At 43.5% G+C, this 68,432-nt stretch overlaps 4 protein-coding genes across 5 annotated transcripts; 3 read left to right on the top strand and 1 right to left on the bottom strand.

Moving 5' to 3' along the window:
* The first annotated feature begins 994 nt into the window (after window positions 1–994).
* On the top strand, window positions 995–4,737 carry zgc:153383 (uncharacterized protein LOC751751 homolog). The gene is given in 6 exon segments (XM_034527804.1): window positions 995–1,035; window positions 1,037–1,148; window positions 1,408–1,608; window positions 1,770–1,836; window positions 3,264–3,361; window positions 3,454–4,737. Coding segments are annotated over 6 exon segments (732 nt in total). The 3' UTR covers window positions 3,667–4,737.
* A 21,304-nt stretch (window positions 4,738–26,041) lies between these two features.
* psma6b (proteasome 20S subunit alpha 6b) lies at window positions 26,042–30,140 on the top strand. The gene is made up of 7 exons (XM_034528053.1): window positions 26,042–26,260; window positions 27,002–27,096; window positions 27,834–27,915; window positions 29,026–29,181; window positions 29,298–29,476; window positions 29,620–29,714; window positions 29,930–30,140. Exons 1-7 carry the CDS (start codon window positions 26,185–26,187, stop codon window positions 29,985–29,987), a joined length of 741 nt encoding a protein of 246 aa, XP_034383944.1. The 5' UTR covers window positions 26,042–26,184; the 3' UTR covers window positions 29,988–30,140.
* Window positions 30,141–31,236: 1,096 nt separating this feature from the next.
* Window positions 31,237–33,565, bottom strand: nfkbiaa (nuclear factor of kappa light polypeptide gene enhancer in B-cells inhibitor, alpha a). Its single transcript, XM_034527882.1, has 6 exons — window positions 33,243–33,565; window positions 32,608–32,713; window positions 32,300–32,507; window positions 32,101–32,189; window positions 31,733–31,993; window positions 31,237–31,627 (listed from the first exon to the last, which is right to left on the bottom strand). The coding sequence occupies exons 1-6, from the start codon at window positions 33,473–33,475 to the stop codon at window positions 31,598–31,600; spliced, it is 927 nt and encodes a 308-aa protein (XP_034383773.1). The 5' UTR covers window positions 33,476–33,565; the 3' UTR covers window positions 31,237–31,597.
* Window positions 33,566–43,112: 9,547 nt separating this feature from the next.
* Window positions 43,113–48,539, top strand: brms1lb (BRMS1 like transcriptional repressor b). Of its 2 annotated transcripts, XM_034528390.1 has the most exons (11): window positions 43,113–43,394; window positions 43,548–43,638; window positions 44,014–44,141; window positions 44,361–44,440; window positions 44,678–44,774; window positions 45,179–45,268; window positions 45,405–45,469; window positions 45,559–45,598; window positions 45,781–45,910; window positions 46,946–47,037; window positions 47,288–48,539. In XM_034528390.1, exons 1-11 carry the CDS (start codon window positions 43,259–43,261, stop codon window positions 47,380–47,382), a joined length of 1,044 nt encoding a protein of 347 aa, XP_034384281.1. In that variant the 5' UTR covers window positions 43,113–43,258; the 3' UTR covers window positions 47,383–48,539. The 2 variants fall into 2 exon arrangements, with proteins under 2 accessions (XP_034384281.1, XP_034384282.1); XM_034528391.1 differs by lacking the exon at window positions 47,288–48,539 and having other exon boundaries at window positions 46,946–47,162.
* Window positions 48,540–68,432: the final 19,893 nt, after the last annotated feature.

A 68,432-nucleotide genomic window follows, 5' to 3' on the forward strand; every position in this document is an offset into this window, starting at 1 on the left:
CGAGTGTTCGCTGAGTTCACCGCAGTCTGAGCTGTGGCCTTCTTTATACAATATTTAGAGAGCTTTTAAAATGGGTTCACAAACGAAAGCATTTAATAAATTAAAACGTATTGTGTCAAATGCTTTATATCAAATCATTGTCATACCTCTGTTAAACAAATGTTCTGATTGCAAACTAATGTTATACTGTGATAAATGTATTTAATGTTCTTTTATATTTAATGTTCTTTAACGCATCAATATTGCCTTTGTTTTCAGAATCGCTGATAGTCTCTCGTTTCTTAATGAAAAGAAGTATATTTAGTGTCCTTTTCCCCTTATTCTAATCACTTCCTCCTAGACGTCACTAAGGCACCTCTGGCCAGATGTTGCCCCATTCAAGTGGTCAAGATGATCTCAGTTCTTCTCCAAATAAGATGACTTAGTTTGATTGTTTTTCTAAGGATTTGAGATTCTCTTTCTTTGTTTCCTTTAATAATCCGTTTCGCAAATGATAAAGCTCTGTACCTAATTTCATATATTATTTATTCCAAACAATTTGCTAAATTCTTTATATATTTTCCGGTAATCCTGTGTTGTTTTTTTGACTAATCGATCCCATGTTGACTTTGATTATAACAGCCTACAGTGTTCCATGGCAGAGGAGACCAGAAGTCAGTGTGGGATTGCTGCGATGTATTCGTATTACTTACTCCAAGTATATATTATCTCTCTCCAGATATCAATAAGGTCCATCCTACCATATTCATTTCTTCAGTTACTATATCCATATTTTCATCTATCACAGTTTTAAAGTCTCTTCCCCATAACACTTTGGATGAGGGGAATTTCAATGATACATTTTTTGGACTATTTTCAAAAAAAATGTATTAGAGGCTTTTTTTTGTACTGAGATTGTTCAATATCTACAAGGATAATTATGCGTTCGGTGATATAATTCGGTAATATTACCATTCAGCTATAACATAATTATATGGACGTTACGTACGGAGGGATGCGCGGCACTTCCGGGTCTGTCCGCGCGGAGGAGAGGCGTCGTCGTGGGCGCAGCATCCAGAGATACAAAGAAGACGGCGACAATGGCCGATATGTCTCTGTACCTCACCAACGTCGCTGTGTCCATCGGACAGGGCGTGGACGTGCAGCAGGTCGGTACACAGCTCTCTCTTCTGCTTGTTTCCTCTCGTGATGTCGCCCAGTCGGTGGCTGTGTGTCAGCTGTGTGTCATGTCGGTCTGGATCTCATGATGATGATAATACAGCAGAAATATATATTTGTATATTCGTCAAACTTAGTTGTTATCCCATTAAAGCTCCATTGGCCACTGACTCCCTTGTGAAATAATGTTGTTATAATAATAATCCCATAATAACACACCCTGTCCTCATGTCTGCTGCTGATGGCCAGACTCTGAGCCCCAACCCGGCTCTGGGCTTTGAGAGTGTGGAGCTGGGGGAGCTGGGCAGGAGAGAGGAGCAGCAGCAGAGGGAGAAGGTCCCCCGCAGGATCATCCATTTCTCCAGTGGGGAGACCATGGAGGAGTACAGCACCGACGAGGAGGAGGGGGGGAGCGGAGAGCCAGAGAGGAAAGACCTGCTGTCCTCGAGGGTAATGTGTGTGTGTGTGTGTGTGTGTGTGTGTGTGTGTGTGCGTGTGTGTGCGTGTGTGTGTGTTTACAGGAGCTCAGTGAGGACTGTGTTTGTGAGGGTGTAAGCATGAGTCTATCCTCCACTGATTAAAACTCTTGACTCTACGTTGTTGTGTTGCAGTCTAAGTTGACCTGGGGTCCATATTTCTGGTTTCACATGTGGAGAGCGGCCACGTCCACCATCTCAGGTGTGTTCACCTCACTCTTCACAACCTGATGCATCATGAAGCATACCTGTCTGTCTTTGAGTCTCATAAATCCACACACACATGTGAAGAATCCACAAACAAATGCAGTGCGATTGACAAATAAATAAACACAGACACGTCGTTCTGCGTACATTTGTGAGTCTAATTTATTTGTAAATCCTTCTGTGTGCATTTGTAAATCAAACATATTTGTAAATTGTTCTGTGCGCATTTGTAAGTCTTGTGTTTGCATTTGTAAGTCTGTCTGTGTGCATTTGCAATTATTGAGACTGATCTGACCCCATATACCTTGAGAGGATCAGATCAAAACTTGTGAAATGCAGGTGGAATTCTGACCAATCAGCTCACTGTTAGATTGAGTCATCATTGTTTTACAGTCAAAAATCACTACAGAACATTTCTTGTAGTTTACCTCATTAACTTAACTCTAATGAATGTTGATTATAGCTGCATGGTAAATGTGCACACTGCTTAGTGTATTATTATTATTATTATTATTATTATTATTATTATTATTATTATTATTATTATTATTAGTTTATTTGACATGCTCATTGTAGATTTGTATTTAAAGGGAAGATGTCCAATCAGTGCTGATGGTAAATGTAGTCCACTGATGAAACACATTTCCAAGTACGTGTTGTATTGACTGAGAAAGCTGATGCCGGCAGTGACTGCATGTACCAGCATGCATTGCGTGCGTGCAGCAAGTTCTCTACGGCTGATCAATAAACCAAACAAAGACATGAAAACCTCACTGAGGGAAATATTCTAAAACCTCGACAGAAATATAAAAGCGGACGCCTTCTGGATTCAAGCTTCTCTCCTGCGCCTCACTGTGGCTTCTGTCACCTCACTTCAGTCAAACTGGACAGGACCAAAACACGACTCACCAAACCGTCACTCCGTTAGTCTTTACACTGTTCAACAATCAGCAAGTCTGGTTTAATGAAATAAATCCTGAATTCTCTGAGTAAGACGTGAAAATATGCTGACTCCACACCCTCACGCGGCTCGCGCTCCTTCTCCAGACACAGACCATTAGATTAGCAAAACCCAGTGACACAAATCGCCCCAAAATCCCTGCAAAGTGTACACTGTAAAAACAAATCCTCATCCATAACATCCTCTGCACTCACATCATTTACACTTACTGGGATGAGGAACAACAGAACACCAGTAACAACTGCATTTCATACTACATACCTCGCTCAGATAGGTGGAGAAAATCAGCCAAATTAGCTCAATGCCAAAAGATATGAATACTAAAAGATGCCCCATAAGAATTTCTACTGTGTTTTTTCTTTTTAATTTCATAGAAAGATTCTTAGATTTGTTAAAGGCACTTCATCATTAGTGAGAATTAATTATTAGATTTGATCCTATTATTGATTCTTATTTTCTAGCCTGTGACTACCTGGGGGAGAGGATGGCCTCCCTCTTTGGGATAACGTCAGCCAAATATCAGTACGCTATTGATGAATACTACAGGATGAAGAAGGAGGTATGTCGCCCAGAGGTTCTGTAGTTATGAATCCACGTTATTGTGATCTTGTGTCCCAGCTGATGCAATGCCTTCTGGGGTCTGTGTGTCAGAGGGAGGAAGAGAAAGAGGAAGACCGCCTGTCAGAGGAAGCGGAGCGGTCCTTTGACCAGCTGCCGTCTCAGGAAGATGAAGACGAGCCAATCACTACGACCGACCGGCCGGAGGCGGCCACCGCTCACCCTGACGTGACCTATCAGATTGAGAATGAAAATCGGGCATCTTCGAGCACCATCCGGGTCCCTGCTATCGTCACGGCAACCTAACTGACCCTAGACATGGACATTTGCTCTGTTATGTGTGTCTGTCCGTTAAAGAAGGAACACTGTCTTGTTTCACCAAGCACCGTTTGGTTTGTGTACAACACAGCTTTAGATGGGCAGTGCTGCTGTATTGTGGTTGTTTGGCCAGGACAGTAGTGGTGGAGTTAGTGTCCCTATGCAACAGTGTAGCAACTGGTAAAAAACACCTGCTGGGTAATGGAGCAACATATGATCTTTGAGTATATTGAGTTATGAGTGTTATTGAAAACATACAGTATGAGTCAGAAAATGCTTAGTTTTGTTCACATTGTGAACTCGACTAGAACGACAGTTGTGCATTTTGGTTCGTTGTCACATTATCCAGCTATTGTGTTGTCACATCTGCTGTGGAGTGAGGGTACCGTGTTGCTCCCCCGTGCCTCCGATCGACCGGACACTGTGCCTAAATCAACAATACAGCCGAGTCAGTGACAGATCTGGACAACGCCTATATTTGGAAATGTTTGAAGACGTCAAACAGCCTTTGCTTCAGTGAGGATTCGTTTTTTCAAATAGCTGGTGCTCGTAGAACATCTGTTTTGTCCAGATCTGATCCAACTGGTGCATTCCTGATACATCCGGCTGCACCAGAGAGCTCGCCCTTCTAACACTCCCTCACACGTTGATTTTGCTCTTTGTGTTTTTGTATTAATGCATATTAAGCTTGTATTGCACTCAATGTCTGTGTGGAAGCACTGAGCAGATTTAGCCTTGGTTATCAAATCATCTGTGGACCACCAGACGAAGAAAAGAATGAAACGGGTCTAGGTGTTCTATGTTGCTCTCATCATGCCTGATCAACGATGGACATAAGAACAGTGGATGTAGTGTGTAAGCCTTTGGTAATGGCAGGGAGCATTGTTACACTAATTCTGTATTAAGACATGCCAACGTACATTTTAAACTTTTTTTGGTACAATTTTTTATATTTATGTATTATTTTACCACTTAATTAAGCATATTTTCGATTAATTTGGTAAGTAACACTGTCATGAACTGTTAATAAAAATCATAGTTATTGTGTTACCTTTTTAATTCTTTGTCTGTTTGTCATAATATTACTTTAAAAGCAGCGTGTCAAATATACAACCCCAAAACCTAAGAAGAAGTTGTAATTCCACCGTTTGGCCACTCTATCAAAACTCCTTCTGAGCCTGGCATTCTTCCTGGGGGTTTGGCCAACTTCTTCACAAAAGCTTAGCTACTCTTCAGTTCAATTTGATCAACATTTAAACATAGGTATCAACAGGCTGATCAGGTCCAAAGGGGAAATCTTTATTATTTCCCAAAGTCAATGTTGTCAGTCCTGTGTCTCGTCTGCCTGTTGAATGACTCAGTGGAGCCACAGAGTGAGTGATGTGAGGCGTTGTCCTGTGTTGTTTTGTCCACTCGCTGCACAATGTGTCCCTTCTCAGGTTTCTGTGGCCCTGAACGACCTCCTCAGCAGCCATGCCCCTCACTGATACTCACAAACAATACATGCTCACAATGTGGACAGCAGAGCAGTAATAGCTGGTAGGCTTCATAGTGGAATCTATATTACAGACATTGGTATTGTACATTGTGTACAATACATTGTTACACCACAGTCATGAGTAGGTTTCACACAGTACAACAGCACGTTTCCCTATTGCGACTTCTACTATGACATCATAGGTTATGTAAACGAGCGAGGCTGATGATTTTTTTTTTTAAAGTACATTACAGATTGTTTCTGTTGGTTTAAAATAATAGTTGTATATTTTGGGAGATTTGCTTATTCTTTTTTTTTTCTTAAGGTCAGTCAACTCTTTGTTTTCTCACTACGAGCCACAAAGTCATTTTCAAAAAGTAATAATAATAAAATAAACTGTAAATGGACCTGTAATCTACTTGTACTTCTCTTTTCTAGTCTTCCGACCACTCAAAGCTCACTACATGTCATCGTTCACCCATTCACACCCATACACTGCCAGCTCCTTTTAAAGCTTACGAATTAATATTATATATATATATATTTTGAATTTCTACCAACAAAGTTTCCAGTTTTTATGCTAAGATGGCTCTTGTATAATATTTAGCGTAGCCTACAGACGTGAGATTGATCATTTAATCTAACTAAAGGAAATTGGACAAAAATGTTTGACAAAATAATCTTAACTCAAGAAAGGCTGCCCTTAGGCCTCATAGCGCATTCTGGAGTTTTCAACCACAACTCAGATGGAGTTTGCAGGTGAAAGCTCTGGAATAAAATAGCAGGTAGACCTTGATTAAAAAGATTTAGGCAAGCTGTTTCTTAGGTCTAGAATGAATATTCATGCTCACGTCAAAAATTACTTCACAATTACTTGATAAAGTGTATCACCTTGTGCATGTGTTTGTTTCTCATCCCTGTACCATAATTTGATCAATAATTTAGTTTGTTGTCAAGTCCCAAAATCATTGCTCATTTTCAAGACAAAAACAGTAAGAAAGAAAAGTAGTTATTGTCAGACTAATTGAGTCATGTTTGCCAGTGATTCATCAGACAAGAATGACAAGAATGCTAAGTTCCCCTTTTTAGTATGATAAAGACTATTACAAGATTGTTTTGTACACAGTTCATACCCAGCATCCCTCAAACTATGCAAACTCCCAGACGAGAAATGAAAGCAGTGCCTGTCGGTGGATGATGCTCCATTTGGTGGCTGCTTTCACGTTGCACCACGTCATTATGGTGCTGCCATGATGGGACAGCTCATCTCTATAGTCACACAATGAAGTCAGTCCATGCCAGGCAGCACAAGGCAGGCACACAGACTCACAGACAATACCACTCACTGACAGCCTGCATTAAACATGATAATTCATCATGCTGCGACACCTAATTCAAAAACCATAATCTGAGATACGTATGCATATTTATGTCTGAGGGCAATTATGTACATACTTTAAGTATCATATGGATGTTTAGTTTCTCATTGCATACATTGCAGAGTTCTGTGGAGTTTGATTTGGTTTGGTTGACCTGAATACTGTCCTGGACAAGCAAGTTGTCAAACCCAGATACACAAACGGACCAGTTCTTGCACTGCGGCTGTTCACTAGTCACTAGTCTAATGGCTACAAATAATTGCAGTAGGGCTCCATGATTAACGACAATGTGGTGATCATATGCATACAAGATAACAAAGAAATAAATAAAGGACAAAAAAGCTGAAAGCTGTAATAATCCTGTTGACATGACGGAAGGACAGCAAACAGGCGTGACTTTGTTGAGTGTTTAGCTCGAAGTGAAGGAGCTACAAGCCGATTGGCAGAAGCCGAGCGAAGTGAACGGGCTGGGGTGTGAGGTTAGACCATGTCCTGGATGTAGACCGGTTCGATCTGTTCACAGCACGGTACGCAAGTACCAATGTTTTGAAGCGGATGCGGGCGGCCACCGGTAACCAGTGAAGGTTGCGGAGGATTGTGGGTAAATTTAGGAGGTTAAAGACCAGTCGAGCAGCTGCATTCTGGATGAGCTGTAGAGGTCGAATGGCATTAGCAGGTAGACCTGCCAAGAGGGAGTTACAATAGTCTAGACGCGAGATGATCAGAGCCTGGACCAGAACCTGTGCCGCCTTCTGAGTGAGAAGGGGTCGTATTCTCCTGATGTTGTACAGCATGTACCTACAGGAGCGTGTTGTTGTGGTAATGTTGGCAGTCAGGGAGAGTTGACTGTCAAGTGTCACACTGAGGTTCCTGGCAGTCGGAGTAAACATTGAGTTGTTGAAGTTAATAGTCAGGTCGTGGGTGGGAGAGCCTTTTCCTGGAAGGAAAAGTAGTTCAGTCTTGTCCGGGTTAATTTTCAGGTGCGCGGACATCCACTGAGAGATGTCAGTCAGACATCCACTGAGAGATGTCGGTCAGACATCCACTGAGAGATGTCGGTCAGACATCCACTGAGAGATGTCAGTCAGACAGGCAGAGATTTGTGCTGCTACCTGTGTTTCAGATTGGGGAAACGAGAGGATCAGTTGGGTGTCATCAGGGTAGCTGTGGTACGAATTACAGAGCCGAGAGAGTTGGTGTACAGAGAGAAGAGGAGGGGTACTGTTGGGTTGTAGTGGATTTTATATATATTTGCACATGTAGATAAGAGAAGTTTATGTTTTAAATTAATACATAAAGAAAGATATGATAATTAATTTGGCATATTATGAGGAATATTCTGGAGGAATGTATTATGAAACATAAGAGAGGATCACTGTTTTATTATTCTGTTTTAATGACAAATGTAATGATTAACTGTATATTGCATGAGAATGAATGAATGTTTTATTGTTTAGACAATAGTTAAAATGGATGCCGATTGAAACCTAATGTGTTGCTTTTATTCTGAAGGCAGGATAGTATGTTTTATTCTCAAGGGGAACTTCCTGTCCTTGACCGGAAGTGTGAGCTTTGACCTCGCCAGCTTATCAATTGGCTTAGCGAACAGAACTGCGGCATCCTTTGAACTGACTAATAGAACTAACCTTTAGGTGTGAATTCATTTGCATGACCATACTAATGACCAAGCATTTGTTCTGGGGAGACATGGTTCTACTGGTCTGGAGACTCGAGACAGCCCCGGTCTGGCACTCCTTTCTGGCCCCACGATCGTGAACGCTACATGAGTATTATCTTTGCCATTAAATATTGTTAAACTTTAACTCAATGAATCCTGAATTTCCTGCGGCCACGGGACCCGGAGCTTTGAACACAAATCTTACAGTACCCAGGATGGAGACCTTGAGGCACCCCAGTAGTGAGAGGACAAGGCTCAGACACAGATCCTCTCCAGATTACCCGGTAAGTCCGGTCGTTGAGGTAGGATGAGAAGAGGGAGAGCGTAGTGCCTGAGATATTCAGGTCCTGGAGGGAGGAAATAAGGATCTGGTGGTTCACTGTGTCAAAGGCAGCAGAAAAGGTCTAGAAGGATAAGGACAGGTGAGAGAGAGGCTGCTCTAGCAGTGTGAAGCTGCTCAAAGACAGCAAGGAGGGCAGTCTCTGTTGAGTGGCCTGCCTTGAATCCAGACTGGTGGGGGTCTAGAAGGTTGTTACAGTGAAGAAAGGAGGAGACTTGGTTAAAGATAGCTCGCTCTAGAGTTTTGGAAAGGAAGGGAAGGAGAGAGACAGGTCTGTAGTTGTTGACTTCAGACAGGTTGATAGTGGGTTTCTTCAGGAGAGGGTTGACTCTTGCCTCCTTCAGAGAGTTAGGGAAACAGCCGGTTGAGAGGGAGGTGTTAATAAGATGGGTGAGAAAGGTAAGAAGGCCAGGAGTAATAGCCTGGAGAATGTGAGATGGGGTGGGGTCAAGGGGGCAGGTGGTTGGGCGTGCTGAGGTTACCAAGGTAAGAACTTGATTGGGAGACAGGGGGATAAAAGAGGAAAACAAAGGGGAAGAAGATGAAGTTAATGGAGGTGTAGTTATAGAAGATGGATTAGTAAATGAGGAGCGTATGTCGTCTATCTTTTTTGTAAAGTAGTCAACAAAGTGGCTTGGTAGAAGGGTGGAGGGAGGAGGCGGACATGGGGGGTCAAGGAGGTTGGAAAAAGTGGAGAAGAGTTTTTTGGGGTTAGAAAAAGAGGGTTAGATTCTGGATTGGTAGAACAAGCTTTTGGCTGCAGAGATAGAGGCAGAGAAGGAGTTTGGATTTTCGCTATTTCCTTTCCGATGCTCGCATAGTTGCTCTCTCGGCACGCACCGGTTCGGACAACCACGGAGCCGGAGAGGACTTGTGGACCTTTCGAGTAGGCCTGTGAAAGTAGGCCTGCGAAAATATTTTGATTTAAATGAATTGGTGGCTGCTGGTATTGAACTTAACGATATAACGCACATTACCAACAGTCATGAGTGACATTGGTGAGAATCATAGGCCATTTGTAATTGTTTCCTTTTGCAACATGGAAAGGTCCAAGTGTGTCTCAGCAAACAAGCCAAGAAAATGCTTGCTATGTATAACATTTTACATCCAACGCCATGGCCATGATTACGCCACTGTGTTAGCTGGGTCAAAACAAAGTAAAGACTGGAGGCCAACACGGATCACCACAGAGTAGTGGACTAAAGTTACACATCGAAAAACCTTGTCTTGCTTGTTGTTGGATGTCAGAATCAATATACATACATTTGAGATGATAAACGGAGATTCTAGCGAGCTACAATATTAGAGATGTGTTTAAGAGATAGAGAGGGAAAGATTGAGAGAAATGTTGCTAATAGCCTAAATTATTAGAGAGAGGAAGACATTCCCCGCTGTTGTGCATTTTTTCAGTAACCGCATGGGGGAATTAGCAAGTTAACTTGCCGCTATGAGACTAAAGAGATAGAGAGAGAGAGAGAGAGAGAGAGAGAGAGAGAGAGAGAGAGAGAGAGAGAGACGGAGGAAGCAAGGACTAGCTAGTGGACAAGCTAGCTAGATAGCTTGCCAGCCGTGGTCTCCGGAGCTCCTGTCTGCTCCCCCCAGGCAAAGTAGTCTGCCAGCGTTGCTAAGATGAGCCCATTGGTTAATATTAACTATCTCAAGTAACGGAGAGTGATGGCTGTACACATACAGTATTTTCTTGAGCCATAATACTGTTTTCAAACAGTAGTATACTGCTTTTAAACAGTATAATGGCTAGACTCGCTAGCCCCCTGAAGAAAAAGACAGTGGAGGAGGTTTGCTCCCTGGTATAACCCTCAGACCCGCAAACTAAAGCAAACATCACGAAAGCTCGAAAGCATATGGCGTTCCACCAATCTGGAAGAATAACGTTTAGTTTAGCAAGATAGTCTTGAATCATATAAGAAGGCCCTCCGTAATGCCAGAGCAGCCTATTACTCAACTCATCAGTAAAAGAGAAAAATAAGAACTACCCCAGGTTTCTCTTTAGCACTGTAGCCAGGCTGACAGAGAGTCACAGCTCTGTGGAGCCGTGTATTCCTATAGACCTCAGTAATAATGACTTCATGAACTTCTTCAATGAAAAGTTCAGGATGTAATTTGTGATATTGGGCTATACAAATTGAAAACAACTCAACGTTAGCGTGTTCGGAGTAATCCGCTTACGCTCCACCTACAAACATATGTCATCATGTTTGGGAACATAAAAGGTTGTCAGCAGACAGAAAAGTATGTCAATATACTCCATTGGGCTTTTACTTTAACTATTTGCACATACTTCTTCACTACTGTATGTGGGTTTTTCCCCCTCAGTCTTCGACTAGCTGTGTACACAAAGTAAACCCGAACATTTGGCTTCACTGCCTCAATCGTGGACCAAATTGAAAAACAATCTTAGCAGCTGCTTTTTGTGGATTTCAGCTTCCTCACCAAAAAAATATGAGACTGTTTGCTCATTTAAACAGAGTGTAAAATATGTATGCACCCATATAGTTCCTACGCATTTGGATCCACATAAAGATACCACTGGTCAGTTGAGCAAAGATGTTGTAACAGGCAAAATGATCTGTCTATAGTTTGTCCACTAGAGGGTAGCACTGGATTTAACAGAGACTCTATGGAGTTGCTAAGGGTCAGTAACACCATTCAAGTTCAAACAATGTATGATGTATCAAATCTTAAAATATGATGTTTCCTCAAATTGTAAATTTTAAATCTGTACATATTATCGATATAGTTGGAAGTGTGAAAATAAACCACATAATGTCAGATAATTCTGATAAAATAGTAAAAAAATAAAAATGATCGATGAAAAATTATATAATGAATTATAATGTAATATAGTACTCTTTGTTGCTTTTTTTCTGTTTGAATTCTAAATCTGATTATTAAAAACTGTCCATGTGTCTTTCTTTGGCCTATATAACCTGCAGTGCTGCAGCAGAGAGGATACTGACTTGGACATGAGCAGTCACCAGGCAATCAGTGATTAAGAGGGAAAATCCAGAATGCACAATGCCATTCCTTGGGACTTAATGTTCACTGGGGCAGCCTTGAATATGTGTCTGCTGGCCCAAATGCTCGTCCGCACTCAAGCTCATGTGTCTGCGTGAGTGCAAAAGGGGTCCGTCCCAAACGTTCATGTGCCAGTCCCCCGCCTGCGTGTCCACGCGCCAGCCTCGAGCTGTCGGCTTCTTCATACATACCTGCCATTTTTGTGGCTCTGAGTGGAGGGGGTGGGGACAGTAGGTGCTTAGTGCTCTGAGGATACCAGTTTAGCAAGCGTTTTCACTACTGATTCACTCCACGTCTAACCAGATGCCCTAAAATATACGACACCACACCTGACTGCCAAGTGTGCTGTCTCTGTGATTATTCAAGTCGCACATGCTGGTTAGTCACTGGCAAATTATAGTTTGTATTATCGATGGAAGACACCCTGCAGAACAGAATCCAGTCACTGGTTTCCTTGTGCAACAAAAATACCCAGGTAGGTTACTGGTGACACCTCTACAATCTCCTTTCCTCCAGATGCAGCTGCTCTTCAGTGGTAAAAGAGACATACATACACATGGAAACAGAGGTGAGGGGACAAAGAGGGACAGTGAGACATATAGAAAGACAGAAGGAGGGAGGATGATGAGAATAGCAGCAGCCCCTTTGATGTGGGCCTCAGCGGGGCCCTGTGTGTCTAAGACGAGTCAGGCCTGTTGAGGGAAGGGGATTTCCAGCACTCCTTGGTCTCCTGTCTCACCCCCTTAGCCTTTGCTTCCTCCATGGGCCGCAGCTTAAAAACACAGGACGAAGACTCTATAGGCCAACTGCCACTCCGCAGTGACAGGCATTGTCATTTTAGCGATAAGACACTGTTTTATTAACACATCCTTTTGGGGCAAAAGTGAAGTAGAATATGTCAGATGTTTGTTTGTGGTTTGATTTGCTGCGGAGCATCAAGATCCTTTTCATTAAGTTTGTATGCTACGTGATGTAGGGTGATATTTTCAGAGTTGTGATTATGCTCATAAATCAGTTTGCAAGCCACACAGTATCAACATATGCAAACCCTCCCTCACACCCTTGTAAATGTCCCCCCTGTGGGACTATTAAAGGATTATCTTATCTTAAACACACACACATTAATTTTTATGTGCATAGAAAACCTCCTTTGTGCATGGTTATGTTCTCTCTTACATTACTGCAAAAGCTTCTCTGCATGCATGTCGTCTCTGTCTGCATGCACACACCCAAACGCAGAAACATGCACTTTACTGTTAAAGTACTTTACAGACACACACCCACACACACACACACACACACACACACACACACACACACACACACATGCTGGGTTGTGGAAAGTCCCTGGCACTAGCTGCCTCCTATCTCAGCTACAAGCCTTCTGTTACAGGTGGCTAGGGCAATGTAAAGACAGTATGATCTGCAGCATCAATGCATGTATTAACCTGCTGTTTGTTTGAAAAAATAAATGATGAATAAAGTGAAATAAAAAGCTGAATGAAATGAAGATGAAAAAGAAGGGTTCCAGGGCTTGACATTAACACCAGTCAGCAGCTGACAGTCCTTGAGTTCATAAATATTCTTTAGAAGGTTTTCCAGAGTGTATAAAAAATACTTGATGGATTATGGTGCCATTTGTAGTGCATTTTTTAATGCAGTACAAAACTGTTTATGTCTCACCAACTTGTTTTAAACTGTGGCAGGCCCACAGCTTGGGTGTGATTGAAGTTAAGCGTATTCTTTTTTTTCATGTAGAAGACATTTTAAAATAAAAAAAGTTAATTGATCAATAGAAGCACCTATCTCATCCTTATCAGGGTTGACTATCAGGGTTACCTATTCGGAATGGCCCATGCCATAGTTGGCTTTTTAATGGCATAGATGGATGAGGAAAATGAAACGAGAAACAACAGACAAAATGAGACTATAAGAGACACACACCACCAAAGAGGGTCTCATAACCACTGAACCAGGACTTTAAATTAGTCTTAACACATGTCATTTTACAAATTTAAATAAAGAGTGGAAGGAAAACATGGTGGTTTTGTTGTATGATGTGTGTATGTGTATCGCTTTATGTATACGTATAGTGGTTCATCGAACCTGAATGTCATTCCACCCCCGACAAAAGGCAGTGAGTCAGATTATTTTGGTCTTTTGACTTTGTTTGAGAAACCTTGACGGGTGTGTCAAGGTTTCTGCACACATAGCACGCATACCTCAGGATTAAACCTGGATTATTCGGAGATGGATATCTCAGACTTGTTTTTTACAAGTAAATAAACTGAAGTAAAATATATAATTTTTTAACCATGTTAAAAAATACTATATATTTGAACATCCACGTTTTGTTTTTTTTCAAAACAAAAATAATTCTTCAAAATGTTTCGATGCTCTTATGAGGAAAGAGCACATTATTCATTTTGTTACAGCCAGCAGCCGGAAAGCCTCTGCGATTGAAAGATTGTATCACCCATTGAAAACACAAATGTGGAGGTAAATACACACACATTACCTCAACATAAAGTGATTGAGAGCTACAATAACAGTTATTTTAAAACCTGCAGGGTACGTTTTCCTTTTGCTGCTAAATTTACAATCACAATGTACAGTAGTCAAGGCACATTGCGTCTAACTCGTGTGTGCAACAGTACAACGGTGAACTTATTCACAGGACGTTTACAAAGTAGCCGACTTTGAATGTAAAAAGGTAATAACCCTGGCACAGCCATTTGACAAAGAATCCGTAGAGGATATTATACAGAGCCTTATCAATTCAGTTCGAAAATGTGTTCACGCTCCTCCTCTCCTGCACACGTGGAAGTAGAGGGCACACTCTGCAACATAGTCACACATTGTTTTAACCAAGCCCACCATCCAACCTAAAGCATTCAAATGGAGATTAAAAATGTTCCTGCAGATTTTACATATGGGAAGTTGCATTTTAGACCCGTTAAATCTTTGCCTCCCCTGTGAAGACATGCTCTGAATGATCAATTACATTCAATTCGATTTATTGTGTTTAGTCCAAAATCACAAATTACAAATTTGCCTCAGAGGGCTTTACAATCTGTAGGGCCATGGCAGGAGGCAGGAGGCCGGAACAATGAGGTCAGGCCTTTGAGGCAGGGGGCACAAAGAAGGAGGCAGGGCCATTGGGAAGGAGGCCAGGTCCAGGCCAGAGGCTGGACGCAGGAAACTTTTTAGGACAGTTCACATCGTTTTATGAACGGGCCTAAAAAGCAGGCTGGAGGAACTCTTTGGGGGATTTCAGAAGCTCCTATGGTATACAGCTGTGGGATTGGTTCCATCTTTTCTGAATTATTTCGCTTCACCTCGTGCCTGATAAAAAAAAGGCAGCAGCCAAAAATGTTAGCTAGCTAGCTAACCCATTTGATTCTAACTAATGATCTCTTGTTTGACACAGTGATATTCAAACACAACTGGTCATTGAAAGTAGGCTCTTTTTTAATCTTTTTTAATTTATGTGAATTCTTGAACATATTTTGATGGCAGTTCCTCCGCGATCCACCAGCTCACTGAGGCTCAGTGGTTTAGAATAGCTGGCTTATGTAACTGTCGGTCAGAGCAAAACAGCAGTGCAACATCTTCTGCAGAGCAATGAGTGGACCCTGCTGCTGCAAAGGACACTGAGGTCCTGATGAATACTTACTTCACAGGTATACACGATATTCACTTTCCTTTCAGCTTGGGAAATATCTGTGTCTTTAGCTGCTAAATGCTCCACCATGCTTTTTAGTCTTGAACCGACTGTCTGCTGTTTGGTGCTGGGCAGGTTCTGTCAGAGCTTTATCACTGAAAACAAGTGCCTGATGTATCTGGAAATAATGAGAGCGGTGACACGGTCACGTTGTTGGCCGAAAGACCATCACTAACACCCCATAGAGCTGAGGGGAACCTTCAGGGGGCTTACATTCAATTCAATTCAATTCATTTTATTTTGTATAGCCCAATATCACAAATTACAAATTTGCCTCAGAGGGCTTTACAATCTGTACACATACGACATCCCTGTCCCAGGACCTCACATCGAATCAGGAAAAACAGGAGGATCCCTCTCCCCGGATGGACAGATGAATAGATGTCATGTGTACAGAATGAACAGCATTTACAAAGTTACATAAACACATTACATGAATATGACAATGTATGAATGGAACTCCAATCCAAGAAACAGAAGGAGGTAGAGAGGAGGGAGGGCGGGGCATCAGCAGGGCCAACGCGGGAGGCCGGCTCACCAGGCATCAGACACCTCCAGATCCAATGGACCCTATGAGACGTGAAGTCACAACGACTCCGGGGAGGAAGCAGAGTTAATAAGGTGCAATGGAGAGATGTAAATTCATCCATAAGGAGAGAGAGAAGATGAGATAGGTGCTCAGTGTATCCTAAAACATCCCCCAGCAGCCTATAAGCCTATAGCAGCATATCAAGGGGCTCGACCAGGTCAAACCTGATTCAGCCCTAACTATAAGCACTATTAAACAGGAAAGTCTTAAGTCTATTCTTGAATGAGGTGACTGTGTCTGCCTCCCGGACTGAAAGTGGAAGCTGGTTCCATAAAAGAGGAGCTTGATAACTGAAGGCTCTTGCTCCCATCCTACATCACTGGCTCATTGATAGAGCGGGTCGTCCTTCCAACAGTAGATCGACGATTAAGACGCTTTGAGTGGTCGGAAGTTTAGAAAAGAGATGTACAAGTAGAGTCCATTCACCATTTATAAGCAGCCCATTTGTTTTATATAAAACCATAATAATTTGAGTTTTAAACACAGTGCAAACACCAGGAGCAAAACATGGGCCAATAAGCCAGACAGATCCTGGATAATATGTCCCTATATATATATATTTGTATACGGCTCATGGATTGAGCTTCGACTAATGCAGATGGCACAGCTCAAAAAGCCATCTGAAACTCAAAGACTTTTCATTTCTATAGTTAGACAGTTAGACTAATCCTGAAAGGAGAACATAAACCCTGGTATCTATAGTGTAGCCCTCTGTCTGTTTGTACATGCCAAAGAAAGCAGTTGTCTTGGCTGTCCCCCTGTTTCAAGTATGTCTTTCAAATAGCATGTGTGTATTTTTTGTATTCAACATGACCTTTCTTCATTCCACCCTATTTACTGAGAATGACAACCCTTGGTGTACCCAGTCACCTCCGACCTGCAAACAGGAGTATCAGCGGCAAAGATAAAGTAAATGGTGAGTGTGTGAGTCGTCAGGGATTGGTAAAGTCATATCACAGCATGCCAAAGGCACAATGGGAAGATATCACCTGCATAACCACACACATACACATATAACAAAACATGATTTCATAGAAAGAATGATGCAGGTCCAACCAATACTTCATCACGTTTTTGATGCTTCACATCCCAAACTGCTTCCGTCCCTGGAGGAAATATAAACTGTTCTCAGGGTAGATCACTGTCATCTTGAACATCTTGTCCCCAAATCTTGAAGCGCTAATACAAGGACATCTCCCCACTTCCTGGAGGAGAGGAAACTCCCTGTTCTTGTTGTGCTCTGGCCAACCCACGCAGCAAAACAATAGATATTTTTAGCCCTTTCGTTAGATTCAACCCGCTTACCCACTCTGTTTCAATGAAATTGCTGTTTTAGAGGCTTTTTAGGCAAGCAGGGCCTGTCTCCTGCTCGCTGCTTTGATAGAAGCACTTGGGGCTGACATCTTTGCATCTTTTTCTTTTGTCATAGAGAGGACATCTGTGGTGAGGTGTATTCAAAGCCCATGATACCAAATGCAACTTCATGTTAAGTGCTTGTTATGTCTGTCTCATACACGGTACTGTATATTTACAGAATGACTTTTATCTTCCCTTTAAATGTCCTCAACACAAAGTGTCCCACGCCTTCTGGAGTCGCTACCAGACCGGCTGTTTGTCTGTCTGTGGGGGAAATGGTTCATGACACACAGAGGGAAACATGAGAGGAAGAAGAGAGGAAGGCAGTCAAGCGACTCATTGTCCCGAATTGAGGATTCAGCGGGACAAAATATATGGAAAGGCGCAGTGAGGAATTCCCCCAGTAAGTTCAAATGATTGCAGATGTGCGTCTGGCCGACTGCTACTGCACACATCTGGGCCAGCTTCCCAGCACGCCTCCCCTTCCATCCTCTGAGCCCTCCGTGTCTTGTCCGCATAACACTTCCCTCTGCTAGGTCCTGGAAAAGCAATTAGGTAGAGCACATGGTCGGCGTTAACTACTGCTCACCAGCTGTGGCGGGTCCATAGCAGAGCATATCATGGGAGGCCTAAAAAGAGCAGTATCTTGGGGGCTGGGAGGAAGGATTTGGCTGAGGGAAAGTTTGGGGGATTTCAGAAGGAGAGAAGCGGCCTCTCAGCAACAGTGCTACCGGAGGTCAGCAGTAGTCAAAATGCACTTTCAACATGAAGTACTGCAGGCTTTGCACGTTGTTAAAGCTTCATGTTCCTGAAAATCCGAATAAAGCAACGCTCCCCCATACATGTGCAATTGAGCTCCCTCCAAAATAAGTTAAAAGAGGTTTTAAGAAGAGGTGTGAATGAGTCAGCATGCATGTCTGAGTGGCTTGTTGCTAAATCTGCAGTACAGCATGTCCTCCCGAAAATGGAACCTATACAGCTAATGATTCATAATTGATACAAAATAGCTAACGAACAAAGAAGAGACATCCTTGACACCTTTCACCTGGCAAGAGCTTGTTGTTTACCTCCTTGAAAGGAGACGTGCACCAGTCAGACTTGTTTATACTCATTCAGAGACAGCAGCCGCTCCAGCTAGGCTGCCTACCCGCAGTACGCATGTGCAAAACACACGCTAGTGGGAAATTCCCAGCAAAGATTCCACTCTAGCAGTCCTCTACATTCCTGCGTTTTTCATAACATTGCGCTGCTGAACTGAAAGTTGAATTTACAGTTGTGGAGTAGGTTTGAAGACCCACCGTTCCCTCAAGCCAGCAATAAATCTGCCAAGGCCCGAGGACATTGCATGTAAGTTTATATCCCTGCTAGATTTCCTGGATGCAGTTCACTCTGCGAATGTGGTGGCCCATGAAAGAACAGGCCGAGAAGACTGGAGGAGGAGGAGGACAACATAGGATTTGAGAGAAAATGTCATATACATTGCATTTGGATTTTCTAAATGAAGTCTTTGTCTTGCAAGAACACAAAATAGCATAACGTCCATCTATCCAATACATAGCGATATCCGTTTTTGGGGGAAATGTTCTCATTCCAAATTCCCCTAGCATTCCCTTAAGTGACTTCACTGCTCCATGTAGAAATAAATAACTATTCCTAATCCTGTTTGACTATCTAACATAACCAAATGAGATTGATGAGAGCATGTTTTCCATTTGTGGACAATGTGGACACTCAATTAATGAATGCATAAGTGTGTGAAGGGGGGATTTTTATAGGCGTACAGTAGTGTGCAGAAAATGAGTCATGCTTTTAAGTTATTTGGATCCCAAACAGTCTCGCTCCTATAGCTTGCCACCACCATGTCTATTAAGGGCTAAAGCTCTAGGATTGCCCAACATTTATTAATACAAGAGCATTGTTTTTGTTAGTCTTTTGCATATTAGTTTGATGTAATACATTCATCTTCATGTATGTAATGGTCCAATGCACAGTTGGTGTGGCCACTGCTGCGAGTTGCTGTTGGCATTGCTGCAATGCAGCAGGGCGTTTTCTCTTCTCTACTTAAGCCATCAGGAGGTTACTGACACTGTTATTACTGAGGCCACCAGGAACTAGTAGCCTCCAAAGTGACTCTGTCGATGGGTTTTCCAGGTTTTGGCTCCAGACATACCTGGAAAATCTCTTTAGCTTCCAGTTGAAGGGTATTACTTTAATTTGGTGTTACGTTGATGCAGATACATTGTATCTTATTAATTTTGTTGATTATTTTTTCAAAAGGAGAACCTGTGCTAATTTCGCTAAGGAAAGACTGGAAAGGAGGAGACTAGGTAACTAAATCTGCATATGGTACAGGAACAGGCTGGATGCTATGCTAGCTAACATGCAACAGTAAACCACAGTAGAGGAGGTTAACGTGCATCCAATGTAATAATGCTAGCAATAAACAGGATATTTCACTTATTAAATCAGACTTTACTTTCCTTTGTAGTTGTTTTAAAGAGTAACACTGGTGTGCTGATGCAACGTTGCTCTGTCTGTTAGCTATTGTATTAGTGATTTCTATCACATGTCTTCCAGTTACAGTGTTAGCAGAGCTACCGAACTGGCATTCAGATGGAAAGTCATGAAAACTTCAGTGAGCATGTTGCTGTTATTTGTGAGAGCAACCTCGTAACAGCTCCATTGCATCATGTTAGGAACTAACGTTAGCTGGTGCAGCACAGTGGATTATTTAGCCGCTAAAGCATCAGGAGAGACCAGATTAGAAACACAACTGTAACTGCTGCATGTGTAAAAAGGTAACATGTCAGCAATATCAACTCAGGGTCAATGTTCAGCCAAACAACAGTTAAAGGCAGGTCTGGTAATCTTCTTGAAATTTATTTTGGATATTTGATATTTGTGTTGAAATATCAAAAATGTATTTTTCAATTATTCATCTAGTTGTGTATGTTGCAAATAAATGAGCTGCCTTTTGAATGTTAAGGCGAACACATGTTGATCCTATGTGAGGTCCTGGGACAGGGATGTCGTATGTGTACAGATTGCAAAGCCCTCTGAGGCAAATTTGTAATTTGTGATATTTGGCTATACAAAATAAACTGAATTGAATGTTCTTAACACATAAGAGTAGCTTTTTGTTTTCTGGTTTGAGCTCATTTAAGTGAAATATATGGATTCAAAGCCCGAGGGCAAAGAGGTGTAGAGTTGCACTTGCTGTCAGTGCTTGACTACAAAGAAAAAAAAGGAGCTGGGAGAGGGGTAATATTCCAAGAGAAAACCTCAGAGTTAAGTCATATTTTTCTTAGAAGTAAACTTGTATATTCTCTGTCCGCATCCATTCTCATCCCCTGCTGGGTCGCAGGGTATATCAGACGTCCCCCAGCAAACTCACCATAATCTGTTGCTGAAAAACAAAGCAGTTATGCAATGCCTCTTCTCTGTGTAGTTTCCCCTTCCCACTGATACAGTGACAGACAGTGTTTGATCAGATTGCCAGTTTCCAGCCCAATCGCAATTAAAAAAACATTTCATAACATTGCCAAAAACACATGTAAAACCGTAGAAGTATTACATGTGCAAATAGAAAAACATCATCAGCATACAAGCTTCATATATGCATCAAATAACCATTTTAATATTGTTTTGTTGTATAATGCCGTCCTGACTGACAACAAAAACAAGTTGCGGGCATGAAAGATACTTCCAATTAAAATATATTTGTTTGAAAGTGGTGCTGAAACAAAACAAAAAACGAAAATTCGTATCCGTGAAGACAAATGAATATATGAAAATGTCATACATAAACTGCCATGAGACTGTGTTATTAAATTGTTATTAAATTCACAACTTTAATCTCGTAAATTCTTAGTTTTTTCCCAGAATATTACCCCCTCTCTCCGGGCTCCGTAATCATCTTTTGATGGCCCTACTAATAAGCCTTTGGAGAGGAGGAGATAGCTCGGCATGAAGCATAATTGACTGCGATGATAGAGTGAGCATGATATGAGGCATGGCTGACAACGCTCACCAGTAGAACCTGATAGTTAGGCTTGTCTGAATATGCCTGCTGGGGAGCACTGAGCGACACTCTGTAAGGTACTCAGCCTCAAAACAACTCGGAGAAAAAGAAGAAGAGGTTTTGGGTTTCCTGCCCTGTGAGACAGCACAGTGCGACATGTATACTTCCTCAAGTTGCTGACTTACTCTGGAGAATGGTTGTTTTTGTAGTTTGAAGGCCCCATTTAGATATTTCTCAAGTTCAAATTTGATCCATGTGTGTTTAAAATGCTCTCCATTTTCTTTCTATGCGCTCAGGCACATTGTTTTAAGTGCATCGAGCCAGGTGAGTTTCTTTGCATAATTGTATGTCTCATTACAGAATGTGCAAACAGCGAGCTCATCATATTTGAAATAAAAGTGGTCAGCATCTGTTAATATAATGTATGCTTTGTCTATTTCGGGGATATTGTGCAGGTTATTTTAGACTTTTCGACATTTCGAGGAGGATACTAGGTTAAAACCACAGATATAAGCCCCTTCCATGCTGGCTCTATTTGTCACCACAGACACCTGTTCACATGTTTGACTCTGAGAGACCAGCTGATCTTACTCACTGTTCTACAGTAAATTCATAGGCTCAGTCTTTACTGGAAACAGCACAGATAACAGCAAAGGGGGGGAAACTGCTTCAAATGGGGCACTTGAACTTCACCGTAATGTTTTAATTACCATTATGATCCTTACTCCTGGGATTTTGCTGAATAATAATTTGCTGAATAATAATTTGCTAAATAATAATTTGCTAAATAAACTTTTGGTTGGGATTCATAATCATAACTTTACATCTCTGGACAACCTGAGATTTAAATCAAGAGTGACCATAAAAAATAAATGCTCACTTGTCCAGCTGAAACTCTAAATGAACGATGCGGTGTGTGTATTTTAGCCAACTGTGTAAGCATTGTAATGCATCCACCACATTACATAAACACAAAGTACATTGTGATGTGGAAGAATCACAAGCTCAAGTGGCCCACGGCACCAGCGTTGCAATCGGCTCTTTGTACTGTTACATACAGTATGTCAAATATTAAGTACTATGCGCTCGCTATTGGTTTAATTAGAAGACACTTTCTTTCATTTAAAATACACTGTGAGGTTTTGATTATGTTGTCAAAGCTCAATAAAGACAATATCACCCACAAGCAAGGGTGATTTATTTACAGTCTGAACATATTTTCCTCCTCTTGAGAATTGAATCTGGATTTATCAATTATAATAATCAACACCCAGCATGCCAGATTAAGTAGAGAACATGCCATATTAAGTAGAAAACATGCCATATTAAATAGAAAAGCATGCCATATTAAGTAGAGAACATGTCATATTAAGTAGAAAATATGCCAGATTAAGTAGAAAACATGCCATATTAAATAGAAAAACATGCCTATTAGGTAGAGAACATGCCAGATTAAATAGAAAAACATGCCTATTAGGTAGAGAACATGCCAGATTAAATAGAAAACATGCAACATTAAATAGAATGCCAGATGAAACAAATGTCAAACCTAGCTACGGAGTTGTAGACCTTGCATCCTCATCCATAAACAGATTGCATCTTAATGCAGGTAAGTAAGCAGGGCCATAATACTCACTGTAGACTGACATGGGGTATGAAGTAGTAAGTAAATCATAATCATTTAATATTAGTTTTATTATAAATTCTTTATACTGTGAGAGATTAAAACTGATGCTATTATGTAAGAGCTAAGTGGTGTTTTGCTGTCTTTTAAAATAAAGATACAGTTAGTTGTGTGTTCCCTATTCTCCGGTCTCAGCATGTGTTAATACATCCAAGATTTAGCTGGAAGATAATTGCAGCAGCCCTGAAAGGAATTTGGTCATAAAACCAAAGATATTGGTAAATGAGTGGAGAAATGCAGGCCCTACACAAAAATGCCTTCAGTAAATAAAAAGGTGTGTTAAAGTAGGCCTGGCCTAGCTGGCGTTCAACCAACTCATCAGTGGCCTCAACACAGAGGACTAGCACACATGTAGTTGTAGACAATTAAAGAAAGTGTTTTCCACTTTGTGTGTCAATGATGTTTTAAAAGGAAATGAAGCTTGGAGAGTTTGCTCTAGTCAAAGACCAATAATTGAGGACATCAGATCAGGACAGCAGGCTTTTTGTATTTAATAAACCAATATATAACTATAACTTTCTAAAAACCCATATTGCATACATGAGTACACCGACCTGAAGATGCGTGCTGTCTCACTGTCAACCAATCCTTCTTAAGAATTGCAACACACGTTGAGGCGACTGTGCAACCATCGGAGTGGTTGCAACACCAGAAATCCCGAGATCATTTTCAAAGAATGGTCTACACAAGAGAGGTTTGTCAAAAAAAGGAAGCGAGCACACAACAATACTGTTATCACCAACAAACACGCTCAGCAGGCTTCACTTTGGCCTCACGCTTTAGTCCACTTCTGATAAGCCGTTCTGAGAAGCTGCTCACTGATTCGGGTTCTTAGAAGCTTCATGTAAAACGTGATGGATCGTTAGATTCAGATAGAGAAGGATAAATTAGATAATCGGCTTTTTATCTTCAGGCTTTTTTCGGGCAGCAACATTTTCAGCATGGTTCTGGGCTGTACAGCGAACAACATGCTGTTTCACAGAAATGTATTTGGGAAATATGAAATACTCATGTAAAAGAACAATGGTTCGGAAAAAAAGAAAGCTGGTAAAAATCGTACATATATACAAAATGAGTCAAAACTATACTAATGGTTCATTTTAACGTATGAGGGTTTTCAGAGAAAGCCCTCATCATAATGTTTCCTGTAACATTTAAACTCTTGTGCTTGGAAAACATTAGCCAGACTGTGGCTTCGCACTGTGAAAAAGCATTTTCATAGATGGTGGAGATCCCCCCCAGATAACCCCAGAAGTCAGTCCCACGCCACTTCTCTTAGACCCGGGGGTGGAGGTCTCTCTGGTTTTAAATGTGAATACAGTGTGTAAATGCAGAGTGAGAACAGAGGACACGAAAGGGGGTGAAAGTTTGTCTCAAAGCATAGGAGGTGCAGATGTTTTTATAGAAGCAATTGTATGCTTTCCATTTTAGCCAGTTATTTAATTCAGACACCATTCACATTAGACCTTATGAGAATATATTTTAAATGTATTGTTTTGTCAAATGAATGTAATCTAAACTCCCCAACTCGTGAAATGAATAGGAAGTATTAAAGGTGATCCTAAAGCTGCGTATTTCAGAATAGAATACTTTATGTTGGTTGTGCAGGAGTAGACTAATATGTTGCAAGACTGGATTTTGTACAATTGTTTAGATGATTCACTATTTGTCAAAATACTTTGCATACATGGTGCATGATTGTGTCAAACCAAACGGGGACTTTTTGCTATAAAACCAGATCAGAACCCTCAGATATATGATAGAAGATAACCATTGTTGGCATCACAGACCCTTCTGGCAAGTTCAACTGCTCCTCACTGATCAGGATTCTGCTCTCAGTGGCTTTATGAGTCATTTTTTAAATGTTTGTGAGTAACCTATAAAGAGGAAGCAGCCATCCTCTCTTCAGCTGCAGCAGTTACCTGGGGACCGAGGGAAAATCCCACACCACACATGTACATTTGCATTTTGATTTTTCTTAGCAGGAACAAGGAAATGGGAATTGTATTGTTATCAGGTGATGTGTCTGTGATTTTATTCCACGAATTGAAAAAATAAATAAAAAATCAAGCTCATGTTCCATTTTGAAGATGGCATTATTTTCACTTGGCTTGTCATGTGATAGGGGAAAGTAAACCTGTGGTATCATCAAATAATCTGTGTTTTTACTCTTTCTCAGTACTATTTTGTTACTATTTTAGTTTCTCTGTGCGGCTTATGCAGAAATTATGTTGGTGTTATGTTGGCAAAAGGAAGCTGCTTACACCATGTTAGGAATATAATAGCTATTGTAGCAATAATGTTAAAAAGACGACACAGTTGATGAATTGCAAATAAACTAAATTCACATTGATCAATGAAGCAGAATTAACTCCCCAGCTTCATTATTTAGTTAAGAAATCTTTATTATAATAAAATGCACATGGGGGGGCAGCACAATGGACCAGCATGTTTCCAGAGGGGGCATTTGAACATTTCACAGGAGGAAAAGCACATAAAAGTGCAAATAATCAAATGGAGAACTTGTTCCAGGTATTGTTGATCAGAACCTTCATTGGTGTCAACAGTATGAAAAGTTCAAATGTCAGCTAATTTCATCTATTTACATACTGCCTGGTTTCTTACTCCATAACGGTACTTCATAGCTTATTAGTTGATTTCAAAGTTTATATTAATAATCTGAATCTGCAAAGAAGGTTCATTAAAGATATAAAATAGATGTACCTGAGTAAATGTTAATGTATTACATCCCTCTGCTGATTGATTGTATTCAACCTCTACTATGTATGGTATGCAAAGAGACTGTTTGGCAGTTTGTACAATACATAACTTTTTCATAGGAACAGAATAGTACATGAAAGTACTTTTTTCTTTGGACATGTACATTTGATGATGATGAGCTTATTTATGCTTGGGGTCTCATACATGGAGGGGAGGGGCAGGGAGTAACCTAGCTATAATAAATAATTATCAAATGTAGTGGACATGAAAGCAACACAACATGGAAATACTCAAGCCAGCTCAAGTAACTTTATTTAAAAGATTTACTTTTACCAAAAAAGACCTGCAGTATTATATCACCATGGAAACGAAAAAGGCCTCTGACACCGGATAAAGTTTGGATCCCATCATTCAACTTCCGGGTCAAATATTGCGCATGAAGTAAAAGAGCTGCTCGCAAATTCATTTGGGCGAACTTGTCGGCCCACTTAACCGTGTGAAATGTCCCGAGGCTCCAGCGCAGGGTTCGACCGACACATCACCATCTTCTCTCCCGAAGGAAGGCTCTATCAAGTCGGTCAGTACGCGGACCGGTCCCCGCTGAAGCCGGCTCGCTAGGCGTACTTGTTTGCTAGCTAGCTAAATGCTCTGTCATGGTTCGTGTAGCTCGGCTTCTTGCTGACCAACGCCAGCCCGCCGAAGGTTCCTGAAGCCTCTGGCCCGGTCATGGGCTCGTGTCAGCTGCTATTTAACGCTGTTTAACTCTAACTGAATAAAATGAAAGCTCCACTCACAATAGCTAGCTAGCTGGCTAGTTAGCATGTTTAACGTTGCAGTCAAGCGAGCTGATTCATAGCTGAGAGTGAAGACTTGACTCAAATGCGTTGGAGTTAGTTTAGTTTATTATTATTTTAGATTAAAATACTATTGAGCCCGTTGACTGGGCTGAACTGGACATGGATAGGACTTTTGTTGACGTCATCTGATCAACAACAATCAGGGGACCGGTCATGAAGCTGCTCCACAAACATTTTAATAACAAAACAGATCTCTGTATTCCCTGATGTGCAGCCATGAACACCCCCCAAGTAACGTCCCCACTCCTTTGGGTGCCCGTCTCAAGCTAAACCCTCTCCTTGATCAGCTCACTCCTGTATGGTGCATGCAGTGTGTCCTGTGCTCTCCTCCCTCCCGTGTGTGTGTGTGTGTGTGTGTGTGTGTGTGTGTGTGCGCGCGCGCGTGTGCGCTCGTTCGTTCGTTCGTGTTCTCAGATGAGCATGTCCACCCAAAGACACCCTCTCGTCTTGCTTCTTTTCAGAATATGCTTTCAAGGCCATCAACCAAGGTGGGCTCACTTCAGTAGCAGTCAGAGGGAAGGACTGTGCCATTGTTGTAACACAAAAAAAAGTACCGGTGAGTCTTTGTTTTCACCCCGCTGTGAGCATTGTAACCTCACAGCACCCATACTGACAGATACTTTAAAGATGACATGTGGTATTTTCATGGGAACTTGATGTCGTCACCTTCCTAAAAGAATAGCCTGTGTCATTTTTTGACAAATGATTTTGTGGCCTAATTCATCTACTCGGGATGCTGGCAATCTCTGGTTAAATCTCAGTTGAACAGATCATTTAATATAACGGCCTATTTCATGAGTGTGACGTAGGCCATTTTACTTTGCCTAAGTAAAAAAAAAAAAAAACTGAAAGACTTGCGTGGGCCATTATTTTAGGAAGGTGAAGATGTGTCCTTCATTTGTGAGTGGTAAATGTACATCTTGTGTTCATATTCAGATTGGAATTGTCTATTTTAGCAGAATGCATTACAATGCACCTCAATTTCTCTCCACTTGCAGCTACTCTAATCTTAAAATAGTTGACATTTAAGAGGTATATATCATGTTAAAATAAGATGCATTCTTAATATTCTGTTAGTATGAATAATGTTAAAATATTGACAAATTAGCATCATATTTTCAGAGCTCAGAGGGGGCTTCAATTGTTTACTTTGTCTAACCAGCATTTTTTTTAAATGTTTAAACATATGTGTGACAATGCTTATATTGATGTAGTTTAGTTTTCATAGCTTTTTATTTGCAGGAGACTTTATTTTCATAAATTATCTGTGAAACCCTTTCCTCCTCGTTGCAGGACAAGCTTCTGGATTCTGCCACAGTGACCCACCTCTTCAGGATAACGGATAGTATTGGATGTGTAATGTCTGGGATGACAGGTGAGCTTCAGCACCTACATTAGGCTGCATCCACACTAATATGATTTAGTTTAAAACCAAAACTATCTCTGTCCACACGTCTGAAAACGAATATCACATTCACTAAAGACTGGGCATGCGGGTGCCGGTGTGAACAAGAAGAAGAACAACAAGAGCTTGGACGACGGACGTGTGACGTTTGTGTCGAGCTCCGCCCTGCAACGTAATTTGTGGAATCGTGTGTCCTTCAATATTTTGTGTGAAACTAACCAATGAACACTTAGGAAATCACTAAGGACCTCCCACCTTACTCTTCAGAAAAACACGGCCGTTTTCAGTCAGTAAATGGTATGTTTTTATATGTAGGACATATTCTGTTCTTGTTTGGAAAACTGTTCTTGAAAAATGAATTTAAAAAAAAGAATGGTCTACAAATTCATGCAATAAAAAAATAATTAATGTAATGTTAATTTTTTTTATTGCATACATACCATGATGCTTGATTCAATTCAGTTTAATTTATACAGATCAAATATTGATCTGTAGTATGAAGTAATTTCTCAGTCCCATTTGATCTCCGTCTCTCACATTTGGTCAAAGTAGAGTGACGGACAACACCTTTACTCAAAAAACGATATTACAAAATTTGGTTTTAGACATTTATTACATGTATCTACTATTTGATTCGTTCACACCAAAAGCGTTGCACATTTTTCACGCAAGTACATTCCATGCAAAGTTAATGCACAGACTCGAATGGATGTGAATGAGAATTTCCGCCGGGTGGTACGAATTGCGAAAAATGTGGCTCCATTTAAAAAGATTTGCGTGCCGCTGTGTTGCGAAAGCCAATCGGCATTGAGATGCTCCGCCCGCCATCACTGACGTCCTGCCGTTGTTGAATTAAGCGAGAATTCACAACGCTTTGGGTGTTAACGCATCATAACAAATCAAAGTTTACAAGTTTTAGCCCCTCTGCAGTCACTCTGTTTTCGTTTGTTTACTTTTCTCACAATGCACTGTAGCTGACGGTTGCTTTGGAACATTGTTTTAGAAAATAGGATTATGACTGGGAATTTTAAACGGGTGCTTTGAACCGATCCCCCACTTTTCCCCCCTCGTCTACTTCAGCTGACAGCAGGTCCCAAGTCCAGCGAGCTCGCTACGAGGCAGCCAACTGGAAGTACAAGTACGGATATGAGATTCCAGTGGACATGCTGTGTAAGAGGTTGGCTGACATCTCACAAGTCTACACGCAGAATGCTGAGATGCGACCACTGGGCTGCTGTGAGTGTCTTTCTTCATGTACAGTCCCGTTCAGGCTTTTCTCATGAAAGTAGATCTATTGGTGTCAAACACTGGGGCCACATGTCATCGTCCTCTCCGTTTGCTGTCACCTGCAGGTATGATCATGATCGGCATAGACGAGGAGCACGGCGCCCAGGTGTACAAATGCGACCCGGCAGGCTACTACTGCGGCTTTAAGGCCACCGCCGCCGGAGTGAAGCAGACAGAAGCCACCAGCTTCCTGGAGAAGAAAGTGAAAAAGAAACTGGACTGGACCTTTAAACAAACTATTGAGGTACAAACATGTCCTCACACGCATGTACCACAGGTTGATGAGGAAGGAGCATGAATGTGAAAGTAACCTTCAAGGTGGTTCCCAGCTGTGTGGCTTCTAATTTTACCATATATTAACGATTTCTCACCGTTTCTCCCTATCAGACGGCGATCTCTTGTCTGTCCACCGTTCTCTCAATTGACTTCAAGCCCTCTGAGCTCGAGGTGGGCATTGTCACAATGCAGGACCCCAAGTTCAGGTAAAGGACCAGCAACACATGGGGATTTGATCCAGTACCCCTTTGTTACCCCCTGTAAGATGAAAATGACTTCACCAACATGATTTCTCTCATCTTTGGTCACTGCTCACATTCAGCATGGTGCTTCAGAGGGACTACTTATTGTGTGCTATTTACTGATGAATGATGGCAGTTAAATGATAGATGTTATAGAGTCGTCAACTCTCTCTCTCTAGGATTCTGACGGAGACTGAAGTGGACGTTCACCTGGTGTCCCTGGCGGAGCGGGACTGAGCGAGAAGAGATGCGTCAGCTGTCGGATTAGGAGAGAGCATGATGGGAATGCAGTTCCCGGATGGAGGCTGGTATAATTGTTGTTTGCTGTATATTCACCCCACCGTTTCATTCAACAATAAAAAAAAAAAAATAGTTTTTTGAGTAAAATAACCACTGTCTCTAGCCAGTTTCTATTTATTGTGAAGATGGTGATTATGTTTTGCACACAGAGCTTTTTACCTCCTGGCCTCTGTTTTGGTGTGAGTTGAGTTTAGCATCGGGGGGGAAACGTTTCCGGGAACAAGTGTGTGTGCAGAGCTCAACCTCTGAGCTTCCTGTTGTGGCTCTGAACTAAAAATCACACGACATACAAGGCGCTGCGGAGAGCTGGTTTTACTTATTTGACCCAATTTTCTCAACATTTCAGCTTTTTATAAGAAATACACACACGGGAGCATGTCAGAAATAGACTGCTTGCACTCACCGGATATGTCTTAAAGTAGTTTCTCTTTGTTCCCATTTTCAAAATGGTTTTGACAAAGCTGATTTATTTACATGATCAGTGAGACCATTTCCCATCAATCCTCTTCGGCTTTCTGCAGCTATTACAGTAACAAAGATGGCTAATGACACTTCCATCCTAAATGCTGTTTAATTCCCATGTATTGCCCATCTTAGGTAATTTCCAGTCGTTAAAATGTAACAACTTTGACCTTGGAAAGTCCCACTGCAGTCCTGGACAGGTTTAGATAATAGACTTAATAGTTTACAACCATGATTAAACCTAATCACTCGGACGGGCTGTTCTCAATGTTGCCTTAAAGTCTACTTCATTTTGAGCGACTTCCTGGTTGTTTCAGGTCTTATCTCTGCACAAATCGACAGACAAGTTCCCTGGTCATTGTGACAGCTAAGACTCATGACTTCCGCCACATTTCCAATATTGGTAGACACTTCCTCGTACAAAAGTTGCTCGGTATTTTCTAGCGAGTGCCATCTCCCATTCAGCGGTAGCATCGGGGTAGGGTGGAATGTTTAAGTACACCGTGTTCCCCTTTATGCCGCCAAGGGACTTTCACCGCAGTGACTCAGACCTGGTGACCTCGCCCCAACGAGGAAATCCCAGACTGATCCAAGTGTGATCGTTTTGGTCTGTTGATCTTTCACAAGTCTGGGCGATGACTTGTTTTAGTGAGAAGACGCTCTTTTAAAATGTGGAAAGGCCGTGAAACACAGAAGGAAATAACACTCAGACCAGTCACAGCAGTGTATATTTATAAACTTATTTTTATTCAGAACAACTTTGTTTATAGTGTTTAAATTCACATGTACAAAAATAATTTCTATTTACAATATATTACATGTCTGTTATATACACAATGAATATTTACAGTATATAAGACTGTATGGAGGTTGTGTCTTGCGGTTCTATGGTGTTCGGTGCAGATCCTTCTGTGATCTGGACCGGGCTTGACCAGACCGGACTCCTTCTTCCTCCACGTTCTTTTGATCCCAGGACCAGCACCTGTGGACTTGGACGGGGGACGTGGACTGACGTCCCTCGTTGGGGGCCGAGGCTGGGCCACGTAGCAGCTTCACGGTCGTTCACACCACCGGTAGACTTCTGTTTACTTTCCAAACTTGATGTCATCGTACAGCTGCAGGGGACAAAAACAAACAACGTTAGGAAGCCAGCCTTTTAAAACAAGATCATGAATCTTCAGGTGCTTTTGCTTTTGAGAACTCCCAATTCGGAAACTAACCTCATCCTCCGATGAATCCAGATCCTCCATATCACTCTCATCTGATTCGCTGTCGGGCAGCTCCCTCAGCTCCTGCGCCGTCTTCTCGTACAGCTGCCGGCGGATCTCCTCGCTCTGGCGTCCGTAGGTGAGGTGGTACGGCGTGAAGCCGCCATAGTTCAAGCAGTTCACGTCGGCGCCGAGCTCGAGGAGGCGAAGGACCAGCGTAGGGTTCTGGAGATCTACGGCCAGATGGAGCGACGTCCGCCCACTGCACTGTTCCTATGAGCAACAACGTAAAGAGACAGTCAGGTTCCTGCTGCATCAGACCGAGGTCCTCTTACATCCTTTTTGTAAATCTGTCTTCCTCTTGGGTTGATGACACATACCTGTGCGTTGATGTCTGCACCCAGCTGAACGAGGCTTTCGACCAATGAGATGTAGCCGTTAATGGACGCCAAGTGGAGACAGTTGTGTCCTGTGGAGAGAGGAAAAGCTCAGTTAATAACCACATTCAAGAACTTCAAGTGAGAGATGACATTTGGTGTGTTTTAAAGTTTAGGGGTTCCACCTTCACTCTGAACCTACCACTGTAGTTGGGGAAGGACACCATGGAGGCGATGTGGCGCTGGCAGTTCTGGGTGATGACGCCGAAGCAGGCGAGGGAGCCCTTCTTGCAGGCGACGTGGAGAGCTGTGTTCCCGCTGTCGTCGGCCAGATGTGGGTCACTGCCGGCCTTCAGGAGCCGCTCTACTAACTGGGGCTGCTCTGTGATCACGGCCAGGTGGAGGGCAGTCTGGGGAGAACACATTTAGAAAATAGATTTAATCATCATCCTGACTTCAAAAAGGGAATTGGTGTGTGTGAGGAGGAAGGTGTGGCTTTGTAGTCATTACCTGTCTCTGGTGGTTCTGTGCATTGAGGAAGGGGTGATTGTTAGAAACTTTGATCATCTGGAAGGCATGTTCTGTGGCTTCATGGATGATGGCCAAGTGGAGGAGCCTGTGGGGTGAGAGAAAAAAAAAAAAAAAAAGTGGTTAGTTAAAATAGTGCTTTTCGAAAAAAAGAAGAAACAAAAAGAATTCCGCATAGAGGAAGTGGATCCAGTGAAGTCAAGAGAACAAAGCACTGGAGCGTTTCGCAAGCCCGGACTTTCGTCGGGTTATTTCCACCAGTTGTTGCTCGACACATCTGATGCTTTATCAGTTCCTGGCAGCGGGCCAGGGACTTTCCTGAACGCGCAGCGCGGACTTTAGCACCGCCCAGACCGCGTTCTCAGCCAAAGTACACACACACGCGCTCACCGAGGACGCGCTTTGCTGCATGCGCGCACACAGTTTTAAAAGGCCTCTTATTTTCGACATTTCCAGACGTCATTGTGCAGCTTCTTTGTAACTTTTCTGTGCATCCAGTCTGAACTTTGGAGGCCACCCTCGAGTGCTAAACTCCCTTCTGAACCCCGCAGGGGGAAGAAACGCGCCCGTGCGCCGTGCATGGCCAATAATGTCCACTGTGAAAAACGTCTACTTACGAGTCACCGTCGTCCGTCACTGCAGATCTCCACGGCTCGTATTCCTGCGTGCGCTCGTCGCGTATGTCCATGTGCAGCTCCTCAAAGTCGTTGACCAGCTCGTCCTCCTTCAGGGAATCCAGGCCGCTGTCGAAGCGGTCCTCTTGGCACGGCAGCGTCTTCCCGTGTTTGGGCTCCACGCTGTCGAAGTTAAAATCCATTGGGTTGCGGCTAGACACTCGGTGGACGTCCATGGTGGCTTTGGTGACTGTCGGAAGAAGCAGCTCCGTCTCGATCCAAAGGTCAGGGCAGAGTGGTGCGGCTCAGGAGGGCGCACTGGTTTTTGTGCGCTCGGTGGGCGGGGCTCCAGCGGGGAATTCCGATTGACTTATCTTAGGCCGGCAAGGGAAATCACACCGAGCTTGTGCTTTTGTGAGAAACCCCCCCCCTCCCTCCCAAAGAGACTCAGAATGAAAACGTGTAGTTTCCTATTAGACACCTATTGTCACCTGTGATGTAGGTTAGGTCACGTGTCATGATTTATGTCCATGAATGAGACACCATAGGCATGAATGAGAGGGAGACTGCCCCAAACTGTCTCTTGAAGAATTCCCTTCTGCACTGGGAAAACCAACGTGTGTGTGTGTGTGTATGTGTGTGTATGTGTGTGTGTGTGTGTGTGTAAACATCAAATATATAAATGTATTACATTTACTTGTGTGGCTTAATTGAAATCAGTTTAAAAAGAGACTTCCAAATGTTGTTCACAGATGACACTGATGGCCCACACCTACATAAAACTGCCTAACAATGCAATAACTCATTTGACTTGCAAACCACATTGATATGGTTGCTCATACAATCTCCTACACATGTACATTCCACAGAATGTACGGGAGACCATCTTATTTCAATTAAACGGTGTGTGGATCAGATTTGTGCTGTTACTTTACTGAAGAAGAGTTAGCAGCATTAGGCTGCTAGGGTTCCACGGAGCGGGGTAAAACCACATAAATATGTTTGTATATTTCTGTATGTAACTAGTATTAGTTATATATATTTTCTACTTGACAGCATTCGCTGTCACCATCAAATAATGTTACAGTCTCAAATGAGTTGACAAGCAAGTTAATGTTTTTGTTTATTGTGCTCAGACCTGCCAAACTTGCCCTTTGCCCTGTTATGCTTTTGTAACCTGCGATGGGATTTGCAAAAGTATAGTGCATGTGGTGCAACATTTTTTTTAAATCTTCAAAGTGAATTTCCGCAGCACACGGAGTGCAGAGGAAGAGGAAAGACTCGAACGTTTCTTCGTGGAGACTCCCTTCTGAAACCCACACTGCATGTTCCACAATAGGAAGTTCTGGACTTACCCGTCTTGCATTGCACGTGCATAACACACCGCTGGAGTTCAAATCCTGCACAATTATCTTTGATCCTGGAAAACACCGCTTTTTCTCATGCAGACCATGTATGACCTGAAGTAGGAATTTTTATTTTCCTTCTCTTATTTTTTACGATGTGACTTTCCTTGTGATCTTTTTTTTCTGGTCTTAAATGGGACATTTCTTTCTGTTGCGCAACATGGTGGCGAAGTGCGTGACAGAGCTACCTGTATGTGCTCCCCTGACATTTAAGGTAAAACTCCCAGGATCCCTTCTGTTTACATTTCCTTGTGAAAGGTAGGCTTGGTAAAAACATAGCAACAGTATCCAAGAGCAACGTAGCATTCACACCTCTATGGGGCAACACTCAGTCAAACACACACACACACACCCAGCAAGGCTGTGATGTCATGTGATGTCTTCTCATGCAGACTACTGTTTTCTGTGCGTCTGTGCGTGCGTCAGATCAGACAAATCACTGACTGTCGGCCATCAGATTGCAGGTGTAACTTGAATTCCACACATTGTTTTATGCCTACCAAGTTTCCCCGTGAGGCATCTGGACACACTGTTCTTGCAGCTCTGTGGTATCCCCCCGCCCTCGTTACCCAGATTGCGAGCCTGTGTATTTATATGTCCAAATATTTACCTCACATGGGAAATACTGGGAGTTCCACTTTACATCCTTGATATTGTATTTGTTTTGTAAAGCTGTGCAAGTGCTCTTGTCTCCATTAGCCTAGTGTTTACCGCAGGTTGCTATGGACACCAACCGCTGAGAAAGCGCTGACGCCAGTTCAGTGTCAAGTGCTGAACGTTGCCCTCTGTCTGTGCGTTGGAAAAGCAACACTTACCTGAGTCAGTACAGCGCCTCAGGGGGCATCACACCCTGTTGCTGGAGCGCTGAAGTCATGAAACTATCCCTCGATTGACCAACTAATGGCACGCAACACCCTTTGAAGAGAAGGCTGCACTGAGGTCCAGTAGGATGAGGATGTTGAGGTCATCAGAGGAGAGGAGGGGGTCGTTGGTGACTTTGATTAGAGCGGTTCCTGTGCTGTAATATTGATTTACTCATCTAACTCATGGCAGGAAAGCCAATAAGCCTGATTCCCAAATGTTGAACAATTTGATTAAATCACTTATCTATTTGTCCATACATATTTTTTTTAAAAAGGGTCACATTGTCACATTGTTATATACAGCCAGATGATTTCATTTGGAATCCGTCATGTCAGTAGTTTGTATTGTTTCCTTGCTCAGCTGTCTGAAAATAGCCTCTGTTTCCCAAATTTGTGCATGTCATTCATGATAACTTCCCACCTGTTTCAGAAGGTAGCGATCACACCATTGTTACAGTAATCACTTAATGGATAGTCAACCTCAACCAGTCCATTGCTCCGTAACACAGCAGCTCTTTACACCCATACAAACTACACCCACTTGACATGGCGGATTCCATTGTATCGAACATGCTCGCTGTTTAATGATGTGTCAGGCTGTTTCTTAGTCAGAGGGACTTAACCCCGACCATGCGAGGCTAAATGAAAGGTTGTTATCTCTTCTAATTGCATAATGTGTGCCTGTCCTACTGCATTTGCTATGATATTAATAGAGTTACGAGGAGAACGGAGGTTTGATGGGTAGCAACAGGACAAAAAGTACAAAGAAAGTCATCAATCCTGTGATTCACAGAACATGCAGTCAAGCTTTTCTAACGGGGTTCCATACGTGTAAAAAAGAAAGTTGTTTGCTTTCAGTGGCATGTGGTGTTCATTAGATTTTGGGGTGGAGAAATGGTGTTTCAGCATCTTCTTTTCTCTCTCTTCTGCTCTAGCTTTTGAGAAAGTCATGGAAGACATCTGACACGCGGGTTATTGAAACTTTCAACTTTCAAACTGAGGTGAGATCCTCCCCTTTGTTGCCTCGGTTTCACGCTGAATATGCAAATGAGTTTTTTAGCGAGGTAGCGTGGGTGTTTTTTTGAGAATGGTGTTATAGGCCAGTCATGGGTCGACTGGACTGGGTCTGGACCTGTGGGTCACAGGACATTTTAGGAGATTTAATACTGAATTTCCCAGTTTTATTTCCATGTTTACAATGTTTACAGAGGTAATAAATCAAGATAGAAGTAGAGTAATCTTCTCATCGACTTCTATACAACCAGAGGAGTCGCCCCCTGGTGGTCAGTAGAGAGAATGCAACTTTGAGGCATTCTATATATATATAGGCACTTCTATATTCACTTTTCACTTTTCAGAACTGGAGGTTGCCAATTAACTCCAATGTAAACCCTCCCATTAGTGGATGCTAACAGCATGTGACATGGTATACAGGCTGTGAGATTCTGCTTAGGTTGGGTGGTGGATGGGACAAATAAACACAGGAGACTTTGTGTATCAAGCAACACCTAAAGTAAACTATAAAATGGTATCACCAGTCGTTAGGCACGTGACTTGTTTGCCACCCACCGGTGATGTGAGTCATTAGTCACTCGGTAGTGTTGTCAGTCAAGTTTATGCCAACCAGGCTTTTTTCCTAAACCCACCAATTGGTTGTGAAGAGGGTTTTTTATTTAGAAATGTTGTGTAAGGAGCGTATATTAAAATGCCGGCACTCGACGATGAAGCAATAGTTCCAGCGGACTGCCATTCTGGGTCCAGTGAACACTTTAGAGCAGCCCGCTCCTAATGTTTAAAATAGGTTCAATGCAGAGGAAACATGTTGCACATGTGACAATTCTCTCTGACCAATCAGTGGTCTGCCATGTTTTAACTCCGCCTTCTAGTATCTAGTATCTAGGAAAAAACAAACAAATAATGTGAGTTGAGTAGAGCCGTGCCGTACCATGCAGTGGAAATGGGAACAAAGTGATCTTGAGCGGTCCTGGTACAGAAGACAGTTGTTGTTGTAACTTTTGGAGTGAACCAGATCAGCTGTTTCCATTCTTCATGCTAAGCTGAACTGCTGGCTATAGCTTCATATTTAGCATACACATTTAAAGGTTATTGATTGACATTGATTTTCTAATCTGTAAACAAGAAAGCAAGGCTGTGCACATGAAGAACCAAGAGAGAGAGGTTTTAACACGATCATTCAAATTTGAATATAATATTATTGTGGTAAGCGGAGGGGAATTGCTAACGATGGGGATTTACAAACAATTTGCCCAATTCAAATTCTTTCTGCTGCATATTACGTAAAGCCAGAAATGTAACGGTGACTTTTGATAGTTCACAGAAGGTGAGATAAAAGCCTCAGAGACCCACTTCAACGTCTTGGTTGATTGTCATTTTGTAGGGAGCAAGTCTTCACTTGCATCTCCTCGCTCTTCCAGAGTTGAGTCAACAATCGGTCCATCGGGTTGAAACCCGTCTGTGTGCGCAGGCAGAACTTGAGGTCAAAGATTTACATTAGTTACACATTGTTATCACAATGCTGACTCTCGTGTGAGTGCACATGCAAAGCATTGTTTAAAAGAATTGCACTAAGAATAGATGTGTTTTAGCACAGCTTTAAATAATCAAGCTGGAAGAGCGAGGAGAACAAGCTAGTTGAACATAAACTGTGGTTCCTTGTTTGGCTCTTTCTTGAGTTTCTCCTCCCTTCTTGTGTGCAACTTCATTGATCATTGTTTCATCAATGTCCACTCCACTGGACCGCGTGAGACCGGGAAGGGGAAAAAGGACCATTTTATGGAATGAACCACAAAGACAGCTACTAACATTCTGCTAGCACGCTGTACTGCCCTAAAGACAAATTAGACTGCCGAGGTTTCCTCACACACTTACAGCAGTGTGAAAATGGACCTACACACCACGGAAACAGTGAGGCTGCAAGACAAACCGCCAATCGACTGAGCGAAATCTGTCACTGTTTGATAATCGCAAATCTAATTGAGCAGGCCGTCTGTTATAATAATAATAATAATAATAATAATAATAACTTTATTTATATAGCACCTTTAAAAACAAGGTTTACAAAGTGCTCTACATAGAAGCAAGGTAAAACATAACGTAAAAAATTTTAAGTAAAAAAAAAAAAGAATAAACAATTTATTATGTCAGCACGTGTCACAGTTAAAACTCCAGCTTCCTGTTTTGTCTTTTCATGTCAGCACATATTGGCGTGCTTAATGCTTAATGTTCAGTGTTACTAATATGTCACTTGAATCGAGCAATATATATATATATATGTGTGTGTGTGTGTGCGCGTGTGTGTGTGTGTGCGTGTGTGTGTGTGCGTGTGTGTGTGTGTGTGTGTGTGTGTGTGTTATACAGCAAGCATTTATGTTCCTTCTGTCTTCATCAGTGTCCCTATCTGTATTTTCATCCATCTATCCATTATCACCCGCTTATCCGGGGTCGGGTCGCGGTGGCAGCAGGTTCAGCAGGCCGACCCAGGCTTCCCTCTCACCCGCAGCACTTTCCAGCTCATTCTGGGGGATCCCGAGGCGTTCCAAGGCCAGCCGGGAGATATAATCCCTCCAGCGTGTCCTCGGTCTTCCCCGGGGCCTGTCGATCTCCCGCTCCACCTTACCCTCACTCGTGAACAAGACCCCGAGATACTTGAACTCCTTCGCTTGGGGTAGGCAGTTTGCCCCCACCTGGAGGGAGCAATCCGCCGGTTTCCGGCAGAGCACCATGGCCTCAGATTTGGAGGTGCTAACTCTCATCCCTGCCGCTTCGCACTCGGCTGCAAAACGCCCCAGTGAATGCTGGAGGTCACGGTCCGAGGAGGCAAACAGGACCACATCATCCGCGAACAGCAAAGAGGCGATCCCGAGACTCCCGAACCGGATCCTCTCCGCCCCCTGGCTGCGCCTAGATATCCTGTCCATGAAGGTCACGAACAGGACCGGTGATAAAGGGCAGCCCTGGCGGAGGCCAACACCCACCGGGAACGTGTCTGACTTACTACCGAGGAGACGAACACAGCTCCTAATGCAGGCGTACAGAGACCGGATGGCCCGTGCCAACGGGTCCGGCACCCCATACTCCCGCAGCACCCCCCACAAAAAACCCAGAGGGACCCGGTCGAAAGCCTTCTCCAGGTCTACAAAGCACATGTAAACTGGTTGGGCAAACTCCCAGGACCCCTCCAGTAATCTTGCGAGGGTAAAGAGCTGGTCCACTGTTCCACGACCGGGACGGAATCCGCTCTGTTCGTCTTGAATCTGAGGTTCGACAAGCGATCGGAGCCTCCTCTCCAGCACCCTGGCATAAGCTTTTCCCGGGAGGCTGAGCAGTGTGATACCACGATAGTTCGAGCACACTCTCCGGTCCCCCTTCTTGAAGATGGGAACCACCACCCCGGTCTGCCAGTCCATGGGCACTGTTCCCGACCCCCATGCGACACTGAAAAGGCGTGTTAACCAAGACAGCCCAACAATGTCCAGCGCTTTCAGCATCTCAGGGCGGATCTCATCCACACCTGGCGCCTTGCCACCAAGGAGCTTTTTGACTACCTTAGCGATCTCTGCCAGGGATATGGGTGAAACCACCCCAAAGTCTTCCGGCGCTGCCCCTCTCCGGGGGACATGTTGGCCGGGTTTAGGAGTTCCTCAAAGTGCTCTTTCCACCGCCCGACGATGTCCCCAGTCCGGGTCAGCAGTTCCCCCTCCCTGCTGAGAACAGCCTGGGGTAGACCCTGCTTTCCCTTCCTGAGCCGTCGGATGGTTTGCCAGAACTTCCTTGAGGCCAACCGAAAGTCCTTCTCCATGGCCTCCCCGAACTCCTCCCATGCCCGAGTTTTAGCCTCCGCGACCATCGCAGCTGCAGCCCTTCTGGCCCGCCGGTACCCGTCAGCTGCTTCAGGAGACCCCTGGGCCAGCCAGGCCCGAAAGGCCTCCTTCTTCAGTTTGACGGCTTCCCTCACCCCCGGTGTCCACCACCGGGTTCTCGGGTTGCCGCCACGACAGGCACCGATGACCTTCTGGCCACAGCCCCGAGCAGCCGCGTCCACAATAGAGGCTTTGAACAAGGTCCACTCGGATTCCATGTCCCCAGCCTCCCTCGGGATTTGTGAGAAGTTCTTCCGGAGGTGGGAGTTGAAGACCTCCCGGACAGGATCCTCTGCCAGACGTTCCCAGTTCACCCTCACTACACGTTTGGGCTTGCCAGGTCTTTCTAGCCGAGTCCCCCGCCATCTGATCCAACTCACCACCAGGTGGTGATCAGTTGACAGCTCTGCTCCTCTCTTCACCCGAGTGTCCAAGACATACGGCCGCAGATCAGATGATACGATTACAAAGTCGATCATTGATCTCCGGCCTAAGGTGTTCTGGTACCAGGTACACTTATGAGCCACCTTATGTTCGAACATGGTGTTCGTTATGGACAAACTGTGGCTAGCACAGAAGTCCAACAACAAAACACCATTCGGGTTCATATCGGGCAAGCCGTTCCTCCCAATCACGCCCCGCCAGGTTTCTCTGTCATTGCCCACGTGAGCGTTGAAGTCTCCCAGGAGAACTATGGAGTCGGCAAGCGGCGCCCTTTCCAGAACCCCTCCCACCGACTCCAAGAAGGCCGGATACTCCGAAATGCTGTTCGGTGCATAAGCACAAACAACAGTCAGAGCCTTACTCCCCGCAACCCGTAGGCGCAGGGAGGCGACCCTCTCGTTCCCCGGGGAAAACTCCAACACAGCGGCACTCAGCCGGGGGCTCGTGAGTATCCCCACTCCCGCCTGGCGCCTCTCACCCTGGGCAACTCCAGAAAAGGACAAAGTCCAACCCTTCTCCAGGAGCTTGGTTCCAGAGCCCATGCTGTGCGTGGAGGTGAGCCCAACCATATCTAGCTGGTACCGCTCCACCTCCTGCACCAGCTCCGGCTCTTTCCCCGCTAGTGAGGTGACGTTCCACGTCCCTAGAGCTAGTCTATGCCGCCGGCGATCGGCCCGCCCAGGTCTCCTGCCTGGCCCACAGGGTGACTGCTGCTCCATGGTGTTTTTTTCGGGCTGAGCCCGACCGGGCCCCATGGGCGAAAGCCCGGCCACCAGACGCTCGCCGACGAGCTCCCCTCCTGGGTCTGGCTCCGGGAGGGTGCCCCGGTTTCCCTTGTCCGGGCAAGGTAGCTTCAGTCCGTGGGCTGCTATTCATCAGGGTTTATTGAACCGCTCTTAGTCTGGGCTCTCCCCCGAGACCTGTTTGCCTTGGGAGACCCTACCAGGGGCTGATGCCCCGGACAACATAGCTCCCAGGATCACTGAGCCACTCAAACTCCTCCACCACGTTAAGGTGGCGATTCATAGGAGCTGTATTTTCATTCATCCTTTTATTTATATATCCAGTCGTCCATTCATTAATCATGTTTAATGTTTATAGTTATTAATGCTTCCAGTTCTAGATCATACTCTCCAGGAATGGAGTATCTGCTTAGCCACCGTTTGACCACCTAGCAAAGGTCTTTATCGCCCTCCTGTGGTTCTAATGTGAAATGCAGATCCTGACATAAGATACAAAAACTCTTCAAAAGATACAATTATATATCATAGTTGTCATTAATATTGCAATACAGTCCACTTTCTGTCAAATCTGCATAGGATTACCAGGCAAGAAATGTCTGTTCTTAGCTAATAAATCAAATCGTTAATTCAAGCAACTTTCTATTACATTGATCATACAATCTTAACAAAGATATTGAATGATAATCAAATGGTCTGTAATTTAGAACACATACTGAGCACTTGTGCATATGGAATATTATTTGGTTTTTAAATTGGTGTGCTCGTGAACGACCCTCTCACTTGATTGAGACACACACACACGCACACACACACACACTTCCAACTGTGCATCACACTAGTAGACAACACTACGGTTTCAGCCTCCACACTCCTCTCAGTCTGCCCATCAGTGACACTCGGTGAGTGGGGAAAGGGTGTAGCAGCGAGCCCCGGAGTTCTCCAATCATCTGCCAGTCAGCTATGGACCTGCAGCACATTCTCCTCATGAGAAGCAGTCAGCACTATGATTCTCCCTCTGTGGTATCTGTTTTGTAACCCACAAAGATGTACCACTTTCTCAAAAGCCAGCCCTTTTAGAGGGTTTCTACGTTTTAAGTATTAGTTGTATTCATATAATAAACCATTTGATCTGATACAAGCCAATCAATAAGAACAACTTTTGGGATGTCGGGTTGTGAAGCGGAATGTGTGGAGATATTTGCTGAATTTGATTAAACGTGTATTGATAGAATAGCTGACAGCACCTTTAATGGTCACTGATGGAATAAGTAATTACATGTTAGTGATTAATAAAGGATAATAGACCATCAAGGCTGTAGGTAAATGTTGATCATACATGAATAAGGGCCCTGTTAGGCCATCAGAAAAGTTTTGTAAATCCTCTGTAGTCATAAATGCTCATAAATCACTCATAAAGGGGTTCTTACAATAATCCAGGAAGGAAACTACAAATCCCTAAAGCCTTTACCGAGCAACGGAAACGCATACCGACATCTGATTGGACAGTCAAAGTATGGCACCGCGTGATTGGCTGAGGGTGGCCATGTTTGCATTACCAGCTGTCTAGATGCGTGCTAGCTAGCTAGCCGGTTAGCTTGTTTGAGGTACCGTCGCCTCTTTATTCCGGGGGGAACCGAACAGCCCCTTCACTCCCGTTAACCGGCCGCTCAGCCGGAAGTCGCAATGCCGGTTCACTCCCGGGAGAAGAAAGAAAGCAACCACGAAGAAATGGAGGTGGACTTCCCCGAGCAGGACGGCAGCAGCACAGACGAAGAGGACACGGTGAGCTCGTCCGTGTCTGAAGATGGAGACAGCTCGGGTAGGAAACTACACTCGTCGCTGCTCCTTATACGATATGCTGCATGCTGTTGTTAAGTAGCTGGAGGTCACTAAGATGATGATGGTGGTGGATGAAAAGAATACCACTTGATATGGAGGTGATGTCAGACCTTTCCTGTCTGTCTGTGAACAGAGATGGATGATGAGGACTGTGAGAGGAGGAGGATGGAGTGTCTGGATGAGATGACCACCCTGGAGAAGCAGTTCACCGACCTGAAGGAGCAGTAAGTCCCGCCCCCATGACGTTCCCATCTCGTTACAGCCTCCACCCACTGCGGTCTGGCCATAGTCCACAGGGAACTTCATGTCAGAGTTGAACTCTCTGAGGTCTGTGAGAGAGGCTTGTCGTTTGAGCTGGTTGCCGTGGAGACTGGGGCCCTGATTCAGAGTGATGGCCATCCATCTCCTGGAGACGGGACACTATTACTGTTCTGTACACCAGGGAGAGTCCAGAAATCACTTCTTTCTTTCCTTTGGCAACTCTCCTTGTCCTGCTGTTCTTAACTTGATTCCAAGATATTTAGAAATTGAGCACTAAAATGCAGAGATGAGTGTGGAGCCTGCTCAGGCCTGTGCATTCTCCTTGTTTTGCTGTGCAGGCTGTACAAGGAGCGTCTGAGCCAGGTGGACATCAAGCTGCAGGAGGTGATGGCCGGCTGTGCCCAAGAGTACCTGGAACCTTTGGCCAACCTGCAGGAGAACATGCAGATCAGGACAAAAGTAGCTGGTGGGTCAATGTGGGATTACAGACTTGGCTGTATTATACTTTTAATATTAATATATATATAATAATATTATAACTGCAACATTTCACACCTATACTGGAAAACCGAGCAGATTGAGGCACTTGTGCTCTTATCTTTTAATGATATGCAACTAAATATATAGTCTTTTTGCAGTTTAATGGCTGTATAGTTGTTTGATTGAAGTATAATGCCTGCCACAGGGATCTACAGGGAGCTGTGCTTGGAGTCAGTGAAGAACAAGTATGAGTGTGAGATCCAGGCTGCCTGCCAACACTGGGAGGTGAGAGGTCAACCAATGAGTCAGGGCTTGTGCGGGGGTCAGGTTTGTATTTTCCACGTCAAATAACATCTTGTTCAAGTGCTGCCTCTACAATGTTGGATATCCACTCTAATGTTGGGGGTTTGGGATTAAGCCACAGTCTCCACCACCTGAACAGAATTCAGCCCCAGTCTTCGACCTCCGGAGGTGATATTTAATCATAATTTAATTTCTCGTACCCTTGTTTCTGTCTCCCAGAGTGAGAAGCTGCTGCTGTTTGACACTGTGCAGAGTGAGCTGGAGGAGAAGATAAGAAGATTGGAGGAGGACAGACACAGTATTGACATTACCTCAGGTACCTACATCCAGGCCACTGTTTACTTCATATGGTTCTCACTCTCATGTAGGTTAGCAGCAGTCAATCTGTGTTGTTGTTTCCCAGTAAGTAAAGCAATTAATTTATTAAACTTGGAATCTTCACCTGCTGACCTATCAGTTCATCGTTTGTATTCATTTATTCATGAATTAATAAAAGATGCAGAATAGTGGTAACAACGAATAATCACAGAATAAAGATTGGGGTTCTAAACCCGAATATATATATATATATATATATATATATATATATATATATATATATATATATATATATATATATATATATATATATATATAAACCAAGCAGATGCCTCTATAAAACAGACATATGAATGTGCCCGGTGTTTCTGATCTCTATAATCTGTCCGCTCTGCTCTCCAGAGTTGTGGAATGATGGATTGCACTCACGGAAAAACAAGAAGAAAGACCCGTTCTGCCCCGTCAAGAAGAAGAAGCCCCTCGTTGTTTCTGATATCCTTTTGCTTTGGTCCTGTCCTTGTCTTGTTCCTCATCATTCATCTGCACCACATTGCACCACCGTGACATGCTGCTGAGACAGATGTTTCCTGCCACTTCACTGTGCATGTGTCCTTAACCACTCTGTCACGGCCGTATATTGTTTACATGCTGCAGGACCTTGATATTCTGGAAGACTGGACCGCGATAAGAAAGGTATTTTGTAATGGGACAAAGTAGTCGCCCGGTGAAAGTTATTTTGTTGTTTGACTTTTAAGTTGTGTCTGTTCCCCTCTCCCCCACAGGCGATGGCATCACTGGGGCCACACAGGGTAAAGGTGGATGGTAAGAGTCTCTCCTCGCTCCTCCTTGGTTACAGTCAATATCTGGCTGAGTGCAGCCATCGACCCACAGCTGTCCTTGTGATTACTCGAGATGTTACTGTCCTTGTCCCCTTTTTCTCAGTTTTGTGCTGTGTTTCTTTTAAACTTACGGTCCCCTTTGTGCTTCTAATGCTGTGCCTCCAGTCCCGGCAGTCAAGCCGGACAGACATCCCCACGTGGCGCGCTTCGAGGACGGGCGGCTTTTCTACGACAACCAGTGGTACTGCAGGGGACAGGCCATCTGCATCAACAGGAAGGACGAGTACCCAGCCAGGTGTGTACAGCGCTGTTCTAGTCTTCCGACCACTCAAAGAACTTTCACACTACTTGGTCATCATTCACACCCTGATGGGAGGGGCTAAGGTTCAACCTGCCCATCAGGACTAACTAACATTCACACACATCCACACACAGCAATTTGGGGTTAAGTGTCTTGCCCAAGGACACATCAACATGGACTAACAGAGCCGGGGATTGAACCGCAGATCCTCTGATTGAAGGACGACCCTGCTCACCACTGAGCCACAGTGTAATAATAATACATTGGTTTTATAAGGCGCCTTTCAAGGCACTCAAGGTCGCCGTACAACATATTTAAAAATCGGACACAATTTAAAAAGCAGCACAGTTAAAAGCAGAACAGTCTGCAGCAGAGCAACCCAGAGGGGAACACGTCAGGCATAGGCCTGCCTGAAAAGGTGGGTTTTGAGGTGGGTTTTGAATAAAATGATAGAGTCAATAGTGTGTGTGTGTTTGTGTGTGTGAGAGCAGAGATTATTGTATGATGTTGATAACAGCACCTGTCAGTGATGCTGCTAAAAGGTGTGTGAGTCTGGGTCACATGGTGGATTCCTTCTGGTGTGAGTCTGGGTCACATGGTGGATTCATTGTGAATGGAAAGGACAAAGAAGAGTTTGAGGCTGAATGATTGCAGCTCCACATCGGGCCCTGTGTGTGTGAACAGAGTGCATGAATTGACGTTCCCACAGCAGTGCAGACAGCAGGTAGCTGCTGTGAATGGGTGGAGCTGGACATCCACGCTGCAGAGATTTGATCACGCAGATATTAATCATGCATTATTAGTTCATCGTTACACAGCCCTTTAGGAAATATTGCTTCTCCTCTCTGCATCCGTCACTGTGTAAAAACATCTCTTGAGTTTGAATGTGTTTGTGCGGCTGAATGCCTGTATCTCTTTACCTTGTTAATTTTCACCGTCAAGACACAATGAGGAGACGTGATGGTGGCGGCTTCTGCAAACAGGAAGTGGCGTCTCGCTAACCTTGTTGTGTGCTTTGTGTCCCCGCAGCGCCATCATCACCGCCATCAACAACGACGAGGTGTGGTTCAAACGACTGGACGGCACCAAGTCCAAGCTGTACATCTCCCAGCTGCAGAAAGGCAAATACACTATCAAGCACTCGTAAACACGCACACACACACGCACACGCAGACCGACAGACATATCTCTGCTGTGTTTCTTTGTCTCCTTTCCTTGTGCTATCTATCTATATTCTTTCCATGTGTACAGTCACACACACACACACACACACTAACACACACACTGTGTATAAGTAAACAAAATACAGACGAACAAATATCAACTGATCCTTGCCTGTAAATATGTATGTATGTGTATATTATTGACAAGGTCACAAAGTGTCATTTTCTCTGGAATGGAGATCAATGCAAAGTGCTGCTAAAAAGAACCGAAGGTTGAGGAGCCGGAGCCGTGGTGGACGGTGAAGTGCGGAGCTCAGTCGCGTGCCTTTCTGAGACAGAACTGTCTCAAACTACCAATATCAATGCAGCGAAGCCTTACTCTGGAGGACTGAAGCGGGTGAGGGGCCCTCATCCAGGTGAGGATTGCCTCGACATGGTGTTGGATTGGCCTCTCTGGACGCACCGGTTCAACTGGAATTCTATGCTCCAGAAAGCCTAATGAATCATTTAGTAAAGACAATGAACAAATGTCAATACGGATTGAGATGGATCATGATTAATACATTTTAAAGGACGATATTCTATTGTGAAAAAGAATCAAATATAACTGTTCTTCAAGAACGCCCACTTGAATTTTGTTAAAGCCACTGTACTAAATGATCTTCTGATGTTTTAGTGTCATTTTCACAGCACTATGTATGAAGTTCAACCCAAGGCCAGCCCCGTGCACTAAGAAAGGCTCAAAAGCCTGAACTGCATGTTAAGCCTACAGAGATGGAGGTGCCCTGTATATAGAGATGACTGTTTCGTCTTCACTGTGATTCTCCGTCTCTTCTCATGTTGCCATATGTCTCATAGTGCCTACTGTAAAACTTCACATTGAAGGCAGGGAACGGGCTAAAGTTTTCTCTCCTCCACAGCTATGAACTTTGGCTATGGTGGTGGTTTGTAATCCATAGTGCCATCTTCCCGTTTTGTTTGTCTTTCTTCAACCCGTTTTGTGTGCGCTAGGATCGCTGGTTAAGTCCTGCGGTGTAAGTGTCACACATGACAAATCAAAAAGTATTTCCCAATCTCCGTCCTCTCCTTGACCCCCCATTTTCTTCGTCCTTTCCGTCAGTCAACGTGTTCAACGGTGCGCTGAGGAAGCAGGAATAAGAGAGTGTGTGTGTGTGTGTACAATCCGTCCAATCCAACCTTCTGTGTGTGTGTACATGATGCTTGATTCAATTAAGGGGACTTTGCTTTGTGTTGTGTTTACGGTGCTTTATATTGTCAGCATTGCATTCATATTTCAAAGTATTAGCTGCCAGCAGTATTGTAAAGAGAAGGAACATTACATCATTTCACTGTTACCTTTTTATGCATTATGGTTACTTTACCACGTTTGAGGTCAAAAGAATGTGACATTGTGCCAATGCATGTACAGCTGAATAAAGATTTTGTTTGTATCATTTGAAGAGAGTCACACATGCACCTCCTTATTTATCCTTGATATGCAAAAGAATGTTGAACAGTGTCTCTACTGTACTTTATGACCACGTTGTTGGGAAGCGTCTGCATTTAGGTGATTACAGTATCAACATGCTCAGCTGGAGTCAGGCTAATTTCCTTTTCTTGGACTTAGCTTTGGATAAATAAATAAAGTCCGAGCTTTGCATTTAACTTAAATGTGTTTTGGATTTGGCCTAGCATGCACACAAAAAGCCCAGATCCAGCCTTCTATAATACTTCAGTGTGCAAAGGGAGAAAGTCCCTGACAGTGCTCAACCCAAAGTCACCCAGAGGTTTGCTGAACCTTGGCTACACCCCTCAAATAAAAAAAAAGTAGCTTATTTGGGAGAGACGTGCTGAGCTCGTCCCATTTGATAATGGCTCTTTGCTCTGCTGTTCAACCTTTCAGTCACTTATTTCTGCCAGAGGGACACTCACTAGATTAACTCCACATACTGCTATTGATTCAGGTTCTACCCCACCCACTGCCCATCTGCCTGGGCTTGGGCCTCATGCAGAACCACTTCAACCTTCGATGGATCTATTGGGAATATTGATCAGATACAACAGTGCAGCTAGAAATCCAAAGGGAATCAATTGAAAGGCTAACTAGATTATTGTCCCTCTTTTTAGATAGAGCTTTATCATTTGGTTAACACCATGAAGTTCAAGAAATATAATGGATCTCAAAATCCCCCATTTCAGGCCCTCCTTTCACCTCCCCGCTGTATGCCCTGTTCCCGGTCACTAGGTGTCAGTAGTGCTCCACAGCGGAGGGCCATCAGCCCCTACACTAAACGGGAGGGGGGAGGTGGTCTGTGAATCTGGGGCACCCTGCTGCTGAAGCCCTCCAGCTGATGAGAGTGAGAGAGAGAGGGGAAGGATGAAGGCCCAGTTTGATCACAGCTCGCTGGCCACATCTGCTACCGCAACAGAGAGAGGCAGAGTGAGAAAGAGGAAAATCCCCATCACCGCGTCAAAGGCAGCAGCTAGCCAGCAACAGGGCTGTCTGTCTCTACGCACCATGCAGCATCTCTGGAGCTTTCTTTGAGTCGGCCTCACACACTCCTGTCAGGGAAGACACACACCATCGCACATGGGCTTCCCTGTTCCTTGTTTCCTTGTCCTAGGGTTCTGGCCGTCTTCAGCCCCATCTATACTTGACGAGTAACCAGAAATGGAGGGTCATTGGGAGTTTTTTACTGCAACACGGGCTAATTAGACAGTGAAAGTGTCACGCTGTGATACATTTCTTCTATGCGTGCCCCGCTGTGTGATGCATGAGCGTGTGCATCGCTGCGAGTTTTCAAGAGAGCGAGAGGTCTCTTTGTGCATGCATGCATGTGCTGTGTGCCGGGCCTGTGCGTGGGCTTGTGCCTTTTGATGTTGATTGCGTAAAAGAAGGCTGAATGCATGCATCTATAAGTTAACATCAAAGGGATGAGGCAGTCATCCGCATGACGAGGAAGGAGGGCGAGAGCGAGCTGCATGTGCTGCCGCCTGGACCTGTGTTCTAGATGAGCCCGGTGTGGGCGCTCCAGGTGTGGCCTGCCATTCACCATTAGCACTCGTGAGCAGAGATGTTTCTCCATCTTATCCTCTGTGTACTGTCTCACCTCACATCAAGTTCAGGGCTTGCCAGGACAAGTAAAATGCCACATCGGGCTAGTAAATCCAAAAAAGAATTAAACACATTGTTTTCCCAGAGCAGATGATAGAAGTAGCTAAGTAGTGAGCCGCCCCACTTCCTTCTCATCCCAGAAATGGACTTTGAATTCTGACCGACTTACCCAACAGGGCGAGTGAAAAGAAACATTAATGTTGAACCCTACTTCCTTAAGGAGGAGATTTATTTGCCTTCCACACTGAAAACAAGCTCTACTGCAATAAGTTTAGATCTTCGTGTCGGTAACATTTGATGTACCTTTTTGATACCTCTTGACTAGTTTTAAAAGAAACGTGAGACGGTTGCCTCAAACTAATAAAGCAGCCTCAGCAGCCACAGGGAAATAATTCAAAGTCCCAAAAAAAAATTACCTGTTTCGTACATGCCCCTCAGCAATAAAAAAAAAAAAAGAATGTAAAACCAAACTAGACTAAATAGAAAACAAACCAAATCAGTTTCTCTCGGACTAGCCAAATGGACTACGGCTATATGAAAGCGCCTTATTTCATATGGATGTTACCCCTCACCAGAAATGTTTCTTTACTTCCATTTTTCCATTTGTCAAGTTAACACAATAAGTGATTCACTCTCGGCATAAATGCTTAAGCTTTAATAAAGGAACCTTTCTCCCACAGGGGGACAAACGCCTGGTGAAGTAAAATGTCAAATCCAACAACAATGCAATCACTTACAGTACATCCTAAAGGACAACATGTGTAATGTTTTAGGGAATAGGTGCATTAGTGAACTCAAGATGGTACTCGCGATTGATGCAGTCAGCTGTGTGCAGCAATTGTTGAAACACAAATAAAACAGTGGCACTAGTCGTGCTTAGATTCATGTACAGCGAGTGTGTTGTACATGGCAACCATTGCCCTCCATCTCCAGCTTTCTAGACTTTACCTTATTAAAGTGAACAGGAAGACTGACCCCCCCCTTGGCTGTCTGTGTACACTCAACAAGTGCAAAGGCAGGGTTGCTCAGTGAGGACATCTGTACGTCGACATCGAGGTTGAGGTCCTGCATTTTGATCAGGCTTCCCCTGTTGGATGCTGGTACCAGTAGGTACTGTAGGGTCTTGGACCAGACCCCCTGATGCTCGGTCACCAGTACCTCCTGCAGGTGTATTATTAAATGCAGCTACATTACTGCCCAATGAACAGTCGGTGCAGCCTTGTCACTTGGTGGAGGATACTGCGCCAAGTAGCTCGGTTGACAACTGGTGAGTGTGACTTGCTGATGCAAATTTTGAATGCAGCGCTCCACGATGACAAATGGCCAAGCTGTTTGAGGGATGGTGATCGTATAACATGGGTTTATAATGTGTATCCATCATTAGCGTTCCTAATTAAAAGAAAATTGCAATAAGCTGTATAACAGGAGATGTTGATGACATTTCAACAGCTGTTTATATCTGATATATCCAACTGAGAAATTTAACCATTTATATTATATTAATCACTGTATATTTTTACATATATTTGTCTGCAGAGGTTTTGTGTAAATTAAGCTTATTTAAGGTTTAAAAGTGAACGTTTTTCTTACCCTAGCCTTTGTCACGATATTATGAAACATAATCTGTGTATATGACAAACAATCAACAGTTATACAGAGGTGTGCAGTGCCTCTGTTGAATATGTACAAAATGCAGAAAGCATTTTTTAAATGTGGTTGAAAATTGGACCGTAAGAAGCCAATACATCCTGGTCCATATCAGAGCTAACACATACAGGCAACGATGAAATGAGGTTGATTACTCATGCTGTCCTATTAGAACTCTTAAACACTTAAAAAGGATCTCTGCTTGCTTTTAGAGTGAAGTCCTATCACTAATAGTCGTGATCGCTGTTAAAACTCTTTTTGACTTGAGACCTTGAAACTGAGGCGCCCCAACAGGCCAGCAGTCCTGCATGTGAGGTTTATTCAATTCAATTCAATTCAATTCAATTCAATTCAATTCAGTTTATTTTGTATAGCCCAATATCACAATTTACAAATTTGCCTCAGAGGGCTTTACAATCTGTACACATACGACATCCCTGTCCCAGGACCTCACATCGAATCAGGAAAAACTCCCCAAAAATAACCTTTCACAGGGAAAAAAGGGAAGAAACCTTCAGGAGAGCAACAGAGGAGGATCCCTCTCCCCGGATGGACAGAAGCAATAGATGTCATGTGTACAGAATGAACAGCATTTACAAAGTTACATAAACACATTACATGAATATGACAATGTATGAATGGAACTCCAATCCATGAAACAGAAGGAGGTAGAGAGGAGGGGGCGGGGCATCAGCAGGGCCAAGGTGGGAGGCCGGCTCACCAGGCATCAGACACCTCCAGGTCCAATGGACCCTATGAGACGTATATTTAGCGTTTATTTAGCTGGCCAGATGAGGTAGCAGCATCACCTTCCATCTCCACACCCACTGTCCTCAGACGCTGTGCAGTAGCTTCTCATTATGTCAGGCCTGATATGCAAAGTAGCCCCAAGAACCACTGAAGCATGGCAGTGCAGAGAGGGGTGTGTGTGTGTGTGTGTGTGTGTGTGTGTGTGTGTGTGTGTGTGTGTGTGTGTGTGTGTGTGTATGCCCTTCTCACTCCAGCCAGTGGCAGCACTGTAGCTCTGATTTTACTTAGCGAGGGCATCGAGTTCAGCATCACGTCCTCAAACAGATAAACACACACCATACCCGCCCTCCTGCAGGCACAGCCTCAAGTGCTCCATGCAGGCTCAATATGGAAATGGTAGTCAAATGGCCAACTGGCATCAGCGACAGGACAAGATACTGCAACGAGTTGGTAGTGAGGGCGATTCTGCTGCATCACAATGTAGATACGGGCTTCCTTTCGTTCAGGATGCAGATTGTGTTTGATGACGGTACAAACACGTTTGCATATATGTGTGTGCAGTCACATGTTTCATTTGAACGTGCGCTTGAACGTGTGCCGACCTTGTTTACTGCATGTGTGTGTGCATGTGTCAGGGTGTGTGTGTTTGTGCTGGACACAGAATCAGTGCAGTGAGAAACAGAGAGCTCACCCAGCCGGCTGCAGTCCTAATTGGCTGTGTGTTGTTGAAAGGATGCTGACGGAGCACATCACACAGACAGGTACTCTGTTTCATCTTCTGGGTTTGTGAAACTGTTTCCTGGGAGGAATTCCCTGCTCTACTCATTTCCAGGAAAACAAAAAGCCTTAAGTGGCGCCCTTTGACAAGTTACGAAGCTGGTTGTTTTTCTCGTGTTTGGATACAGAATGAAAGGGAATGGAGAGGCAGGAGATATGCCAGCCTTAATGAGACGCGTTCTGCCTCTTATGTGGGCCGGGGTGGTTTACTGTTCACTGACCCTACTTACACAGATGTTCAAGTAGTGTGTGTGTGTGTGTGTGTGTGTGTGTGTACTGGAATTCCTGTTATGTATAATGTAAGAATGTAAAGGTATGTGCACCAACACAGAGCCCCCTGCTAATTAACTTTACACTTAAAACGTAGAGAAACGATAATCAAAGGTAAATATAGGTCCCAGTCATCATAATGGCATATTGACTCACCTGCACACGCTCACAAGGGACTTTTGATGGACAGTAAAGACCACTGGACCACAGCATCTGAAACGAAGCATGTCTAAAGATGGGGAAGATCGATGCCTCAGGGTGCTTTGACTTTGATCGGTCACAATGATATCACTTAATGTACTCCTTGCATAAAAGCCCTTACTGAATCTGAGATCCTTTCAGGTGACTCTTCTCATTGTGCACACTTTATGTGGAGTTATGTCATGTACTAAATCATCTCTCCGTAATGTCAAGTCCATCTGCCCCTCATCCCTGTCAGCCTGTCTCACAGAAAAACTCTCCACAATCTCCCCCTGGTTTAGCCCCTCCCTCACAGACCAGGTCAACCCCTACAAAAACACACTGTCCTCCTGCGTTGATCAGCTTGCCCCTCACAAAGCCAGAGTCTCGTTTACCCACAATGCCTCCTGGTTCACACCTGAACTTCCCCTCATGAAATCCTGGAAACGCAGACTAGAGCGACTCTCCGACAAAACCAGACTGTCAGTACACACCACGGCTTACAAGGAATACATGCAGCAATATGAATGGCTCTCAATACTGCATGCTCCACCTACTCTGGCATCCCCCACTCCGGTTCTGCCAACCCGATGGTCCTCTTGTCAACAATAAATAAACTTCTCAAACCTTTGGACAATCACTCACACTCCTCCGCCGCTGAGAAATGCAACTTCTTCCTGGCATTCTATAAAGACAACATTGAGACCATCTACAACCAACCCACCAATATCAGACGTTACGTAAGGCTAAAGCCAACTTTTTCCTGGAAATCATTGCAAATGCACAAGGTAACATAAAAATTATCTGGTAAACATTAACAAATTGGTTGGCCGTAAATACAAACAGGACAAGGTACTAGAGCTCTCTATAAAAAACTCTCTAGTCAGGGATCCCATCACTCTGGCACTTATTGTAAGTCGCTTTGGATAAAAGCGTCAGCTAAATGACATGTAATGTAATGTAATGTAATGTAATGTAATGTACTAGTCTAAACCACTTTTTTTTGGAGTCCGTGGATGAGATAGCCAAGCTCTTCTCCTCTCCTAAATGCAGTGAGAGCCCGGTCAACTTTATCCAACCTGTTTTTAAGATCACTGAAATAACTGACTCAGAGGTAGCCAAGGATGTCTTTGGCTTTAACGCCAACTTTTATAAAGAATATAAGGACTCCTTGGTCCAACCCGTAACTCATCTGGTCAACCTATCCCTCAAACATGCAGCCTGGAAAGTGGCGGTGGTAACCTCAATCTTCAAGTCTGGGAAAAAATCTGACATGTCTAACTACAAACCAATTTGCATCTTACCGATAATATCAAAAATAGCAGAGAAATGGGTTGCCCAACTTCTTGTGGAGCATCTCAGCAAAGACCATCCCCTGTTGCATCCTGTGTCCTCATTGAAAAGAGCAAGGGTCTGTTGGACAGGAATGCATGTGTCGGTGTCATCTTTTTAGATCTCAAGAGAGCTTTCGACACTGTAGATCATCAAATCCTACTGGTTAACCCATTTCAACTTTTCCACCCATGCTCTTAACTGGTTCAAATCATACTTGACCAACATAAAACAATCTGTTACTGTAGATGGTGCTAGGTCTCCCTGTCTTGAATGTCCTGTAGGTGTTCCTCAAGGGTTGGTCCTTGGGCCGCTTTTATTTTCCCTGTTTCTTAACACACTACCCAACTCCTGTCAGAATATACATACACAGATGTACACAGATGATGCTGTAATCTTTACATCAGCTAAAAACAACCAAGAAGCTTTATGCATCCTATCATCCGCTATGTCTGATGTCCAGACTTGGCTCACTAAATCCTGCCTCCTGTTGAATGCTAAAAAAACTGTAAGTATGATTTTCTCCAAAAAATAACACACTCGAACATATTTGTAAAGGGAACAGAGCTAGACTTAGTAACCGAGTTTAAGTACCTCAGGGTAGTTCTAGACTCCACCCTGACCTTTAAGAGCAATGTCAAAAAGGTAGCGACCTACATGAAATTCAACCTACTTAACTTCAGGCACATCAGAAACTGTTTGACAGAGAACACAGTAGGACATTCCTAGATTCGATGATCTTCGCACATTTAGTGTACTGTCTGACCAGCTGGTCACTCACGTGCCAACAACACTCAAACCCATAGAATCTCTGTTTAAGACCGCAAACCCATCATCACTTCCACATCTTGAACAAACATACGTTTTTAAACAGAGACCTGTCTGCGGCCCTGCGACTAGAGTCACCAGAGCCTCCACAGAGGCAACTGTGTCATCCCGGAGAGGCGCTCCATCTTTGGTCAGACGGTTCTGCCTGTCAAAGGTGGCACCCTCTGGAACACATTACACCCTCTGGAACACATTACACCCTCTGGAACACATTACATCCTCTGTTAGGGAGTGCCCAACCTTCAGCACTTTTAAAAGCACATGTGGCTGCTGTCCACCCAAACGTGTGCACATAGATAGTTTAACCTGGGTTAGCAGTATTCGTACTGTCATGGATATGTGATGTATTAATGTTATATGAATGAATGACACCGTCAATCTGCAAATTCATTAATGCCTTTATGTGCAATTAATCTCTGTGCAATATGATGAATGTGAAATAATAATAATAATAATAATAATAACTTTATTTATATAGCACCTTTAAAAACAGGGTTTACACATCACCCCCTTCAAAAGCTCCACTGGCTCCCCAAGATTCTCGTCCTCATCCCATGCAAAGCCCTTCACAACCCTGAACCCCTTCATACCTTTCTGACTTCCTGCACTGACACGCTCCAACCCACAACCTCAGATCTGCAGACTCCAACCTCCTTACCCCCCTACTCTGACTAAGCATCGGACCTGGGGGTACAGGGCCTTCTCCATTGCTGCCCCTCTCTTTGGAACTCTCTCTGGAGGATGAAGAGGATGTCGTACTTTTGCCTAAATCAATGCCCTCTTCTTCCCAGATTTCTTCCACTATTCTTATGCGTTTTTTCAGTATGCTTTACTTAAATCAGTTGTTAGACATGTTGGCAAACTCAATTGTGTTCTTTCCGGTGGCGATTTAGATGAGGAAATGATCCAATCTCCAAGTAGCCAGCAGTCGGACTGGAAATATGGTGAAACAGCAAATCTGGCACTGCTCCCAGCCATGAAATAGTTTGTCATTCACTCACTGTCAGCAGAACTGGATGAACAGGAACAAAATATTTTATGACGACTTGGGTTCGCCCATTATTCTAAGATGGTTACAACATTACAATTCTCTTGTCTGAATATCTTTTTGTGGTGTTACCTATTTGGATTGTTCATTAATACGTGAAACAATGTGTGATACGAACAAACAATCTAATTAGCATAATCAATTGTACACGTTTTGAAATAATATGGAACTGCCAGGGATGGTGGTTTGGCCACTTTGCCATCCGTTTGTTGACACTTCCTGATCAATTAAATAATTACATTACATTTAGCTGACGCTTTTATCCAAAGCGAATTACAGTCATACACCGTAGAACAGCTACGGGGAGCAATTCAGGGTTAAGTGCCTTGCTCAAGGACACATCGACTAGGGCCGCGAGCGGGGATTGAACCATGCATGCAGCAATTTCAGTAAATGGTTATTGTTGACAACTGTAGTTTTATAGGAGAATGCATATAGAGACTACATTCATCTTCCGATTTGTTATTCTACTGCTATGAAGAATCCCAGGTGCTGAGGCCTGTGTTTCAAACTATATTGTTTACACGCGCACACATTTTTTAACACACATAACACTGCTACAGAGAAGTACTCCACATAAATATTAAGGGCAACATTTCATGACAAAAGGCCTCAATATAACAAACATTTGCTATCAATAGTCTTGAATGTATAGCTTTGAGGAGTGTGTATTAGCTGCATAACATCATATAAGCTTTGTGTAACAGGCCTCTAATAAATACTTGTTTGGTTAAAGATTCACGTTCGCCATAGAGCAAATGACTTAAAAAGCCAACACATGGCACCCACAAATCTTATGAAATATTGACAATGGGATACAATTTACCACCAACAATGGCTTGAGGGTGTTACGGGGTGTCACAGGGTGTGGTGAGGCAAGAGCTCAGGTGCAGAGCAATTAGGCAGGAGTCCAGGTACGGGGAAACAAGGAAAAAAAGACTGGAAAGTGAAGTCACATGGAAGACTAACAAACAACAGGGACCAAACAACTGGGAATCTACAACAGGATGAAACACATGATAAAAACACATGACGAAAGACATGGCAATCTGGCAGGGGAAGGAATGGGAGTATATATAAGGGGGGAACCACAGGTGTAGGGCATGAGCCATTAAGTAGGCAAAGGAGTGGCTGAGGGCAGGTGAAGGAAATAAGTAATTAACAGGGGAGACAGACACAGAACTAACAGGGTCTTATAGAGGGGGTTGATGCATTTTGCAATTTTTTCATTTAATAAATTGCAAAACTTCACACAATCATCAGGTACCTAGTTGTATTGTAACAGTGGCACTGCAGTACCAGTTAGAAAATGTCAAAATAATAATACAAAAGAAATATATGCTAACATGCTAACACTTAAAGTCAGATCATGGTCAACATTGTAACTGCTGAACATCATCATGTTAGCATTGTGAGCATGATAGCATTTAGCTCAAAGCACCACTGTGCCTAAGTACAACCTCACAGAGCGGCTAGCATATTCTTATATAGCTTAATAAGTTATTCAACACATTAATAGATTGATTCAAAATAAATTGTGATTATACTCAACAGTTTATGTTATGACATCAGAACATTAAGTGTTCTTCCAGAATAAATGGAGGGGAGTAATGTTTGAGGCTGAAGCGTCCTTAACTTAAACTGGAGGAAGAGTTTAAAAGGTGAAACCGCTGTGGGCCTTAGTGCAGGACGCTCATCGTGGGATGACCCCACATTTTAATGTGTTGTGCTCCCTCCTCTCCAACACTCTGTCTAATGATACATCACCTTTTCTCTCTCGTACACTCTCGTTCTCTCCTGAATCCTAGTCCCTCTGCCCATGTTCCGTTTTGAAGTGAACCCTTTTCACATTATATGCCAGTTCTAATAATAAAGCTCTATTCAATTCAATTCAGTTTATTTTCTATAGCCCAATATCACAAATTACAAATTTGCCTCAGAGGGCTTTTCAATCTGTACACATACGACATCCCTGACCTTTGACCTCTATCAACTGTAATACCATCTGAGCGAGGAGCAAATGACGAGTGAGTTTTGGTTTCCTGCCCATGATATAGCAACGTATGCATGTGTGAAATGCCTTGAACAAAACTACAATAGTGTGAAGACATTATCATCGGAAGTGTGTTTGTGTTCATTGTTAATCATCAGGGTGTTATGTTCTCTCCTTTGTGGAGTCCCAGGAACAGCTTTGGGGTTAACCACACATACATTAACATAGGTTAGCACCAAAGAGCATTTCTTCCATAAGAAGGAGGACTCAAACGGCTGTGGCCAAAGCATTGCCCCATTGGAATACAATTCAATAAATGTCATTAGTTGTCTACTGATATGCAGTTAAAGCAGTGCCGTGGCTCAGAATGGTACCACCCATGTCAGAATCCATTAATGTGGGTCTTAGTTGTTCTTAGTCTGAACACAACAGCTAGTCATGTATATATGTGTGTGTATAAAATTGCCCATCACGATTCCCCGAAGCCCAAGATGATATCATCAAATGCCTTGTTTTGTCCAAACCCCAAACATATTCAGTTGCCTCAGAAGGCTTTACAATCTGTACACCCTGACCTTTGACCTCACATTGGGAAAAACTCCCAAGAAATAGAAAAAAAACAACAAAGGAAGAAACCTTCAGGAGAGCAACAGAGGAGGATCCCTCTCCCCGGATGGACAGAAGCAATAGATGTCATGTGTACAGAATGAACAGAGTTACAGAGTTACAACACAGTTAATGAATATGACAGAATGTATTCAGTTTACCTTCATAGAAGACGAAGACGTGCAGCAACTCCTCACAATTAACACAATTAGTGCTAATTAGCTAATGTAAGCGTGCTTACTCAATTAATTTATGGCAAACACATGGTAAACATTATACTTGTGCTAAACATCCGCAAAGTATTGTCATATTGAGCAAGTTAGGGTTGGCATGTTTGTGCCTGGCTGCAGACTCGTTTTGATTAAAAGTTGCAGATTAATCATCTTCACTTCATTTATTTACAGTAAAGAAAGCGCCAAACCAAAGCAGTGTTTAGAACAGCAGATGTAAAGGCTTGGAAACAGTGATAGGAAGAACACTTGTTCACTCAGCCATGCTATCACAATTATATTTCAGACAAACCAATCAGTGCAATGGAAAACTACACACAGTGCATCATTGATTTCCAAAATTGACTTCCACTGGTGCCTGTGTCACCCACATCTCACTCCAAATGCCACATCAAATGTGCAGCTGTGAGCTGAGCAGCGCTGCCAGGGGATCACAGAGTGCTGCAGTAATACGAGGGGGCTTGTCACTGACTGGGCCCATAGGCCCAGCCTCGTCACAACTCTCCAAAGATCACATCGGATTGGCTGAAGTCTCCGGTCATTATTAAGGGTCCCTGCCTCTGTACTGTTGAGCTACTATAGCTGTAGCTCCCCCAACCTGTGAAGTTGAAAGGCAGGTGTTGGTCACGTGGTGAGGAGCCATCCGAGGACACGATGAGAAGCACTGAACACGAGCTGGCATGATGCCTCTCCAGATCAATTCATTAGGTGGTGCAAAGGTACGGCTCATTACAACGCTGGCATGTGTGCGCTTGATAGGCCAATGATGTGGAGGAGAAGCAGCTGTCCAGATATTGATTCATCACAAATAATGAACTTACACCGTTCATATCAACATCAACCAACTCATTATGCAGGACAGCTGCTGAACTATGACGTACAAATTGTCCTGATCAGAGGACGAAGGAGCTCGTGGAGGAAAAGGCAAGATGTGGACCACAGTGTTCACCAGCCGGACTGCGTAAACATGAAAGCATGTAGGTGGATTAGAGTCCGTGCACGTGCACGTGCATGAGCGTGCGTTTCGACATTTTGATGTGTGTGGGCAGGCGAGATTTCAGAGGAAGACGGAGTAACTGAGAGAGAGCGATGCACAACCACGCACGCATACTGTACTGCAAGGGTGTGTTTTTGCACGATTGGGGATTTCTCTGCGCTGATCTCAGCGAATTCTGTTGTGTCTCCAGCAGTGTTGGCAACATGAATATTCATGAGGTCCTCTTGTCTTTGGTAAAAGCCTTGTGTGGTTCCACAGGGGCTGCTGGAGGGGCGGTCTGAGGGCGGTGCAGGCTTTGTGTGAATCAATGTTTCATTGCACTTTCACCTTTTTTCGGGTATCTGGGAGAGCCAGGGGACGTCCTGTCAATCAGTGTTGAAGCGTCTACATTTTGCAAACAGGTGTGCATACTTGTCCCTGTCGAGATCCGTGTGTGTGACACTGAGAAACTTTGCCTTCCACCTTCATTTGTTTCTCATGCGCACGTGTGTGTAATTATTATTGCATTTTAAAAAGCACACACACACACCATGTGAATGTGTTGAGCCGTCGAACTCTCTATTTATAAATAAGTAAAAATAATTTCCTGTCCAGCAGTGGCTCCATTTGCCTCAGCCCAGCCCACCGCTTCGAGACGTTTCTTTTCTCCCACTCCAACACACAATCACCCCTTTGGCTAAACGGGCCTATACTTTCACCTCCGGATGCAACAGCGGCGGCATGACTGCATCTCCCATTCTTACGTAACCCTCAGAAGGAGGGCGAGCAGAGGAGCAGGCTCTCTCCGTCTTTATGTGCTGGCATCACTGAGCCTTGTGCTGGAACATACATAAAGACGCAGCAACGCGTGCCCCCTCCTCCCTGACCCCTCCATCCACATGCATGTTTGAAGCGGTGAATGGCTGATGTGTCTGCGTCGGCTTTATAAGAAAACATTCCGTTCCCTTTATCTGTCAGCGAGCTAATGCTGGGGAAGGGGGGAAAATGGCTTTTATTGTGAAGTGGATGCATCCTTTAATGGCTTAGAGAGGGAGGGAAAGAGAGAGAGACGACATGAGCAGGAGGATGAGAAGAGAGGAGGCCCTAATGATATTCACTATGATCCAACCATTTTCAAGTCCAAATAATTCCAATAGGCTTTTTATAGCAACAAATTTGCTCTGCTGCTGAGGCGATTAGAACTGTACACAGTCTGATGTAACTATGCCTTATTATGGCATCATATTATTATTATTATTATTATTATTATTATTAAGCATACACCTGCTCTCATTATTGTTTCGTCAGGTCAGGGTTAACAGCAGCGTTACCAGAAAGCCCCAGCTGGTCTTCAACACCCTATAACGAATACCTGCTTATCAGCTTGAAGGTTCTCCCCGTTCACGTGGGTTTCCTCCAGCTGTTCTACAACATCAGGCACGTGAGATGAATTGAAAACCACATTTGAAATAGGTTTGAATGTGTTTGTGCAGTGCTGGGTATCCTCAGTTATTGGCAGACAAAGGAACCGATTTAATAACCAAAATGATTTTGTAAATCATCCGTCAATCAAAAGTGTTGCTGGTTTCAGCTTCTCAAATGCGAGAATTTGACGTTTTTCGTTGTGTATCCATGTAAATTAAAAAACATTGAGTTGTAAAGCTTTTACACACCAAGTCCATATTTTCCATCCCAAACTGTGGCACAATAGATACTATCTCACAATGTGTCGATCATGTTTACAATCATCCGGTTTACAACCCTGTTTTCATTCGTCAGTCGGTAAGTGTTGGCAGTTCGCTTCTCTGTTTATTGGCATCAGTTAAAAGACAAAAGAGGGATGTTTGACCTCAAAGAGCCACCGTCTAATATGGGATATGATAAACATACAATCTGTCTTACAGAACAAAGTAAATGATGAATTAGTTTGTACTTGTAATGCGTCTAGTCTTCTGACCACTCAAAGCTCTTTAACACTACATGACATCCATTCACCCATTCACACCCATTCATACACTGATGGGAGTGAGCTACCATGCAAGGTGCCACCACCCATCAGGACTAACTAACCATTTCATACATTGATGGGAGGAGCTACCATGCAAGGTGCCACCACCCATCAGGACTAACTAACCATTCATACACTGATGGGAGGAGCTACCATGCAAGGTGCCACCATCCATCAGGACTAACTAACCATTCATACATTGATGGGAGGAGCTACCATGCAAGGTGCCACCATCCATCAGGACTAACTAACCATTCATACATTGATGGGAGGAGCTACCATGCAAGGTGCCACCATCCATCAGGACTAACTAACATTCACACCCATTCATACAACACAGGCACAGCCTTTTGGGGTTAAGTATCCTCCCCGAGGACACATCGTGATTGACTAGTGGTGCGGGGATCCAACATCTAGTATATCTCTAAGCCACTTTCTCTATAAGTATTTTATGACAAACAAAGAATACAGAAATGTGGAATTTAAAACTAGGGTCTGGAAGGTGATTTCAGAACACTTTGAAATCGAGGGATTATCGCAAAACAAAGGTTGTAGAAAAGATGTGTTCTAGGCAGCTATACGATAACTTCTTGCTAATTCTATTCATTCATTTGCCTCATTTGTGACTATAGTAACAATTATTGCGAACATCTAATTCATTTAGTTGTGTCTCGTGTTTAAAATGTGTACAAAAAATAGAATAAAAATAGAATAATAAATCACATCAGACTCAAGGTCTCTTTTCACCAGATGACAGATTTATTAAACGCATACGTAAACTTGGCTGTGAAATAATAGTGATCTCTATTGTCGAACATGACAGACCAAATGATTAGATTGATAATCAATAACGGGCGGTGACAGATTTTCTATTGCTAATGCTAACGACTAATTGTGAAACATAAAGAATGGGTCTCACGCTTTTTTACAGACCTATAATCATTCATTTTAATTTTATTAATTCATTAATAGTATGGTCTGACCAACAGTCAAAAAGATATTCACTGTTATTTTCAGCCATAGAATTCTAAAAGTTCACATATTCGATGACGCTTTTTCGCACTTTGGTTTAAAAATTAGTGAAAAGATTTCAAAAATTGAAATCAACAAATGTATTATTTCTGAATCTAAATTAAAGTGTGTTTTGTCTGCTGTCTGTGATAAGGACTTTAACTTTGGCTATACTAGCACTGATAGGATACCTGAGATGTGATGCTTATTTAAAACCAGCCAGTTAATGCTAGCTTTGTGTATGCGGCAGATATTTGGTGCTATTAGCACATTTCCATCCATAAATCTAATGCTGTCATTTACTGCTGCTCACTATACTGTTGGGTCTCATTATCTCTGTTCTTTGTCACTGACCCTGGACCTGCTCGGGACCTGCTGCTGCCAGGCTGTGTGACTCTTGGCCTTTGTTTGCCCCTCTCCCATGATGCCCCTGTCCTGAGCTCTAACCACAGCCTGCTGAGTTCACCTGCCCTCACCAGGCTACAGCCGCTCTATTATTCATCAGCCGTCTCAGGTGACCTCCCATAAACATTCTGTTATCATTTAGGATCCAGTGTCTCATTAGCGGTCCATTCAGCTTCCTCAAATATTGCTTTTGTGACCGCGACCGGTTGATCCCAGGGCCGTCTGTCGGTCGCCAGCCGGCCCTGGCGAGCCGCTGTGATTGGCCGCTGTCAAAGAGGCTGCCGACAGGCGCTCCGGAGGAAACTGAAAACGCCTCTGCTGGCAGTAGCGAGCTTCAGTAGACCACCGCCATCGTCTCAGGTTTTCATCTTGTAAGTCCCCCGTGGGTCTCCACGGTAACCGTTGATGAAGTGCACTTCTTTCATTAACCACCCCCACTTCATATGTCCACATACAATGCAACTCTTTATTCACCCAGCAGAATGTAGAATGAAAGGCTATTTTTAGTTCTACAAACTGTGCCGCTGTGTGTTTAGCCTTTGACCCTCCATTAGCCCTGAACTGGCTTCACTGGCACAGACCGTTGTCTGCTTATATTGGGCACTCAACACTAAACACAGCAACTCCATTACTTCCAGTTTGCCCTGAGCAGTGACATAAAGTATGCTTTGATGCTTTTCTATAGCCTAGCCTAGTGTGTATGGCTGTGTGTGTATGACATTGTAGTTGGCACCGGTTGTTTGCCTTCGTCAAGATGCAGTTTACATTCCTGTCCTAGATGTCCTCAATGTATCCTATGAGACATTTGCATTATATTGTAAAAATTAGCATATACAACTCTGACGTTCCTGAGATATTGGAGTCACATAATGGGATGGATGGACAACCCGAAAACATGATACTGCTCTGTCTTTGCTGTACTGTAGTTTTCAAGAACACTTTAAATTGTTAGTCCCATCAGGCCTCTGTGCCGGCGACAGCTGGGCCCGGAGGGGTTCTGCTTCCACGTTCAGTCCAAGTCCATTGTCATAAAGGCAATATCTCAGGAACAAATGCATGGAATGTCTTCCAATTTCGCAAAAAACATCCACCTGGATTCTGGATAAACTGATGACAATGTGGTAGTCAAAGGTCACTGTGACCTCACGAAACAGACTTTTGGTTATGACTCAATTGAACACACATTTCTAATAGGATAATATGATGAAATGATGGCATTTGGGACTGTCAGACAGTAATCCTGCAGTTTACACATTCCCTTTGTCAGTCTGCTGCTTTATCTCTCCCTTGGCAGCAAACAATATGGTTTCGTACAGACTCCTGAGCACGACACAACGCGCTATTCAATCAACGCCAAACCACATGCGTTGACTCGCCCAACCCTTTTGATGTCAGGTGGCGAGGCCTCCATTGTCTCGATGTTAGCTAGGACTGAGCCCTTATTAGACGCTCTACTCTCTGCCACAATGCGAGATAGGCTGCTAATTAAGGGCCAGGCTGCTGTTTGTATTTAATGAAAGAATCCTGCTCATTAGTTTGCCAGGCAGTCATTATAGAGAGATCGAGGGGGGGGGACTGACTGACTCCACTCAGCACTGTACTGTACTGCCACGTTAATGACCTAATTATGGTGTTATGTATGGTGTACAATTAAGGAGAACATTTTGATCAAGAAATATCGCTAGATTGAATAGATTATTTCTCTTTGACTACGAATGATCAAACTGAGCATTAAAGAACAGGACAGGACAGTGTTACTCAGTGATGAATACAAAAGAGTAAAGACTAACAGATGGGAAGACCTGAAATGATTAAACAGGTTTCCTTTGGTCCCGACAGCCGAACAGATAGCTTTGTTTTTAGGACTTCAGTGGGCTGCTCAAACAGCAGACTATGACATATTTTTCAATAAATAAACAGCAATTGAATTTAAAAAAAAGTCATTTTAGCAATTCAAACAGTAGCTCTACTTTGAAACGGCCGTGCATTTGAGGATCTTTGAGAGAATGTACAACCACATGGACCTGAAGGCCCCTCTCGTGTTCAGGTCTTCACCAACGTTCAGGGTCGGTCCAACCAGAGGCACTCGTTTAATATGATGGGAAACACGTAGGGAGGTCTTGAATGCTGCTTTGTGTCATTGTTTTTAACCCCAATAACTTTTTATATTACATTTACATGAACCACGTCTGTTTCCATTTGCTCCAGCGATGTGAGAATGAGCCACGGTCTGACAGGCCTCCCGAGCTCACAATGACTCATACATTTCTCAAAATTCTTAACCAACGCTTAGAATCGTTGGCGAAGGCTCATCAAAGGGGGATGATGGCGTAACTATTTATATCAAAGTAATTCTCTGCTCTGAATCAGCCACTGCGGCAGGGGGGAGATGAAGAGATGGAATCGTCTTCTTTTGGCTGGGGAAACCATACTCTCTGTTTCCAGTGCACAGGAGGCCTCATTTGGCCAATGAGAGTGGGCTGCCAGCCGCCCACCTGGTGACTAGGCCTCTGTGTGGGTGGACACGGCTGGAGGACACTGCTGCTTTCCAGCCCTGTCTCTGTGGTTGCATGTACAGACACACATTTGCTCTCATATGCAGATGGCCTTAGTACAAATATGGGCTATTCAAAGCAAATAACCGGATCTGTCTGCTTCATTTGTTTAATTTGACATACTTGAAATTTGACGGGTAGATATTTTGACATTCAAGGTGATAAGCATTTTTCATATGTATCTGTTTATTAGAATCAGCCTTTGACCTTTCTTGCTGGCATACAGTCAAATGTTCCTCCAATGTTAGAATCAGAGATTTTATCAAAAATATTCAAGCTCATTCTCTGGGTCGTTTGAATCTGTTTTAATGTTTTAAAATCTGTTTTGATCTGGGGGGGAGGAGGGGTTGAGCCACTTGGGAACACAACAAATATCCAGAGTCCAATATTCAATCACCTCTTAGCTCTGTTTTGGTTTCCCCCAACTTCTAAGGGAAATATCTGACTGTTCCAATATGTTCACCAGTTAGCTGCATTTGTCTGTTTAATTCTCCTGCTATCATATACTTAAACCTACTTTAACCTTTATTCTGTTTTAAATCTTTATGTTATGTGTAATTATTGTGAGAGTTTAGCCTACAGTCTAATGTGAGCCAGTACAATTGCTCTTCACCGTACATTTGATATATAACATGTTTAATTTAATTTGATTTAGCTCTATACATTTAATTAAAGAGTTTTTCGAATGTTTTGTTTACATATAAGCAGGGCACAGAATACTGAAATAGTAACCCATATTTGTACCTGCCCTCATTTACTAAAATGCTGATGTATACATAAAATAAACGAGACATAACTCAAATCAAAACGTGTTTTTCGATAACAGAATGCACAGAAAGAAAAATAAGATCAAATGTACAGGGCCGTATCCTAACCTGCAAATAGTCCCCTCCCCTTTCTGCTCCAGAGGTTATACTGTATGTGGCACGTGTTCCTGCTATTGTGCACAAACGTCTGATTGTGATTTTGAGAACAAGGCTTTTTTTCCCCTTGCTGACAGTTGGCTCCCTGTCAATCAACACAGCTCTGGATTAGCCGGCGCTGACGGCTGGCTGACCGCCGCTCTGCCCTTCCCACACTGTCGCCTGTCAGCGCCTTTCACATATAATATTATACAAATGCAGAGCCTCTCCATTCCCATCACATTTTCCTCACTGTCTCTCCCAGCTACCCCTCGACAGCAGGTTTTCTTTTTCTTTTTTACCCCCCACAGCACAAAATGTGGCCCACGGCTCGTCACAGCGGGACAGAAGAAGTCTGAGTCGGCGAGTTGCTTCGGCTTTCTTGGCACTCTAATATACCATCAATGCAGGGTGAACTGACAGAGAGGAAGAGGAAGATGGCTACTCGGGGGTTATACAAACACGGGGAACGAAGCATAAACCAGGCTGTCAAAACACGCTGGCTGGCTAATTGAATTGTTCTTGGCAGCCTTGAGAGTGCACAGACCCTTTTAAGTTTAGCTTTATTGAATTATTAAATCAGAAAAGGAGGACGTTAGCATTTAAGGGAACATTCTCCAGACTCGCCCGCTGAGGGAGGAGGGAATGGTGTTGTGACGCTGTGACGCCGTCTAACAAGACCTGAAACTAGATTACTTCTGTAAAGTGTATTACTCTGAA

The sequence above is a fragment of the Cyclopterus lumpus genome, chromosome 24, assembly GCF_009769545.1.
Source record: "Cyclopterus lumpus isolate fCycLum1 chromosome 24, fCycLum1.pri, whole genome shotgun sequence".
Taxonomy (NCBI): Eukaryota; Metazoa; Chordata; class Actinopteri; order Perciformes; family Cyclopteridae; genus Cyclopterus; species Cyclopterus lumpus.

Bases quoted from the DNA above. Each gene is read 5' to 3' on its own strand.
- brms1lb (XM_034528390.1), top strand. From the start codon at position 43,259: ATGCCGGTTCACTCCCGGGAGAAGAAAGAAAGCAACCACGAAGAAATG. The intron at 43,395-43,547 runs GTAGGAAACTAC...GTCTGTGAACAG, and splicing joins TGAAGATGGAGACAGCTCGG to AGATGGATGATGAGGACTGT. The intron at 45,269-45,404 runs ATATCCTTTTGC...CCACTCTGTCAC, and splicing joins GAAGCCCCTCGTTGTTTCTG to GGCCGTATATTGTTTACATG.
- psma6b (XM_034528053.1), top strand. From the start codon at position 26,185: ATGTCCCGAGGCTCCAGCGCAGGGTTCGACCGACACATCACCATCTTC. The intron at 27,097-27,833 runs GTGAGTCTTTGT...TCCTCGTTGCAG, and splicing joins TAACACAAAAAAAAGTACCG to GACAAGCTTCTGGATTCTGC. The intron at 29,477-29,619 runs GTACAAACATGT...TCTCCCTATCAG, and splicing joins CCTTTAAACAAACTATTGAG to ACGGCGATCTCTTGTCTGTC.
- nfkbiaa (XM_034527882.1), bottom strand. From the start codon at position 33,475: ATGGACGTCCACCGAGTGTCTAGCCGCAACCCAATGGATTTTAACTTC. The intron at 32,508-32,607 runs GTAATGACTACA...TGTTCTCCCCAG, and splicing joins CACAGAACCACCAGAGACAG to ACTGCCCTCCACCTGGCCGT. The intron at 31,628-31,732 runs GTTAGTTTCCGA...TGTCCCCTGCAG, and splicing joins TGGATTCATCGGAGGATGAG to CTGTACGATGACATCAAGTT.